At 34.7% G+C, this 63307-nt stretch overlaps 2 protein-coding genes across 2 annotated transcripts; one reads left to right on the top strand and one right to left on the bottom strand.

Moving 5' to 3' along the window:
* Positions 1 to 3338: 3338 nt before the first annotated feature.
* LOC132727922 (probable ATP-dependent RNA helicase DDX56) lies at positions 3339 to 26235 on the bottom strand (the record flags this gene model as incomplete). The annotated part of the gene is made up of 10 exons (XM_060713516.1): positions 26058 to 26235; positions 22448 to 22609; positions 21975 to 22055; positions 21001 to 21074; positions 20298 to 20468; positions 19278 to 19368; positions 11965 to 12029; positions 11213 to 11317; positions 3948 to 4019; positions 3339 to 3452 (listed from the first exon to the last, which is right to left on the bottom strand). Coding segments are annotated over exons 1-10 (1004 nt in total), but the record flags the coding sequence as incomplete, so codon positions are not given.
* Positions 26236 to 31418: 5183 nt separating this feature from the next.
* On the top strand, positions 31419 to 51488 carry LOC132727923 (putative pre-mRNA-splicing factor ATP-dependent RNA helicase PRP1). The gene is made up of 13 exons (XM_060713517.1): positions 31419 to 31563; positions 33286 to 33419; positions 33661 to 33809; positions 34222 to 34412; positions 34898 to 35099; positions 35615 to 35791; positions 36281 to 36535; positions 40107 to 40365; positions 40620 to 40811; positions 41203 to 41325; positions 43200 to 43390; positions 47949 to 48118; positions 50029 to 51488. The coding sequence occupies exons 1-13, from the start codon at positions 31514 to 31516 to the stop codon at positions 50138 to 50140; spliced, it is 2205 nt and encodes a 734-aa protein (XP_060569500.1). The 5' UTR covers positions 31419 to 31513; the 3' UTR covers positions 50141 to 51488.
* Positions 51489 to 63307: the final 11819 nt, after the last annotated feature.

The following is a 63307-nucleotide window of genomic DNA, read 5'->3' on the forward strand; positions in this document are numbered from 1 at the left end:
TAGGTTGAATGAGAAAAACTCAAGTTACATTTGTTTTTTGCTAAAAACATACCTGAAATGGTCAAAATTTAACTAAAAAACAATGGATCATTTACTGTTTTCAAGTTATCATATTCTAACAACATCATATTCTAACAAACATTCCATCCCTGTTATTCTATTGTTCTTAAAAAACTCAATTATATTTTGTAAAAACATGGATTCAATTCTCTAAAATTGTCACGCATTTAAACAAATTTGATCTCAGTATAATTTATACACCTTCACATGACTGCAATTTGTCTGGAAATCAATGTTCTCGTTTAATTGATAAATTCGATATTTTCTGGAAATTTTATGACTTTTTTCCATTACTGCGATAAAAACAATAGGGACAAACCTTGCTTAAATATCTTAATTTGTGCGTGTGTGTTATGGCTATTAAAACTACCACCCCCTTCCAATCAAAATGAATTACGACTTGTTTTTTATTTGGTCGGGCTTTACGTAGCACCAGCACAATATAGGTCATATGGCGCCTTCTAGTGATACTTGTGGAGAAAGACCTCAGGTGCTTATCTGTGTATTATGTCAGGCACAAACAGGCACCCAAGCGGAACCACCGACATTCCGTAAGCTAGTTGGATAATTTCCTCACAATCATGAAAGAATCCAAAATCCTCGTCGGGATTCTAACCCACAGCAGTGAAGAGATAGTGGTCTAAAGTGAACAACTTTATCCAATCGTCCACAACACCCCAAAAGGAATTATGTAATCCACATATTGGTTTCAAATGAATATTTTTTCAAAGACCTATCTTTTATTTTGCTTTCAATGTATATTTAGATGATTTTTTAGCTACATATCATGTAAAACTAATTGATTCTTTGCTATATACATCTGATTCTTTGGCTCATCTGAACTGATTTCTTGCTTTATTGATTTAATGGCTTATGCTACAACTACTTCAATATTATCAACATTTTGCTTATCCAAGATTTAAATGATTCTTTTAACTAGCTACTTTTAACACATCACTGCTACATACAGTTGATTCTTTACATAATCTCATTGAATAATTGGTTTTGTAATATCTTCTTGTAATTGAATATTAGCTTATTTTGCTTTATGCAATTGATTCTTTGCTGTTTCTAATTCATTTCTAAAACTTAAGCATTCTTTGCTCGTTTATTTGATTCCTTGTTATATTTAAGTGAATTTTGCTATATTTAGCTAATTCTTTTCTATATTTAATGAGTGTATTCCAGTTTATTTATACTCGCCACCGGTTGCCCATATGGGTGAGTATTTGTCATTTTAGATTTTGGAGGATAATGCAAGATACAGATACAAAGAGATGCCCTAATTCCAGAAGCTTCTCCTGGCTCTTTAGCATACCAAGTGTTTAAGATACACGGGACCTCGATTTAAGGTCTCATCCGAAACACTATTTTAGTAATTTTAATTGGCCAGCCAGGGAATCCTCAAATGAGCTATATGGGCTAGCATGCTATTATTTAATTGATTCCTTGCTAATGCCAACTGATTCATTTTGATATTTAATTTATTCTTTGCTACACATCATTCAGTGTTTTTTATCACCAAAATATTCGGCGAAATTCTCCCTATTCCCCCCTTAAAATAGTATGTTTTTTTCCCCCCTCAAAGCTGAAATTTCCCCCTATAATATGGCAGCCCAAATCTGCCTGCAATAAATATCATTTTTTTGCAACTAACTGCCGAAAAATGCTTTATTTTATGCCTGTAAGACTTACTGTTAAGCAAGGTTTTTCATATAGGTAAGGGGAGCTACTCCTGGTATCCCAACAAATTTATCATGTGACACATCAATATTTTAGACCCGTATAAAAATCCCCCTCCTATTGCATTTTTCCCCCTCCAATGGGCACCGACCCCCTTCCCCCAAAAGTGAAAAAAAACACTGTCATTGCCTTTTGCTTTTTCTTTGCTATATCTAATTCTTTGCAGAAATTTACGCATTCTTTGCTATAACTTATTCATTCTTTGTAATATCTTTATGATGTTACTTAGATGACATTTATTCTGTTATTTACTAAATTTGCAAAATAAATCAATTTTACCTTTTCAATTTCATTTTAATTTCTCCATTACTTTTAATAAGCTCATTTTTTGAAAATAATTAACACAAGTTTTGTTTTGCAATTATTCCGACTATTAAAAAAGGCGTGTACTAATACTTGTAAGCAAGCTAATTCTGAGCGCCATGCCGAGCTCAATTAGAAAACTAATATGTTCCTACCTCTCTACATGTATCTTACTCTATAGTAATGCTAGCCATGTTTTTTTAACACTTTGTTATTATGAAAATAAAACCTAAACACTTATGACCTTATTATTCTCCAGAAAATTCTTCAAGCATTTAAATATCTTCACAAATAGGGCCATAAAAAACTTGGCATGAAACAATTAAATATGCAGTAAAATATGATATAATATGGATATAATATGGTATCATATGATAAGCATGTATGTTGTCAACAGAACAAGGTCTTTTCAAGGACATAATGCAGACAAAAAACAATTTAAATCATAAGAATTATGTCACTGTATTTCATTCATAGTATGTATGCAAAATTACTATCCTTTTTTTTGGTGAAAGCGCATGTGATCGAATAACACCATTATATATTGCATACTGAGTCTGCAATTTTGATGTAGTTTTGCTGTTTTTTTTAAAGCTTCCAAGGAATCACTTTCTTCCCAGTTATTTAGAGATATATGGAAATCATATCTGATTAAATGTCATTTTGATACTGACCTAAATATCCCATAAAAGGTCAAAAGCTGTCTGTCTTAATGGGGACACACCAGTTCTTTGATAATTTTCTAAATGTTAGCGGTGATAATGGTGGGCATTAACCAGAGCAAGGTCAGTCAACATATCAGTGCAGTAAGAATTTACTTTGAACTGTTGACAGGTTGATTTGAAAGTCCCAAAACTAAGTGCAATATGTATATTGGAAACAAACTGATGCCGAAAAGTTTGTTTTGTTTCGGTTTTATGTCACACCGACTAAGTATAGGTCATATGGCGATGTTCCAGCTCTACTGGTGGAGGAAGACCTCAGGTGCCCTTCTGTGCATAAGTTCAGGCATGAAAGGGCACCTGAGTAGAACCACCGATGTTCTGTAAGCTAGCTGGATAGCTTCCTCACATGAAACAATCCAAAGTCCCTAAAATCTATAAATGAGCCGCGTCACGACAAAACCAACATAATGGGGTTGCGACCAGCATGGATCCAGACCAGCCTTCGCATTCGCATACCGAATAATGAGCAAATAATGACCAAAATGACAATAGATTTATAGACTATACTTTTTCTGTTTGCTTGGATCTACTGGTCTGTCCTGTGGATTGACCAACAAGTTCTCGTCACTTGCTATAATGTAATCGTACAGGCCATCGTTAAACTGTCCCACAATATGACATCTGTAATTTGTAATACACAAATTAGTAATAAATAAGTAATATATTAATAATAAATAAGTAAACAACTATTTAAACAGACACAAGGTTTTCATGCTACATTTATTTCATGTATTTATATCATGTACGTGTAACATTTTCATGAATTAAGGAAGAAATTAACATTCCATTTACGAAATTGATTTTTTTTGCTATGAAATTTTCTTGTTTAATTATTACTGGAAAAAATGGCTGTTTCCATGTATCCAGGAAGTAAATGGCCTTGTTTTTATCAATCAATATTAAACAGCTTGTACAGGTTTTTTTAAAAAACACATTCACAAATACCACCTACTCATCATCAAATGACAAAAAAATAATGTTCAAGATTTGCTATTGTAGGTGATAGATCTGACTAGTAAAAACACATATAACAATATATTGAACAAATATTTGTTTTTTCATGGATTTCTTATTATAAATAATAATTTTTTAAAGCATAACAAATTATAAACATACCTTGAATTTACAGGGAGTTCAGAGTTCAAAACACAAGCTGGAATTCCAAACTGTTCAAGGAAAAGACGTAACCTGTGTGGAAAAAATTTATTTTAAAATGGAACTACCAGTATTGGGGATTAGTATAATAAATGATAATAAAGAAATATTATTGTAAAAATGGGTCAAAGACAGAAAAGGCCGGGTTGCATTTGTACACCAAATATCATGAGGCTGTGATGTTACGAAAAAAAATTTTCATTGACCGTTAATGTCGAAAATTTAATTCAGTAGGGTATACAGGAAGTGGATGAGCTACAAACCTAAAATCGAATCCCACAGTATGGGACCATGTGTCAATGCTGTATGCCAAATATCAAGAGTCTGTGATTAGTAGTTTCTGAGAAAAATGTTACAAAAATTTCCTACCATTGACCATAAATGTGAACAGGAAGTGGATGAGCTGCAGACTTGAAATCGAATCCCACAGTATTGGACCATGTGTCAATGCTGTATGCTAAATATCAAGAGGCTGTGATAAGTAGTTGCTGTGAAAACTGTTACGAAAATTTCCTACCATTGACCATTAATGTCGAAAAATCTAACTAATTTAACTAAGTGGATAAACAGGAAGTGGATGAGCGACAGACCTGAAATCAAATCCCACAGTATGGGACCATGTGTCAATGCTGTATGCCAAATATCAAGAGGCTGTGATAAGTAGTTGCTGAGAAAACTGTTACGAAAATTTCCTACCATTGACCATTAATGTTGAAAAATCTAACTAATTTAACTAAGTGGATAAACAGGAAGTAGATGAGTGACAGACCTGAAATCAAATCCCACGGTATGGGACCATGTGTCAATGCTGTATGCTAAATATCAAGAGGCTGTGATAAGTAGTTGCTGAGAAAACTGTTACGAAAATTTCCTACCATTGACCATTAATGTCGAAAAATCTAACTAATTTAACTAAGTGGATAAACAGGAAAAGGATGAGCGACAGACCTGAAATCAAATCCCACAGTATGGGACCATGTGTCAATGCTGTATGCCAAATATCAAGAGGCTGTGATAAGTAGTTGCTGAGAAAACTGTTACGAAAATTTCCTACCATTGACCATTAATGTCGAAAAATCTAACTAATTTAACTAAGTGGATAAACAGGAAGTGGATGAGCGACAGACCTGAAATCAAATCCCACAGTATGGGACCATGTGTCAATGCTGTATGCTAAATATCAAGAGGCTGTGATAAGTAGTTGCTGAGAAAACTGTTACGAAAATTTCCTACCATTGACCATTAATGTTGAAAAATCTAACTAATTTAACTAAGTGGATAAACAGGAAGTGGATGAGCGACAGACCTGAAATCAAATCCCACTGTATGGGACCATGTGTCAATGCTGTATGCCAAATATCAAGAGGCTGTGATAAGTAGTTGCTGTGAAAACTGTTACGAAAATTTCCTACCATTGACCATTAATGTCGAAAAATCTAACTAATTTAACTAAGTGGATAAACAGGAAGTGGATGAGCGACAGACCTGAAATCAAATCCGTCGGTATGGGGCCATGTGTCAATGCTGTATGCTAAATATCAAGAGGCTGTGATAAGTAGTTGCTGAGAAAACTGTTACAAAAATTTCCTACCATTGACCATTAATGTCGAAAAATCTAACTAATTTAACTAGAACTGCCACTACCTACGCGTGAATACCCCCGCATACCACTTTGTCAGAATCAACAGTGGCCATTTAGAGCTCAAGGACAACCTCCCTGCCAAATCTGAGGTTACTAAGCCAGTGCATTGCTAAGTTATGTATTCTACAAGCTTCAAATGTGAAAATGTCAAAATCAATACATTGCGGACAGGACATTCTTTAGCAATTGAGAAGAAAAGCTTTTTTTTGTCAAGGTCCCTGTGACCTTGACCTTTGACCCAGTGACCTCAAAGTAAATATGGGTCACCTTATAGTCATGATCAACATCCATGCCAAATATGTAGACTGTGGGTCAAAGGAATCTTAAGTAAATGGGTGGACAAACTTTTTGAAGTCAAAGTCCCTATGACCTTGACCTTTGATCCAGTGACCTCAAAATCACAAGGGGTCATCTACTTATCATGATCAACATCCATGCCAAATATGAAGACTGTGGGTCAAAGGAATATTAAGTTATTGGGCAGACAAACTTTTTGAAGTCAAAGTCCCTATGACCTTGACCTTTGACCTGGTGACCTCAAAATCAATAGGGGTCATCTACTAATCATGACTAACCTCCATGCCAAACATGAAGACTGTGGGTCAAAGGAATCTTAAGTTATAGGGCGGACAAGCTTTTTGAAGTCAAGGCCCCTGTGACCTTGACCTTTGATCTGGTGACCTCAAATTCAATAGGGGCCATCTACTAATCATGACTAACCTCCATGCCAAATATGAAGACTGTGGGTCAAAGGAATCTTAAGTTATTTGGCGGACAAGCTTTTTGAAGTCAAGGCCCATGTGACCTTTGACCTGGTGACCTCAAAGTCAATAGGGGTCATCTACTAATCATGACTAACCTCAATGGCAAATATGAAGACTATGGGTCAAAGGAATCTTAAGTTATTGGGCGGACAAGCTTTTTGAAGTCAAGGCCCCTGTGACCTTGACCTTTGACCTGATGACCTCAAAATTAATAGGGGTCATCTACAAATCATGACTAACCTCCATGCCAAATATGAAGACTATGGGTCAAAGGAATCTTAAGTTATTGGGCGGACAAGCTTTTTGAAGTCAAGGCCCCTGTGACCTTGACCTTTGACCTGATGACCTCAAAATTACAAATCATGACTAACCTCCATGCCAAATATGAAGACTATGGGTCAAAGGAATCTTAAGTTATTGGGCGGACAAGCTTTTTGAAGTCAAGGCCCCTGTGACCTTGACCTTTGACCTGATGACCTCAAAATCAATAGGGGTCATCTACTAATCATGACTAACCTCCATGCCAAATATGAAGACTATGGGTCATAGGAATCTTAAGTTATTGGGCGGACAAGCTTTTTTGAAGTCAAGGCCCCTGTGACCTTGACCTTTGACCTGGTGACCTCAAAATCAATAGGGGTCATCTACTAATCATGACTAACCTCCATGCCAAATATGAAGACTGTAGGTCAAAGGAATCTTAAGTTATTGGGCGGACAAGCTTTTTGAAGTCAAGGCCCCTGTGACCTTGACCTTTGACCTAGTGACCTCAAAATCAATAGGGGTCATCTACTAATCATGACTAACCTCCATGCCAAATATGAAGACTAATGGTCAAAGATCTTAAGTTATTGGGCGGACAAGAAAAAACCGCCGGACGGCCGGACAGCCGGACGGACAAGCTGATTCCAGTATACCCCCCTTACAACTTTGTTGTGCGGGGGTATAACTAAGTGGATAAAACAGGAAGTGGATGAGCGACAGACCTGAAATCAAATCCCACGGTATGGGACCATGTGTCAATGCTGTATGCTAAATATCAAGAGGCTGTGATAAGTAGTTGCTGAGAAAACTGTTACGAAAATTTCCTACCATTGACCATTAATGTCGAAAAATCTAACTAATTTAACTAAGTGGATAAACAGGAAGTGGATGAGCGACAGACCTGAAATCAAATCCCACAGTATGGGACCATGTGTCAATGCTGTATGCTAAATATCAAGAGGCTGTGATAAGTAGTTGCTGAGAAAACTCTTACGAAAATTTCCTACCATTGACCATTAATGTTGAAAAATCTAACTAATTTAACTAAGTGGATAAACAGGAAGTGGATGAGCGACAGACCTGAAATCAAATCCCACGGTATGGGACCATGTGTCAATGCTGTATGCCAAATATCAAGAAGCTGTGATAAGTAGTTGCTGTGAAAACTGTTACGAAAATTTCCTACCATTGACCATTAATGTCGAAAAATCTAACTAATTTAACTAAGTGGATAAACAGGAAGTGGATGAGCGACAGACCTGAAATCAAATTCGTCGGTATGGGGCCATGTGTCAATGCTGTATGCTAAATATCAAAAGGCTGTGATAAGTAGTTGCTGAGAAAACTGTTACAAAAATTTCCTACCATTGACCATTAATGTCGAAAAATCTAACTAATTTAACTAGAACTGCCACTACCTTCGCGTGAATACCCCCGCATACCACTTTGTCAGAATCAACAGTGGCCATTTAGAGCTCAAGGACAACCTCCCTGCCAAATCTGAGGTTACTAAGTCAGTGCATTGCTAAGTTATGTATTCTACAAGCTTCAAATGTGAAAATGTCAAAATCAATACATTGCGGACAGGACATTCTTTAGCAATTGAGAAGAAAAGCTTTTTTTTGTCAAGGTCCCTGTGACCTTGACCTTTGACCCAGTGACCTCAAAGTAAATATGGGTCACCTTATAGTCATGATCAACATCCATGCCAAATATGAAGACTGTGGGTCAAAGGAATCTTAAGTAAATGGGTGGACAAACTTTTTTGAAGTCAAAGTCCCTATGACCTTGACCTTTGATCCAGTGACCTCAAAATCACAAGGGGTCATCTACTTATCATGATCAACATCCATGCCAAATATGAAGACTGTGGGTCAAAGGAATATTAAGTTATTGGGCAGACAAACTTTTTGAAGTCAAAGTCCCTATGACCTTGACCTTTGACCTGGTGACCTCAAAATCAATAGGGGTCATCTACTAATCATGACTAACCTCCATGCCAAACATGAAGACTGTGGGTCAAAGGAATCTTAAGTTATAGGGCGGACAAGCTTTTTGAAGTCAAGGCCCCTGTGACCTTGACCTTTGATCTGGTGACCTCAAATTCAATAGGGGCCATCTACTAATCATGACTAACCTCCATGCCAAATATGAAGACTGTGGGTCAAAGGAATCTTAAGTTATTTGGCGGACAAGCTTTTTGAAGTCAAGGCCCATGTGACCTTTGACCTGGTGACCTCAAAGTCAATAGGGGTCATCTACTAATCATGACTAACCTCAATGGCAAATATGAAGACTATGGGTCAAAGGAATCTTAAGTTATTGGGCGGACAAGCTTTTTGAAGTCAAGGCCCCTGTGACCTTGACCTTTGACCTGATGACCTCAAAATTAATAGGGGTCATCTACAAATCATGACTAACCTCCATGCCAAATATGAAGACTATGGGTCAAAGGAATCTTAAGTTATTGGGCGGACAAGCTTTTTGAAGTCAAGGCCCCTGTGACCTTGACCTTTGACCTGATGACCTCAAAATTACAAATCATGACTAACCTCCATGCCAAATATGAAGACTATGGGCCAAAGGAATCTTAAGTTATTGGGCGGACAAGCTTTTTGAAGTCAAGGCCCCTGTGACCTTGACCTTTGACCTGATGACCTCAAAATCAATAGGGGTCATCTACTAATCATGACTAAGCTCCATGCCAAATATGAAGACTATGGGTCATAGGAATCTTAAGTTATTGGGCGGACAAGCTTTTTGAAGTCAAGGCCCCTGTGACCTTGACCTTTGACCTGGTGACCTCAAAATCAATAGGGGTCATCTACTAATCATGACTAACCTCCATGCCAAATATGAAGACTGTAGGTCAAAGGAATCTTAAGTTATTGGGCGGACAAGCTTTTTGAAGTCAAGGCCCCTGTGACCTTGACCTTTGACCTAGTGACCTCAAAATCAATAGGGGTCATCTACTAATCATGACTAACCTCCATGCCAAATATGAAGACTAATGGTCAAAGATCTTAAGTTATTGGGCGGACAAGAAAAAACCGCCGGACGGCCGGACAGCCGGACGGACAAGCTGATTCCAGTATACCCCCCTTACAACTTTGTTGTGCGGGGGTATAACTAAGTGGATAAACAGGAAGTGGATGAGCGACAGACCTGAAATCAAATCCCACGGTATGGGACCATGTGTCAATGCTGTATGCTAAATATCAAGAGGCTGTGATAAGTAGTTGCTGAGAAAACTGTTACGAAAATTTCCTACCATTGACCATTAATGTCGAAAAATCTAACTAATTTAACTAAGTGGATAAACAGGAAGTGGATGAGCGACAGACCTGAAATCAAATCCCACGGTATGGGACCATGTGTCAATGCTGTATGCTAAATATCAAGAGGCTGTGATAAGTAGTTGCTGAGAAAACTGTTACGAAAATTTCCTACCATTGACCATTAATGTCGAAAAATCTAACTAATTTAACTAAGTGGATAAACAGGAAGTGGATGAGCGACAGACCTGAAATCAAATCCCACAGTATGGGACCATGTGTCAATGCTGTATGCCACATATCAAGAGGCTGTGATAAGTAGTTGCTGAGATAACTGTTACGAAAGTTTTTCCCCGCCCGCCCGCCCGGACGCCCGCCCGCCCGCCCGGACGCCCGCCTCCGCCCAACATTCACCATACTATAACCCGGGTTTGCACCAGTGCAACCCGGCCAAAAATGGTCAAACTTCAAAATAATTGTTTCTCACTTTAAAGCTGCATGCCTCCAAATTTATGCTAATTTTCATGAAATTTTTTAAAAATGTACTTACAGGTAAAATATTGTGAGGGAAACAAAGAAAGAAATTTATACATAGCAAACAGCACTTAAAGTCCATTGTATTTTTGCGGAAAAGGGGTCACAATGGAAAAAGTAGCCCATTCGCAGTAAAATTATGGTGATATGTCTGCAAAATCGGTAATTTATCACATATCACATGTAAATTATATTAACTGGAATCATTTTACTTTACTTAAAATCTTTTGGCTCATCTTGAGGCATGCAGCTTTAAACAATGAATAGAGATTGAGCAAGTGACTAATGGTACAGTTGTCAGTTTTAAAAACAGAAGTTTCTGGGTTAGAGCCCTAGTGGCATCAAGATTATTTCTTTAAACAATACTTAAACGTAATTGGTTTTATGGGTCAAACTTACCAGTACAAAACATAACCTAAAAAGCTTTCTTTGGATCAAGATTAAATCAAAAACTTAAAACCAATATATTCTTGAACATTCTCAAAGACTAAAATTTTAGAGGTAAAAGTTATTTCATAGAGTTTGTTTGCATTTCATTATCAAAGCTGAACTATCTAACAGAATGATTTAAAAAAAAGTTTTGAAGTTGTATAATTTATTGACTTTTTACAAAACGACTAAAGATCATTGAAAAAAAAATTACTCATATCATTTAACTTTAGAAATTATCTCCTTTTTAACTTAAGATATTATCTCCCTTTATAGAGATAGCAACTATAATGGTGAGCCACACAAACTTGTACTCACTTGTAACATCTATCTACATTATTCACAAATAAAATAGTTTTTCCCCTCACAAGTCGCAATTTGAGCAATGCGTAAATCAAAGCAAATTTGTCCTCTTCACTGCACCTAAAAACAGACATAGCAACAGCATCTGAGCCGTGTCATGACAAAACCAACATAATGGGTTTGCGACCAGCATGGATACAGACCAGCCTGCACATCCACACAGTCTGATCAGGATCCATGCTGTTCGCTTACAAACCCTATTACAAGTAGAGAAACTGATAGCGAACAGTATGGATCCTGATCAGACTGCGTGGAGGCGCAGGCTGGTCTGGATCCATGCTGGTCGCAAACCCATTATGTTAGTTTTGTCATGGCACGGCTCATATGTTTAAATATATACAAGTCCTATTCAGATATTTAACATGGTAAGGGATAAGTTGGGCAAACTAACAGACTGATATAGATCATGACTTTATTGTTATTAACAAGACACAGTGGCCGCTTGGCAGAGTGGTAAACTGGTAGGACTAGTTATCTAGGGATTGCTGGCCGTGTGAGTTCAGACCAAGTCAGGGGCAACCATCGTTACCTTGAGGAAGAAATTTTACATTCATTGCTTAGTACTGGTTGATTCCAGAAACTGATTCAAGAGTCTTTCAATAAGCTTATAGCTTCCAAAATAATCAAACTAAATACATTTGTATCAATAAAACTGACAAAGAATATAGATTCACTCGCTCGGTTTATATAAAAAGAAATTTTCTTACTTTATATGATACTGTGTAAGTTGAGATGTCTCAGGAAGTTGTGACTCATTCAATTTCAATATCACCTGTAATTACATAATGCAATCTGTTGTACTTGTATGTATTTATATAACTTGCTAAATTTTTCAAGCTTTTATTATTTTTGATCATAATAATACTTTGAATACTAGCAGTAAAAAAGATTTATCTATGCCACAAGAATACATCCATGTCAGACTGTAAATTCATGCAATTTTACAATTTCACCCTCAAAGCAGCATGCTTCCAGATTCATAATAATTTTCACAAAATTTTTGAAAATGTATTAAAAAATAAAACACTGTAAAGTGAACAAAGAAATTTATTTACATATTGCAAATGGCACTTAAAATCCACGTGAAGTACCAAAAAGAGGTCAACATATGCAAAAATACCCCTCACTGCATTAGTCTTGCAGTAGAAATCATGACAAAACACTTAATGTGCAATGAAGAAATTTTGCCATGTCCTTAGGGCCGAACCAACAACACTTGTATTACAATTCTGATGTTCTCCTTATTGAGCTAGGCATCTGCCTGTTAAAACAGAACTAATTACCTGGATAAAATAACAAAGTTCATCCAGGCTGCACAGTTGTGCAATTTTAACCCAACAATACATGTATACAATTGTATAATAAACTGAAGTATTTTTGTTATGAATAAAAACAAGAGCGATCAGTAATCACATGTGGCCTCATGATGGCCAATTTCATGTTGGGACAAAGTTTGTGACAGACGGACAGTGCACAACTAGACTTGGTACTGATCATTCCTGTAAAGTTTGGATAAAATTGCACCAGCAGTTTATGAGGAGTAGTCTGGACAAGCTTTCGTGTATCTGGCAACACACAGAAAAAACACCTTTTTATCAAAGGGCCATAACTCGGCCAAAAATCATTCAACCGGAAAACCCGTGCAATATGCGCAAGGACTTGAGCTACAGATCAATCCTGTAAAGTTTCATTGAAATTGCTTTAGTGGTATAAGAGAAGTAGTCCGGACAAACTTTAAAAATAAAAATTATTAAAGGGCCATAACTCTAACAAAAATCATTGAACCGGAAAATGCTGACAATATGCACAACTAGACTTGGTACTGATCATTCCTGTAAAGTTTAGATGAAATTGCACCAGTAGTTTATGAGGAGTAGTCCGGACAAGTTTTGTGACGGACAGACGGACAGACAGACGGACAGACAGACGACGGAGAAGTGATCCCTATATGTCGCCACTACTCCGTAGAGGCGACACAAAAATTGTCACACAAAAACAAACAAACACTTTAAAGCAACAGTAGACTTTGTCAAAGTCATTGCTGAACAAGACTGTTTATTAATACAGTGAAAGTTGAGAAAATCGGACGGCTTCCGGACCGAGGGTTATGTCCGGTTTTCTCAGCGGTCCGGTATTTTCAATGTCCCCTTTAGCTGTTCAGGATCCTATATACAGAGCAATGACAGGCTGTCCAGCACCTTCCGACATAAAATTAGGGCAAATTTTAGGGCAATATTTTAGAAATTTTAGGGCTAAAATTAGGAATTTTAGGGTACATAATAGAAATTTTAGGGCTAAATTTTGGAATTTCATAACTAAACTAAGGCCCAAAAAGACCATGATGTGGGTAAACATTTGCATATTTGAAACAAAAGTAACTTGCAAATAATGCTTTAGTTTAGTAAGAGCAAAGGTGTCTACCAATGTGGACTCACTGGTCAACTGCATCCCCTACGGAAATGGTCATAGTCAAACCATGTTCAAACCATATTTGAAATATATTTTTGCAATGGTTGAACATGTCAAAAGAACATTTTCTACCTATGTTTTGGGAATGTTATAACCATGAGTGTCTAAAAGTAATACTTCTACAGTGAAATTCATGCACAATGCAGCTTTTGAATATGGTAAAATGAATTTTTTTTTACAAGTAGGAAGTGAAAAGCCATTGGCCTTAGAAAAGTCATTTGAACAAATGGGAAGCATCTATTATCAACTAACAGAATTGCACATCAAAAAAGTTCATCACACAGACCATTCAATTGCAGTTTATCTAGATCATATAATTGCAAAATGTGTGTACATGGTAACTGGAAATGAACTTTATTTTAGTGATCTGGCAAAATTATTTTGAGTGTGATTAAATTATATGAGTATGCCTTTTCCTAAATTGCACCCTATGAATGAAAGAACAAGAATTGAATGTAATTGAAAACTTTGGGGCAAAATAAGCAATTTCTCCTACAGAGGCATCGGAAAGGATAAATAAGTATGAGGGACAGGGTTAATTTTGCAAAGTCTATGTTAAATCATTTAGTACTTTACAATGTTGTTTTAAAATTATGCAGATTTAAATACAAGAGTTGTGAGTAAACAAATTGTACATTAATTTTTGACAACTAATTATACTTGTATTTAATTAAGATTGTGTTACAACAGCTTCATAATGATTATTTTCAAATATGATATGATATATATGGACCACTTCAGCCATTTGGGAAAAAAAACCCATAAAATTCATGATATCTGGAGTTGGCAAAAACAGTTTCAAAATATTCCAGAATAAGTTGACCTCTTATGATTATGATATTTAAGTTTCAGGACCATGATATGGAAGTGTTTTTGCTTTTAACTGTAAACATGATTATCAACAACTGCTTTGATTATAAAATAGCAATGTTACGGACATAGTCAAAGTAACTTTTAGTTGAAAAGAAACCATTTCAATGTCACCAATTTTGAGTTGGCAAATCATGGCCAAATCATTTTTTGACCATGTTCAAAACATGGTCGACTTTGTTATGTCTGTGATCATTTTGGCAGGGTTACAAGTTATACATAAGTATGTTTATAACAAAAGATAAAAAAAATAGGAATTTCAGAGAAAAAATAGGGCATTTTTAGGAATTCCCTTTGAATTTTTCACTTTTTTAGGAATTTTAGCCAAACTGAAAAAAATTAGGATTTTTTAGGAATTTTAGGGACGCTGGACAGCCTGCAATGACTTACAAAGGATGCTGTATTTTTGCATTTTCATGATTGTGTGTACGTATATTGCTAAATAAAGAATTGATAAAAATACCATAAAATATGTTTTATTTGTTTTTGTCCCATTATTGCATATAAATACAACAAGAATTTGTAACAGAGTTACCAACGTCCCCCGCCCCGGGAGTTTTATATGAAGCATAAAATTGTGCTATTTCAAAAGATTGAGGTATGGATCTCAGGACATTCAGTCCAAAATTATGATCAATGCTAGATCTGCAAATGTAACAATAAATTTGTTAAAAAAATAAAATGAAACACGGAATTTAAAAATCTATCATGTTAAGCTTTGACCTCTAAGTGTGAACTTGACCTTGGAGGTAGGGGAGCAGGTGTTGTGCATGACATAACGTCTTATTATTGTGACTATTTGTGCCAAGTTATTTCAAAATCCCTTGAACTTATAATGAAGAAATTCTAGATTCCACACAAAATATACCCTATAACAGACTATGTTAATTTTTGACCTCTAAGTGTGACCTTGACCTTGGAGGTAGGGATGCAGGTGTTGCGCATGACACATCCTCTTATTATAGTGACTATTTGTGCGAAGTATTTTCACAATCCTTTGATCTATGAAAAAATTATAGACCTGACACAAAATATACCCTGTAAGACTATGTAAGTATTTGACCTCCAAGTGTGACCTTGACCTTGGAGGTAGGTGACCGGTTTTTGCGCATGACACATCATCTGATTATTGTTAACAATTATGGCAAGTATTTACAAAAGTCCTTCATAGATAAGAAAGTTATGGACTGGACACGACATATACCCTCAAATAGACAATGTTGACCTTGAATGAACAAGTACGACCTTGACCCTGAAGGTACGGGTCTGGTTGTTGCGCATGACACATCGTCTTATTATAACAAACATTTGTGCCAAGTTATCTCAAATTCCTTTGATAAATGACAAAGTTATGGACCGGACACGAAACATACCCTGTAACAGACTATGTTAATATTTGACCTCCAAGTGTGACCTTGACGTTGAAGGTAGGCAACTGGTTTTTGCGCATGACACATTGTCTGATTATTATGAACAATTATGGCAAGTATTTACAAAAACCCTTCATAGATAAGAAAGTTATGGACCAGGCACGAAATATACCCTGTAACAGACTATGTTAATATTTGACCTCCAAGTGTGACCTTGACCTTGAAGGTAGGTGACTGCTTTTTCCGCATGACACATCGTCTGATAATTGTGAACAATTATGGCAAGTATTTACAAAATCCCTTCATAGATAAGAAAGTTATGGACCGGACACGAAATATACCCTGTATTAGACTATGTTAATATTTGACCTCCAAGTGTGACCTTGACCTTGAAGGTAGGTGACTGGTTTTTGCGCATGACACATCGTCTGATTATTGTGAACAATTATGGCAAGTATTTACAAAATCCCTTCATAGATAAGAAAGTTATGGACCGGACACGACATATACCCTCAAATAGGCAATTTTGACCTTGAATGAGCAAGTGTGACCTTGACCCTGGAGGTAGGGGTCTGGTTGTTGCGCATGACACATCGTCTTATTATAATAAACATTTGTGCCAAGTTATTTCAAATTCCTTTCATAAATGACAAAGTTATGGACCGGACACGAAAGTGTGACGGACGGACGGACGGACGGACGGACAGACGGACGGACGGACAGAGCCTATTTCTATATCCCCCTTTTTTCTTCGAAAAGGCGGGGGACAATAAATGTTTGGATTTAAACAAACAGCAGTTACCTCATAACAATAAAGTCTGATTACATCTGCATATGTTTAATACATTTGGGTAATGAATAATGATTTAACAAACATAGTTCACTTGTTTGTTTATAACAATGCCCCAGTTGTAAATATTGCTGATACCATATTTGTCAGATAAAGTACATGTAGGTCTCGGCAAAGTTTCACTGTTTCTTATTAATTTAACTTTATCACTAATAGACAACTCTAGTCGAATTATTTTCAGCCATGGAATAGAGCTTAGCACCAATAAATGTTGTTTCCGTTGTCTTTTCATTTTGGAAAATGACTATACAAAAAGCAACGCAATATCAAATTTAATACTCTATTTTTTATCTATACTGGTTTTAACTTATCAATTTCTCGTGCATTTTGGCATTTATATAAAACGGTATACTTTACAATAAATCAAACTGAAAAGAGACATAATAAACAAATCAGACAATCATTGTTCCGTTACCGCTCAGTTAGCGTATTAGACACAACCCAATTGATAAGTACACAAGGTTATTCACACCTTCATCGTCCGGTATTGTCAGGGTAATTGTCTATATAATTGACTTTGTAGTCCGCAATCAACTGTCCGATATTTGGTTTTTACAGATTCCGGTATTGTCAATAGTTTGGAGAAGGGAAAATTTGAGACTGAATTATTTGTCCGGTATTTAAAGAGCTCTGATTTTCTCAGCTTCTGGTTTTCTCAATTTTCACTGAAAATATATTCAGCAGAGAAGCGCTTACATGTTGTAATTTTTTTTGTTTTTTGTCTTGTTTTTTGTCATATCAACACAGTATTGGTCATATGGTGACTTTCCTGCTTTAGTGGTGGACGCAGACTGTGCATTATTTCAAGCACGAACGGGCACCTCTGTAGAATCACCGATATTCTGTAAGCTAGCTAGATAGCTTCCTCACATGAAAGAATCCAAAGTCCCCGTCAAGATTGTTGTAAGTTGGACTGAAATTGCGTAAGTATCATGTTACTTGGAACCCACTGTCTTGGTTCGAATGATAAAACTCCACTTTTTAATTAAAAGACGAATGAACTTTTCAAGAATCTCGACATTCCCCTATAAAATGTGAGTCAAACTACACAATTATCACTCACTTATTGCGTTGTCTAAATAAAGCACCATTTAAAGGAAGTGGGCACAATGAATTAGCACTGTAAAAGTATGACATTATGCAATGATCTTCAACAGAACTAATAAATTATACTTTTAGCAGTTTATACTCCAAGTTGGTCTACAATGTACCATATAAAAGACTGATAATCAAGGACATTTCTATTCCTGGCACCAAAACAATCCTAGCATACCAGAACTCATTATCAAATAATACCCGATGAACTTTCAAAAGAAAACCATTCCTCTACTAAAACATTGCTGTCTGGGTTTTAAAGCTCTTAAAACTCTTTATCAAAAGAAATTTAAAACAAACAACCACAAAAAACCGCAAGCACAAGATAACATAACATAATGATATAAGATATTACCAACACTTAGAAATACATGTATTATGGCTAGGGAAATTCTTGTGATTTGTTGTACATTACTTTAGTGACACTTTCTGGCTGGCAATTATCTTCTAAGCTACATTGAATCCTGGATTTTACATAAGTACTTATCCTTAAAAACCTGCTTGACTTCTTTATATGAGCCACATCACGACAAAACCAACATAGTGGGTTTGCGACCAGCATGGATCCAGACCAGCCTGCGCATCCGCGCAGTCTGATCAGGATCCATGCTGTTTGCTTACCAACTCTATTACAAGTGGAGCAACTGACAGCAAACAGCCAGGATCCTGATCAGACTGCGCGGATGTTGAGACGCGGCTCATATTTGTCCGGCTCTGAGTTTAGAACAGTCTGTTTGAGAGTAAAGGGATTTCAAATATGACAATACAAAATTTGACCTACCAACAGTATAGACCCTGGTCTAACTGTACAGAAGAGCAGACTGACTTAGTTCTATACTGGTGACAAAGGCTAATAACTTTTGGTTCCAAAAGTTTATCCGCTAATAAATTATTTAATTATTCTGCAAGTAACTAAGAACTTCTACCCTAGGACTGTATACCTAAGACATTCCTTATCCAGCTTTAACCTTTCCTGTTGTTTTAATACATTAAGCCGTCTTTGTACTTTATTTAAAAAACAAACTATCAGACAAACACATGATATAATCTCATTGATCAAATCTCTATATAGACTGATTAACATGTGCAGATAGATGAAGATTTAGTGGTTTTGAATCATTTAGCTCTTATGATATTATAACTCTTAGCTTATGACTACAACAGATTCTACCCATGTGATCAATAGAAATCAATATCAGCTGGCCCATATTTATGGACTGATCATGGTCTGCACTGTTTGCTATATTGTCAGTATGTCTTATAAAATTTTCCCCTAAAAATGATAAATGGTTATGTCTAGTATGAGAAACGAACATCTGGACAAGTCCATTTTATATATTTGGGGTGATAAGGGATTAATACATACAGCATTGTGTAGAACCATCTTCTTTAGGGCTTTAACATCATCACCGAGTGTAGCTGACATTAGAAATGCCTGGTAAATCTTTGGCATATGTCTGAAATATAGAGAGAACATTATAAACAAGATAATGCATTGCTCAAATTCTGTGAATAAATTACCATAAATTGCAATAATACATGTACATGTATTTATAAAGTCCCTAGTACATCAAAGATGCATAAAAACTGTGCACCCATGTATTCAATAATAGGGAAGAAAATACAGATGAGTGGAAAAAGAAATTGCAATTTTGGGGCTTTGTTGCACTTTTTAAATATGCCTGACTCAGGGACCCCATTTAATAAAAGTTCACTGTAATGAAGGCCCTAGTAGCTTCATTATCAAAACATACTTGTCAAAAGACAAGGCACTTGCACGTGAAAAGAAAGAAGCTACCAGTTTCTTTGAAAGAAAAATAAATTATAAAACACTGAAGTACTGTATAAGATGCATACTTCAGGCAAGAAAAGCGCTTATGTATTTTTTTTTAGTGTATTAAATATTACCATCATTCTCCATAACAGTTAATAGAGGCATTAAGACTTTATTATCAAAGATCCCTTTGTGCAGCACTTTCTGATATGATACAAGTAATAAGTCAGTACCACTTACTTCTGTAAAAAGTTAAACCGTATGTTCTTTATGAAATACATAGTTCAACTATGAGTTTAACATATTCCTATCTCTTAGCTTTTTATGATGCAAGGGACACAACTTTAACATGCCAATATCTAATATGTTCATGAGTTGTAGTTCCTTGTGGGAGAAAAACTTCTAATCTTTCTAGAACCACAAAGTAATTAGCCTTTGCCACCAGTATAGTCAGGTAAGCCAGCAAATCTGTCTAGTCTGACAAGGTTCATTACTGTCGATGGCCAAAATTCTAATTTTCATCTTGATATCTCTAAAATGTATAATGGACAGTTCCAAAATTGGCTGCCGGACAAGTCCATTTAAGAAATTCAGGGTTGATAAACAATTTACCCGAGAATGGCTTTAACATTATCCTCATAGCCAAAGGAGAAGACGAGATCAGCTTCATCTATTACTATCATTTCTAATGACTGTTTAATGTTTAAATTTCCCGCCTCAATGTGTGCTAGCAGACGACTTGGAGTACAGACGACAATGTCCGGTTTTTCAGATAACATCGGTCTGAAACAAATTTAACAAGTGAAAAATCAAATTTCAAACATCCAGGTTTTAAAAATAATTATGATGCATGCTTAAAGTAGTATAGACACATTATTTAGATACATTAGAAAGACTTAATAAAAAACCTACTTATATTTATCATAATGCAAATGTTATATCTGCTTGTACACAATTTTTACAATATTTACCTCCCTTGCCAAAAGTGGCAGCTATTTTGGGAGTCAAACTTGTATATGCATATAATATAAGTGATAAGTATGAAAAAAAATCAATATAAACAGCTAATTTAGGTTATTTTTCAAATTACTTTATACATATGAAGGAAAATATTATTAAAGCACCAACATGTAAAAGATTTTTATCAGTTTTCATGGAGATGGGAGATTTCTATCTTATCTTAGGCTTATAATATATTGGAAATGACCCTGAAAAGGAGAGGCAATAATTGCTAAGTGAAGATACCAAAATACACCAAAAATATAATAAAATCTGAATATTTCGGAGGAAGGAAAGATCAGATTACATAACCCACCTTTGTGTAGGTAATGGTACTTGTGGGGAGATATCAACACATCTAATTTCACGTGAACACGAAGTTGTTAGTTCCTGAAATGAAATAAAGTAAATGTATGAACCCTGTGAACCCTAGCTGTCATGATCACTTGTTTCACTAGTATAAATCCCATGCAGCCTTCTGATCAGTAGAATGTGACCCAATTAAAGATCTTCTGTTCACATGTTGACTGTAAATAACTCTGTTTAGCATTCTTAAGTTATTTATAAAAAAATATTGGCGCTGCCAATTTCTTTGACACGTAATACCTTTAAACTTTTGAAATTCATGTACTCATTCCTGATCCACTTTTAAGAAGACAATAGCAACCACAGGTTTGGATTATTTAAAGGTCATGAGGTGACCTCAAATTGGTGATCATCAGGTCACCTAGTGTAGCATTACTTAGGAGCTGATTTTTATCAGATTGAGTATAAGCATACCTTATACAGATAACTGTTTTTAATTCTACCAATTACAAAACTAGTGAAGTTTCAAGTCAAAAACTTCAATGGTTATTTAATAATAATGAACAAAGCAGTTAGCTCAAATTAATCTCAGTCTTGTTACTGCAAAACAAACCTATAAATGCTTCCTGATCTGTGGGCAGAAAAATGTTTCTTCTTTCTTAAGGCTATTTACAGGGCTGCATGAATGCATTTATAGTTATTTAATAATGTAAGGGAAGTAACTCTTACTTATATCATAATTAAAGCCACAAGAGATACCACAATATTATTCTCAATACTGACTATACTAGAAATTTTATCACATTGCTTTACTTTCATTTAATGGTCAAATAAAATTTTTAATATTTAAAACTTAGCTTTTTACTTAAAAAAAATAATCTTAAAATACTATCAAGTTCTACATGTATGTCACTATGTCTATCAACTTTCTTCTATTGTATTAAATAAAAACAAAAAAACAACTCAACGACATTTTTTTAATACCTGTATGTTTTTATGGGCCTGGCTACACAGTTCCTTTGTAGGTGTTAGTATAATTGCTTTAACACTTTGTTCTGTGGCCATCTGGAATAAATAAACAGTGAACCTTTAAATTCATTATTTTAACTTTTAACCAGCTGATTTTCTTATATGTACTTGTCCAGCTATCATTTTTGGCACAGCCATCAAATTTGGGGATATCAGGTTGTATGGATTTGAAGGCTGGCCTTGCTCTGTACTGGAGGCATAGGCTATTTTTCATATTTCAACAAAGTAAAAGAACGTGCAAATAGTGCTTTACCAAAGTGCATAACACTAGAGACACTTTATTCCGGATATAATTTTCAAAATAATTAAATGCCAATACATGTATATTCCCACATTATGTAAAATTGAAAAAAAAAAAAATGTTAAAAAAACAAATGTTGCAGGAACAAGTATTTGCGAAAGTCATTACAATTTTAAAATACCAGTACCTGTTTTGAAGCTAAAATTTTCTGGATAACTGGAATCACAAATGCACCAGTTTTTCCTGATCCAGTACGGGCCTGGGCTAAAACATCTTTGCCTTCAAGAGCCAATGGAATTGCACGTTCCTGAATTGGAGTAGGACTTGACCAGCCTAGCTTGGAAATGGCCTGAAAATGAAAGATTGGTTAATTAAACAAAACAAATCTGGTGGTGTCCCCAAGTGATCCCTGGGGTTCAAACCCTATAAGAACTTTGACACTCATTGTTTAGTATTGGTTGTTTCCTGGAACGGATTTAAGAGTGTGTCTATAACTATAAGTTTTATATAGCAAATATGATATTCTGTATATGAAAGTTTTATATAGCAAATATAATATTCTGTATATAAAGTAAGTGTTGAACAAACATGGCAAATTTACAAAAAGGTATCATGGACAAAATGTGCTTTAAGAAAGATAACAAATTGTTGTAAATGGCTCAGATTATGATTTTACCATCAAATGTAAAAGAAAAATAGCGTCTAATTTTTTTTCGAGGTAGCACATTAACACATAAAAGTATTAGAAGATTTGACATGACTTAATTTCATTTTAATAAAAAATAAATTAATTATATCAAGGTTGCAACTAGCTGATTGTAGAGAAATTCAGTCTTAAGTCGTGTTTTGATATTACATACAATGTACTTTCATGCCAAATATTAACACATTTAACAGAAAAATTGCTGGAAAAAGAAAATTACTCTTTCAATAAACTAAAACTTAACATGTGTTTTGATACAATACACTTGTGTGACAAAAATAAACAGAATCATTGAAATCCTTAAAAAGTCATTCTGCTGAAACCAATAATTTTACTTTAAAAAATTGCTTAGAAATGGGCATAGCTCTATAAATAATGAGTTGATTGCAGCAAAAATGCAACTTTAATTGCCTCACCTGTCTTTTAATATTACAAACTTACATGCTAAATATAAACATAATCACTGAAATCCTTTAAAAGTTATTCCGCAGAAACCAATAATTTCTCTTAAAAATAAACAGTCAATTAAATCTTTGAAACAAATTGTCTATGGACAGAATTACAAACTGACATGCGACTAAACTGGGGTAAGGGGCAATTTCTTTTGTTCAATAGAGGCCTATTAGCCTCTTCTTCTATTGTTACTGAATGAACTCCATTGTTGATGGTTCTGTTTACAGTTTGATGACCCCCTATTTCTTTTCAGTCGTGCGGAAAGGACGGACAATGCCATACAAGGTCTTTGGGATTATAAACAAGAGCTGTCGGTAAGACACCAACGCTCGACTATTCTTAGTGCTTGATAGTAAAAAAAGCTTTGATTAAAAGTTAAATTTTCTTAGTAAAATAAAAGGCAATTTTTTTCTTTAAATCCATATTACAGTTATAGGCATTGGAGAGACTTCTAGAAGAGTATAATATTTCAACATGTTTCAAAGCCATATGTGAATGGACTTTGAAAATATTTGAGGTATTACAAAAACTGTAACGTAAATTCTAAGTCCAAAAAGGGGCATCATTCTGTCAAAATGCTTCATAGAGTTACCTCCTCCTGTCTACAGATTGGGGTCATGATGGTGAACAAGTGTGCAAAGTTTCAAAGCCATATGTCAATGGACTTTGAAAATATTTGAGGTATCACAAAAACTTTAACGTAAATTCTAAGTCGAAAAAGGGGCATAATTCTGTCAAAATGCTTCATAAAGTTACCTCTTCCTGTTTACAGGTTGGGGTCATGATGGTGAACAAGTGTGCAAAGTTTCAAAGCCATATGTCAATGGACTTTGAAAATATTTGAGGTATTACAAAAACTTTAACACAAGAGCTGTCGGTAGGACAGCAACGGTCCACTTTTCTTAGTGCTTGATAGTAAAAAAAATGCTTGATAGAGTTACCTCCTCCTGTCTACAGGTTGGGGTCATGATGGTGAACAAGTGTGCAAAGTTTCAAAGCCATATGTCAATGGATTTGAAAATATTTGAACTATTACAAAAACTTTAACGTAAATTCTAAGTCGAAAAAGGGGCATCATTCTGTCAAAATGCTTGATAGAGTTACCTCCTCCTGTTTACAGGTTGGGGTCATGATGGTGTACAAGTGTGCAAAGTTTCAAAGCCATATGTCAATGGACTTTGAAAATATTTGAGGTATTACAAAAACTTTAACATAAGTGGTTACGCCGACGAGGACGCAGACGCTCGGTTGACTACAATAGCTCTACTTATTCTTATCGAATAGTCGAGCTAAAAAGGGTTCAAAATTACTCATATTCAAATTTCCTCCAGACACCAATAACTAAAAATAACAATATCTATTGACAGTTCTGGATCAGTGATTTGGGCTTGAGAGCGGAAACATGCATTAGGTACTCTTGCACTTACAGAAGGGTCATCAAATTCATTCTTCAAATTTTTAATTAACAATAACAAAATGTCACTCGATCGTATTTTGTTCTTTTATGAACGCCACTTTTGTGATTGTTTACATTAGCAACATCGTAAATCGGTCGCACATTGTTGTAAAATATCACCAGTTCACTAAAGAATGAGAAGCAGGGCTTTTCTCTAGTCTGGTTCCATGCCTACTATTCTGCGATGACGTAGTAACAGGGACAAGCAATCCAGACTAGGTTTTTCCCATGCTGTTTTTGGAAAATTGCAATATCAGATTGAGGCTGTGAGTTAACATCAATTGTATTAAATAAAGGTATCCCTCTAGTGGGTAATTGAATTATTATATTTAATATTAGCATTCATTGGACGAAACAACAATCTATTTTTAAGTGAGAATGTTTGTCCTTCATTTATCTTTCTTTTGAAAGGGTAAATATTTGCAAAAGGGGAATTTTTGACTGTTTTTGGGGAAAAAGGGTAGTAATTCAGCTTGGGGAAGAAGCCGGATACCGGCTACAGCAAAGAAGGGTAAAAAGGCCTTGAAATGGTATATTTATCTGGAAAAAATATTTTTAGTACCATCATGTCAAAAAAACCTCAGTGGAGTCCCTTTAAATTTGTAAGTTGTAAAGTTGCAAATTGTAATATAGGTTATATGCCGCTATGTAAATTTAAAAAAAAAAAGTTTGCTGATCAATGCCCCACCTCCAAATGAAAAGTGTCCTGGAAATGAGTGTAAAAATTGTGGCATTGTAGTTATTTAGTCAAAATATATTGACGTGCCAAAGTTACATTCTACTTGATCTATATTTTCGGTTTGGGTCAAAATCTCGCATCTATGTCAAAACCATATAAAAAACCCGCAAATTTCACCACAGTAAAGGTACTTATTATGTTGTTCGCAGAGGCGAGACATTGCCCTGACACAAAATAGCAAAATAGCACAAAATTTCGTCACACAGGACAATTAGTTGGACTAAGTACATGTAGTTATCCACAAAAAGATGTGTTTTCCTAGTATAATGAGATAATTTTGATATAACAAGAACAGACTCCTGAGTAACTCAATACTTAAAAGTCAGTAATTATGTGAAATGTACTAAAATTATTAGCAAATTTAGTAAATGTAAATTAGTTAACAAAACAAATTGATATTGCGTCGCGAAAATTGGTTACAAAACAGTTTCATCAAATCATAAAACCTTCAACAGTCTGTCATCGATTCCCATCTCGTGGAACTCTAAGAATGTCTCATCCTCTTCTTCAGCCATGATGATTAAACTTTTCTATTTTGTAAACTTTATGAATTTCAATATGTTTAATTTCTGACAAAATTACACTGGTTCCCCTTTTTTTCTTTACACGAGTAGAGTGCAAGAACGGGAACCAATTGTTCCGGAAGTAAACATCACATGTTTCCCTATTCTTAGCATCCGGAAAAATCTTATATCAGATTGAACACCACTAAATATTTCAGGAATAATAAAAAAAAACAAAAAAACTCACAGTGTTTAAGCAATTCATCACCCAATACGCATTTTCATACTGTCGTACTGTAAAATGTTACAGATTTTAACTGCGGCATAAGTGATTGCCACAATTTGATTGGTTTAAATTTAAAATTGATATGTACAAACATATCAAGCTACATGAATTAGCTATAGAAGCTTCACATTTTAATGAAGATATATATGATCTACATCTACATTGTACGCCGGCGCAATCACACTTGATTATAACGCGACGGGTGGTGCTAGGTCAAGAAAAGGAATTATACAAGAAATGATAGAAAGTTAGAAGAGGTTGGATATGTCAAAAGGAAAAGATATAGACAAAAAGTCTGGCCAGCTACATTTCGCCTCTTCAACCCAAACCTCTCCGGTTACGGTGGCCGCGGCCGGCACAGCCTTGGATATCACTAGTGGGTACTTGTAACTGGGCCCCTAAGGCGGATTAGAATGTGAGGGCTGATAGCCCCTGCTTGAAGGATACCAAGTCAGGGGCCTCTGCAACGTAGGCAGGTAGGCTGTTCCACGTAACGTTGTGGCTGTACGAGGGAAGAAGGAGTTCTTGTAGTACGATGTAGATGTGGATGGTAGATGGAACTTCTTGGAGTGGTCACTTCTTGTGCGGCTCGGGGCAGGGGTGAGATAATCGCTGACTGGTATGTCCACAAGGTCATTGGTGATCTTGAACATCATGGTCAGCTGGGCTTTGGTCCGTCGTGACTCTAATGTCTCCCACTCCAAGTGTTGGATCATGGAGGATACGCTGCTGGTGTTGTGGTAACGGTTCGTCACATATCTTGCAGCTCTCCTCTGGACCATCTCGAGCTTGCGTGTAAGGTCCTTGGTATAAGGGTTCCAGACGGTGGAGCAATATTCAAGGCCTGGTCGCACGAGTGACATGTAGGCTGTGCTCTTGACCTGTTCGTTGCTGATGCGCAGGTTGCGTCGAAGGAAGCCGAGTGTACTGTTGCCCTTCTTCACAATCTTGTCAACATGTTGGTTCCAGGAGAGGTTTCCAGACATATGGACTCCGAGGTACTTGGTTGTCGAGTCTATCTCGAGTGTGTGGCCCTTCAAGGAGTACGGGTATATGATGGGGTTCCTCTTCCTGTGGACCCTGATTATGCTGCACTTCTCTGGGTGGAAACTCATGCCCCAGCGTTTCTCCCACAATGCCAGCTTCTTCAGGTCATCCTGTAAAATGTGGCAGTCCTCTTCAGTGGCGATTTCCCGGTATACCACACAGTCGTCAGCAAAGAGTCTGGCCTTAGACGTGACATGAAGTGGCAGGTCATTGATGAAGACCAGGAAGAGTATGGGTCCGAGCACGCTTTCCTGGGGGACTCCGCTGATAACGGGTGCTGGGTCGGACGTTGCTCCATCAACAACTACGCGCTGAGTGCGACCTGTGAGAAATGCCTCAATCCACTTCAGAGTATGGTTTCTGATGCCATAATGATTGAGCTTGACTAGCAAGCGACTGTGTGGGACGCGGTCGAAGGCTTTGCTGAAGTCCAGTACTGCAAGGTCATGTTGTTTACGCCGGTCCATTGACTTGGTGAGCTCATCTGTCAGCGTTAGTAGCTGGGTTTCGCAGCTCCGCCTTCTTCTAAATCCATGCTGGCTATATTTCAATATGATATTTCAAATGATTTCAGAAGTTCAGATTTATCTTTTGTCAATACAGAGGAAAATTTAGACCTAGCTTCCGAAAAAAAATCTCATCTATACTGACAAAATATTTAACAAACAAGCCCAAATTAAACTAAGAAAAGCATCTGCAGCCTTATATGAACTCTACATTGAGTAAATTCATCTAGTTAAAGAAAATATTGTTAAAGAAACAGTAATACTAAAATTTTCTTTCACTGTAAGCATACCGAGAACGTTGCTTTTATTTATGATTTGTAATTGTTTCATAGTGTATTTTACTACATCGAATTTAACTTATTTCACAATTAAACTTGAATTATTTTCGTATTGTTAGAAATATTTTTATTTAGTAATAATTTTCTAAATGGAAATAAATAAAATGCATGAAATATAACTTTATCACGTTGGTATAATTTATCAATTGTGAAAATAGTTTTCACAGAATATTTGCTTATATGTAACTAATTGCATAATTAAATTTAAATTCGTTTAGTTTACCCAGAAATACATATATTTTTAACTGAGCAATGATTTTCTAAATGACAATAAAATAAAATGCATGGACTGTGAATTTATGAATGTTTCGCGAGAATGTAGATCGTATAGTCATGATTTGTATTCGTTTTCATGGAATATTTTAATAATTATGTAAGGTTTACAATCAAACTTGGTTTAATTTTGTTTTGTTAGAAATATTTTAATTGACAAATAACTTTTTAAATGGCAATAAAACGAAATGCATGAAATATGAATCTATCAATGTTTCGCAAGAACGTCGGCACTATTAATTTAGAATTTGTACTTGTTTTCGGACGTGTAACTTAACCAATTTCACATTGACAATAAAACTTGAATTCATTTCGTTTTGTTAGAAATGATTTAATGCTAAATGACAATAAAATAAAAATCGTAAAATATGAATTTAGCTGATCTGGGAGGAGTTGCTTTCGGTGTTATCTCTCCTGTTCCAGATGTTTATTTTCTTACAAACATGTACATCGAGAGCTCACTTCACATCAGCAGGTGTCAAGTGCTGCACTGTAAATAGTTTCTCCGTAATTTACTTCAGTGTTGTTATATATTTTTCTGGTGCTCTGGGCTCATTGATTCGTAAGTTTATGATAAATTAATATAAGTTTAATTATAAAATTTCTTTTAGTATAATTGTTCTGATTTTCTCATTTGATCTAATGTATACTTTTTAAGGTGTTTAGTCATTGAAAATAATTAATAAATATTTACTTGATTAGGATAATCATTAGATATTGATTATTTTTTGTTGTTGTTTTTGTTTTGTTTTGGTTTTAGAATTAATGATTAATTAACGAAGAAGTCAGCTGTCAGAGATAATTGAGGTGTTTATTAATTCATTACTCAAGAATCAAGGTATTGATTAGATTAAAATATCTGTGAAAAGGTGTTCATGAATAAGTATTTTTATTAGTTATTTGGTATTATATATAAATTCAGACCTTGATGGGATTTTTACTTTAAACGAGCTTAAACTGTTTTTACTTCTGTATGCCGACGACCAGGCACTATTTTCTTTTTCGCCAGTTTCCTTACAGTTAATGTTAATGTTAAACGATGTCGTTAATTATTGTTATATTTGGGGATTAAAGATTAATACTTCTAAAACAAAAGCTATGATTTTTGAACGTGGCAGACATACGAAATTTGATTTTTACATTGAAAACACTCTAATTGAAATAGTTCCCTCTTTTTAATATCTAGGAATAACTTTGTTTAAAAATGGTAACTGGTTTCGCACCCAAAAAAGTATTTCGCAACATGCTTCATTTTCTTTATTTAATTTATTTAAAACACTTAATTACGCCGAATTTCCAATGTCCCAAAAGCTTTCGTTATTTGATACTCTTGTCGGTTCCGTTCTTAACTTTGGTTCACAAATATGGGGCAGTCATAAAGCACCAGATATCGAAGCTGTACATACAAAATTTTTAAGACGGATTCTTTGTGTCAAAAAGTCAACCAATTTATGTGCACTATATGGTGAAACTGGACGATTACCGATGGAATGTAATAGAAAAATAAATATGCTTAAGTATTGGGTACACATACTAAAACAAGATCAAAATTCGCTTATTAAACAAACATTTCTCATGCTGAAAATCATACAGATAATAGAAATAATTTCTTTCAAAATTGGGCAACTCAAATCAAAATGATATTAGATAGTCACGGTTTCAGTTATATTTGGCATTGTCAGTTTGATATAGACAGTCCGTTTGAAGAGATTAAGTTAAGAGTTATTGATACTTACAAACAAAAATTGGTACTGTGAAATAAATAATTCTAGTCGCTTACATTTTTATTCAATATACAAACACGATTTTATGTTGGAGAAATATTTTTTCAGATGTTTGTGAACAAAAATTTAGAATAACTTTAACTAAATACAGAATATCAGCACATAATTTACTTATTGAAACTGGAAGATATGACGACACACCCAGGCAAAGTCGACTATGTACCTTTTGCAATTCTAATCAAATTGAGGACGAATATCATTTCTTGTTGGTCTGCCCTTACTATAGAGATATAAGAATAAAATATTTGCCAAGTTATTATTGCCATTGGCCAACAACCACAACGTTTGAAAGTATCTTATCATCTAATTCTAGAAAAATGACTCAAAATTTATCAAGATATTCATACTTTGCCTTTAAAAGAAGAGGTAATTAACATTTTTCTCTTAATTTATGTAGTAATCTTTATGTTTTTCATCACAAAAAAATAATCAAATCAAGATTAAATTTTATATTTTTGTCATATAACAAATATCCCTCCGCTAACACAGATTTCATAACATTTTGTTCCGCATATTGTTGCTAATAACTATGTTACGTACTGTCTATTATTATGCTAGAAACGTTGTTATAATGTTTAAAGCAAATAAACTGTATTGTATTGTATTGTATTGTATTGTATTGTATATTGTTTCATGTTAATGACTACATGTTCTTTATTTAATGTTCTATAAAAGTAATTGTGAAATGTGATTGCATACCAGTTGTCGCTTATTTATTTTCTAGAATATAGTTTATTATACCACCTTATTCCCTATTTAACAAATGAATGAATACCACTAGACCTTTACATAACTACAAATATTCTTAATTTCTCACAATGGAGGTGTTGATGGGATTAAAATACCTGAAAAAAGGTATTAAATTTAAAAACACTTTTCATAATAAACATAAAATGCACTTCAAACTCATTATTTTAATAATCTTCATTAAGAAATGATTAGACTAAAATGATAACTTAAAAAAAGTCGGGAGAGAACTGTCTGCATATTTCAAATTTGGCAGAGAACCGTCAGGGGAGAAAACGGTTTTGGAGAGAACCGTCAGGGTAAGGAAGTGTTAAGGAAGAGAATAATCTGTCAGCTGAAAACTTTTAGTTCTCTCAGACCCTTAATCGAGCTCATCAGTCCGGAGTATTAGAATAAGGTAACGCCATCTTTGGGGAAAATGTCGAAGCGGCATCGCATAGACGTCGGTGACTCGTACAGCAGGAGAAGGTAGTGGGTTAAATGCTGAACATATATGAAATATTCCATTCCACTCTGTATGACATTATTGCGGCCACGAAACATGGCGACTATTTGAAATGAAATCTCGGCCACTCGAATTCGAAATAATTTTTCACCATGATCATGAATGCCATGCTGTCTGAGAGAAAAAAAATCTTGCATTTAATTGAAATACATTTAGATTTCCTGTCTCCACATAAATTTATAGGACAATCCCTCGTGTCTATGATTTACGGATAGCTAGACCTGTTGTCAGCTTGTCATTGTTTTTTTACATAAATTATTTCTGAAAAAAAAACCATAAAAACAACAACAACATAAACACACACACACACAGGAAGTTGCCCCCAGGTTGACCCAAAGCCTGTATGGACAAGTGGAAATTTTCAAGAATATACTATAATATAAAAAAGGCAAAGCCCCAAAGTGAACTCTATTTTCTTTTACCGTAAAATAGTTGTTCATTTTTGTGTCGCCTCTACGGAGTAGTGGCGACATATAGGGATCCCTTCTCTGTCGTCTGTCTGTCCGTCCGTCACAAAACTTGTCCGGACTACTCCTCGTAAACTACTGGTGCAATTTCATCCAAACTTTACAGGAATGATCAGTACCAAGTCTAATTGTGCATATTGTCAGCATTTTCCGGTTCGATGATTTTTGTCAGAGTTATGGCCCTTTAATAATTTTTAATTTTAAAGTTTGTCCGGACTACTTCTCTTATACCACTTATGCAATTTCAATGAAACTTTACAGGATTGATCTGTAGCTCAAGTCCTTGCGCATATTGCACGGGTTTTCTGGTTGAATGATTTTTGGCCGAGTTATGGCCCTTTGATTAAAAGGTGTTTTTTTCTGTGTGTTGCCAGATACACAAAAGCTTGTCCGGACTACTCCTCATAAACTACTGGTGCAATTTCATCCAAACTTTACAGGAATGATCTGTACCAAGTATTTGTGTATATTGTCAGCATTTTCCGGTCCAATGATTTTTGTCAGAGTTATGGCCCTTTAATAATTTTTATTTTTAAAGTTTGTCTGGACTACTTCTCTTATACCACTAATGCAATTTCAATGCAACTTTACAGGATTGATCTGTAGCTCAAGTCCTTGCGCATATTGCATCCATGGGTTTTCTGGTTGAATGATTTTTGGCCGAGTTATGGCCCTTTGATAAAAAGGTGTTTTTTTTCTGTGTGTTGCCAGATACGCAAAAGCTTGTCCGAACTACTCCTCATAAACTACTGGTGCAATTTTATCCAAACTTTACAGGAATGATCAGTACCAAGTCTAGTTGTGCACCGTCTATCTGTCCGTCTGTCACAAAATTTGTCCCAACATGAAATTGGCCATCATGAGGCGACACATGTGATTACTGATCGCTCTTGTTATTTTACATTTCCCGTTTTAAAATTGTCATTCGGTATTTTATACACTGCTTCCGTTTATTCTGGTTTCTCCTTTCTATTATGATTCCCATATAAGTGTGCAGGACACCAGTCTACGCTTCAGTTTTCAATCAGAGTACTGGCAGGTACAGGCGTTACCGAAAACCTCGCTTTGCGAGCAGGCCGTTAGGGCCAGCTAGTCGAGCTCGCTATAAATATCATGCAGTCAAGATAAAAAATGCGAATGTGTTTTGGCTTCACTTAAAAACTGACAAGTTAGTCAAATTCAGATTTATTAACCCTGTAAATTATGTTATTATTATAGAGATGATGACCGAGACAAGAAGAGGGAAAGATCACGGTCACCACACCGCACTGATTCCAAAGATGAAAAACATAAATCAATATTTGAACAGTTCAACATTCCCAAACCACAACTACAGATCAATCCATTCACAGGTATGTTATATGAATTAAAGTCCAGAATGATTATAACTGACCTTGTGTTACAAACAAGCAATGGGATTGATCAAGCATGCATACAAGTTGCTCTAGTTTATTTGTTAATAGATCTCTGTAAATTTCAATTAAGTCTGCATATAAATTAAGTTTTATTTAAGATTTATAACTTATGGTAAAACAGTATTTCTCAAAGTGCTCATCCTGTAGTATTTTATTTGAGAGTGATTGTATATTTCAGGGTTACCACACACACCACGTTACTTACAGCTTCTTGCTAAAAGGAAGACATTGCCGGTGTGGGAGTACAAAGAAAAGTTTGTAGAGGTGCTAAATAAACATCAGACACTAGTACTTGTCGGAGAGACAGGGTCTGGTAAAACTACACAGGTAAATCTTACTCCTGATTTGACTTTTCAAGTTTTGCGGTTGCCAAGTTAACACAGGCATTTCTTATTCCTGATTTGGATTCTCGCAGACTTAGAAATAGCCAATTTTACACATGTTTTTAGATGGCATACAAGCACAGTCCTATATATTCCGACGCCTTGTACATTTTGCATGGTTACAGCGAACTCGGTCTTGATATAGCATGAGAAGTTTCACTGCATTGACTGCAAATGGCAAAACCAAATGGGCAAAAGATTCTCCTCATGCTCATGATTCTTTGTGTACAAAGTCCAAACAGTTATTTAATTAAGCGATAAAATCTATGCTTGGGATATATTATTTCTTAGTTTCTTTGCAAGATAAATTCAGAACTCAATAGATTTTTTACAGTGGATTGAAATTTTGTTTTCAGATTCCCCAATGGTGTCTAGATTGGGTGCGGTTACGATATAACAAGAAGGGGGTGGCATGCACACAACCCCGTAGGGTAGCTGCAATGTCTGTTGCACAGCGTGTATCCGAGGAAATGGACGTCGGTCTCGGACAGGAAGTTGGTTACAGCATCAGATTTGAAGACTGCACATCATCAAAAACCATTCTCAAGTAAAACTATATTTTGTTTGGGAAAAAAATGTTTGAAATTCAGCAATTTTCACTAGCATTTTTAAAGATATACTCTGCTCATCTTTGAGTAAAATATTTTTTGAAGTCTAGCAAATTCTTACTGAATATGTCTTTTCTGAATAAGAGAACGTACACACTATGTATGGGAAGCTGCGTTTCTTATTACGGGTCAAGAAAAGTTGGTCCTCTCTTAAAGCAGACCATATTTACTTTGTGTGAAGTGAAATTATGTTTATTTTATATTTACAAAAAGACAGTGTAGCAGTTTGTAATATTTTCAAATATCAGATTTTAGCATAGTGTTTCTTCAAGGGAAGTCTTCAAAACAAATAAGATATTCATAAAAAAATCTCTCGACTGCATTGCAACAATTTACTGCACCTGTTTCATCGAAATATTTTACATATAAATTTGTTGATAAAAGATGTTAGTTATAAAGAATGTAAAACTTTTGTGTTGTACAGATACATGACTGACGGTATGTTGCTAAGAGAAGCTATGTCCGATCCACTTCTCGAGAACTACGGTGTTGTCATAATTGATGAGGCTCACGAGCGTTCACTGGCTACAGATATTCTGATGGGTCTATTGAAGGAAGTTGCGAAACAGAGACACGATCTCAAAATTATCATTATGAGTGCTACATTGGACGCCGGTAAATTTCAGGTAATGCTTTTCAGTGTAGGCATGATTCTTTCTCCTTCAAAAATTAAATTGAATGTCTAAATGATACTTTCTTTATTGAGAAGTGTTTCTTTTGAACATTTACCAGCTTTTATATGCTTGTTTAAAAAATGCACAGTAAGAGCATTACACCATATTATTAAACAATTGTCAGAACATCCCATTATATAGATACAGTTAAGTCTGTATTAAAGAACACTTTCAAAAGAAAGGTCATGCTGTAAATAAAGGCCACTCATTAACAGCACTTCCCTTATTTAAGAGAACATTACAACCTCCAAATAAAGACCACTTGTTTATAAAGGTCATAGTTGGTCTCTCCTCTTAGTGGCCTTTGTTCACAGGAATGGTACACTTTAAACCCTTGAAACTTACAACAAAATTTTGTACAAACACAAATTTGAAATTTTGACCCTTCAAATTAATTCAAGATTCATATAATATGACAGAGACTCATTAAGTCATTTGTATTGATTGATTCAATGTTTTACTTACAGAATTATTTTGACAATGCACCATTGATGAGTGTTCCTGGAAGAACGCATCCTGTGGAGATTTTCTACACGCCGGAGCCCGAGAGAGATTATTTAGAGGCGGCCATCAGAACAGTGCTACAGATACACATGTGTGAAGAAATTGAGGGAGATATTCTTCTCTTTCTTACAGGACAAGAGGTAAGCTTCTTTTAAATTCTGGCAGGCTGCTGCTGGGTGTAAACAATTTCTTCCCTGTGATTTCATCCCTGTATGACTTGTTTCTCAAAGAATTTCAACCAAAATTTCAGCCTGAAAATGATGGTCATGTCATCAAGTGTGCTTGTCATCAAACGACCTATATATATACATATGTTGTTGAAAGTGAACTGATGATTTTAGCAGAATTATGGTCTTCTTTTCTTTTTGCATAAATAATGTAAAATTGGAGGAAAACATAGTTTTGTTGATAAATTTCTTGATAGATTAATTTTTAAAAATTTGTAACAACCTATAGAGAAATTCATCAAAAAGTGATAGGATATTTTAAAAAATAGTACTGAGGAGTAAGCACATCATTTTAAAAGGCTTATTTTTCTTGAGCAATCTCGAAGATTATACATGAAGTTATATAGTTTATGAAAGTTGTGTTGTAGAATAAAGACAAATACTTGATTTGATTTTGTGCAGGAGATTGATGAAGCTTGTAAGAGAATACAACGTGAAGTAGACAATCTGGGACCAGATGTAGGAGACATGAAATGTATCCCCTTATACTCCACCTTACCACCAAATCTACAGCAAAGAATCTTCGAACCTCCACCCCCAAACAAACCAAATGGAGCCATTGGTAGGAAAGTTGTTGTCTCCACCAACATTGCCGAGACCTCGCTGACCATTGATGGAGTCGTGTTTGTGATTGATCCGGGATTTGCAAAACAAAAGGTAAGGCATTATTGCAAAAGGGTTGTAACTCATATTAAAAAAAAAGATGGAGTTACAACCCTTTCTTACTAAGCTGTCAATATACATGTATACAATATTGATAGTTTTGTCCTTGAAATATTGAGTTTTCCTAGTGAAGATTTTCATTGTTGTTTTTTTGTCACATCTGCCCAAGTGATTTGATCCAGTTATGATAGATGTTTTAAGGCTGTCTTTGGTTGCCAGTGTGACATTTTTATCACATTAGGAATTTCTGATTGCCAATATTGAAAATAGACTTCAGTAGAAGTGATGTGATTTTAATGTTGCATTGCTATGGACATATTTCTGACATTGATTGTTGTTAAAGTAAGTAGAGCATTATTTGAGTCTTCTAGCATATCAGACAGGATTCTGTAGAGTCTACACCTGTGCTGAGGCAATATTTTTATTTGATAGTAAGCTTTTACCTAAGAAAAATTTAAAAAATATCTAAGGACCATAGGAACACGAAAAAATTGATCATTTACCATAATGAAATAAATTTTAGCATTTATGGTGTTATACCACAATATTTAATAGGTAGATGTTAAGAACTAGATAAAAACATTATTATTCAGTCACAGATCTTCTTGTAAGGCAATCTTTGGTTACCAGTATGATTTTATTCATTGACTGGAATTTCAGATTGCCAATATTGAAAATAGACTTCAGTAGAAGTGATGTGATTTCAGTGTTGCATTGCTATGGACATATTTCTGACATTTGTTCATTAACTCAAGTTGCATGTATTTGACAATATATTTTTAACCAGGTTTTCCGAAGGAAAAAACTGGTTATTAGATTGAGGTATGTCGGCGGGCGGGCGTAAACAATTTCTTCTGTGCGCAACTCCTTCTACATTTCTCAACGGATTTTGACCAAACTTTCACAGAAGCTTTGTCATCAAGTGCCCTGGCGCATATTGTCGGGGTTTTGCAATTGGATAATATTTGACCTAATTATGGCCCTTTGTTTTTTTTCCTTATATAGAATATATAGTGAACAATTTCCTCTGTGAGCAACTCCTCCTACATTTCTCAACGGATTTTAACCAAACTTTCACAGAAGCTTTGTCATCAAGTGCCCTGGGGCATATTGTCAGGGTTTTGTGTTTGGATAATATTTGACCTAATAATGGCCCTTTGTTTTTTTTCCTTATACAGAATATATAGTGAACAAATTCTTCTGTGCTGAACTCGTCCTACATTTCTCAACGGATTTTGACCAAACTTTCACAGAAGCTTTGTTATCAAGTGCCCTGGCGCATATTGTCGGGGTTTTGTGATTGGATAATATTTGACCTAATTATGACCCTTTGTTTTTTTTCCTTATACAGAATTATCAATGTATAGTGAACAAATTCTTCTGTGCTGAACTCGTCCTACATTTCTCAACGGATTTTGTTCAAACTTTCACAGAAGCTTTGTCATCAAGTGCCCTGGCACATATTGTCGGGGTTTTGTGATTGGATAATTTATGACCTAATTATGGCCCTTTGTTTTTTTCCTTATACAGAATATATAGTGAACACTTCTTCAGTGGCAATTCCTCCTACATTATTCATGTTTTACATTGCACATAGTTACATTGTTTGTTGCTTGTATTTGTATTTCAAATACAACATATTTATCTACAATGGTGATAATTGAACACCTGGTTTCATGGCATTGCCATGTTTCTTGTTATTTTATTGTAAGCTGTTTTAAAAATAATTTAAAATGCTTTGAATATTGCTTTCATCAAATAATTGATAAATATATTGAATTTTAAGCTTTTGCTGTTTGAGGCCATAGTTAATAATTACTATGAATATAAATGTTAAAGACTAGATCATAATATCCCCCGTAATTTTAAATTTTTGAAGGCAATCTTTTGGTTACCAGTATGATTTATTTCATTTCCTGGAATTTCAGATTGCCAATATTGAAAATAGACTTCAGTAGAAGTGATGTAATTTTAATGTTGCATTGCTATGGACATATTTCTGACATTTGTTCATTAACTAAATGAAAAATAAGGTTATTGATTAGTTTGCAAACTGTTTGAACAACTTTTCAAGGACCATTATTTACATAGTTGAAAATATTTGGTCATTTAATCAATTTTGAGTTAAGTGATGTGATTTTAGGGTCGCATTGCTATGGACATATTTCTGACATTTGTTCATTCTCAAATGACAAAATGAAAATAAGGTTATTAATAAGGTTGCAAATTAATTAGGTTTGAACAACTTTTCAAGGACCATTATTTACATAATAGAAAATATTTGGTCATTTAATCAATTTTGAGTTCTTGCTTTTCCATGCCACTTGCAGTCATGGAATTTAGCACTGGCTGGGTGGACCATGGCCAGTGAAAATTTTAAGAAAATTTAGTTAAATGTATAGTAGAATAAATTCAAAACTGGAATTACGGCTAGTAATTTCAAAATCTTAAATTCATTGACTGCACTTGTATTTTATAGTTTATAGGATGAAAAATAGATTGAAATATCTTTAGTCATTTTAAAGGCAATCTTTGGTTACCAGTATGATTTATTTCATTGGCTGGAATTTCTGATTGCCAATATTGAAATTAGACTTCAGTAGAAGTGATGTGATTTTAATGTTGCATTGCTATGGACATATTTCTGACATTTAATCTTACACAATGACATACAAAGATTTTGTGATATGAGTGAAGTGGTAGTGTAATATTCCCTAAATTCAGCATTTTTTCCCTTCTTTAATTGGGTCAATGGACCCTTTCCCAATTGAAATACATACTTTTTTTCCAAATGTTTACTGAAAAAAATCTCAATTTTATAAGCTTTAGATATCATATTTGCCAAGTAATCAATCCCCACAAAAAAAAATTAATTTAGATTTATACTGGGCCAATGGAACATGTTCACATAGTAATGATAAGATAATCAAGCACTTAGAACTTAATCAATTTTTTTAAGAAAATCCAAATGATACATTTCTATTGTTTTTATCAATATTTAAAATACTATTGCAAAAATATGTCCATTGGACATCCACTTTTAGACTAGATGAAAATGTCTTCAGTCATATTAGGTTTTTGAAGGCAACCTTTGGTTACCAGTATGATTTATATCATTGGCTGGAATTTCAGGTTGCCTATATTAAAAAATAGACTTTAGTAGAAGTGATGTGAACCTTAATTGTTGCATTGCTATGGATATATTTCTGACATTTGTTTACTTTTCAGAAGATAAACTAGTAAAGTTTGATGTGAAATCGTACTCAAAAGGTCTGAAAAAATGACAAACAGCTTGATTATAATATTTTGTTGTATGGTGCCAATTCCGGGTTGTTTTTTTTTAGCTCACCTGAGCACAAAGTGCTCAAGGTTATCTTTTGTGATAAAAAAAAAATTGCCTGTTGTCAGTCAGGATATTAAGGGTATTGCATTATATCAGTCTTTCATTCATTGCTAAGAATATTAATTTAGAGCCTCAATTATCAGATGAGAGATATAAGGGCCATCATGGCCATCTTGCTTTCATGATTCAGGAAAATTCATTTAGATTTATATTTATTTTTAGGTGTACAACCCTAGAATTCGAGTTGAGTCGTTATTGGTGACTGCCATTAGTAAGGCAAGTGCACAGCAGAGGGCAGGTCGTGCCGGGAGAACAAAACCAGGAAAATGTTTTAGACTTTATACAGAAAAAGCGTTTAAGCAAGAGATGCAAGAAAACACATATCCTGAAATATTGAGATCAAATCTTGGTTCTGTTGTATTACAGTTGAAGAAATTAGGAATTGATGATCTTGTGCATTTTGATTTCATGGATCCCCCAGGTTAGCTATACTTCTTATATGATATAGAGATTTATGCAGCTTTATTCTAAAATTTAAGTATTATGCTTGTATATAAAAAAGGAATTGAGAAGAAGAAAACAAATGTTTTCCACGATACTGTTCTGATGGAAATCTGGGCCTAAAATAATTAATGGACAAGAATCTGAGGTTTTACTTCACCTATAAAACTGTAACATAATAGAATGACCTTAGCTGTGCATGTTTTTATTGAAAATCATGTTTATTTTTCACAGCTCCGGAAACCCTGATGAGAGCTCTTGAGTTGCTGAACTATTTGGCGGCACTCGATGACAATGGTGACTTGACGGAATTGGGGTCTATGATGGCCGAGTTCCCACTTGATCCACAGCAGGCTAAGATGGTCATAGCTAGTACAGACTTTAACTGCTCGAACGAGATCCTTTCTATAACTGCCATGTTATCAGGTATAATCTCATTTTATGCGTGTGCGGCTCGTATTTTTATCCCTGCGATATTCTGAAATATACTCGTAATGGTTACACTGATACAATTGGTGATAAAATAATCATTTATTATTGCTTCATTGTGAAATTTTAAGTTGATTATGATCTTGAATTATTTTGGTTAAAAAACTTGCAAAAGATAGTTCAGACAGTGACTGGTGGGCTTTAAGTTATTTTCGTGAAATATTTTAGATGTAATGTTAGTTGATGATTTTTACAAGTGATTTAGGATAGGTTAGGGCACCACCAAGTTCACTGTCTGATAGATTAGCTCTTTTTAGTTTTCATATACATTTGAGATCTAATGGAGAGGGGAATGGGTCCATTTGGGCCCCGACCCAACACTTCTTAGTCCCGCAGTGTTTTGTGCGTCCTACGGAGCTACGGAAGGCAGCTGATGAATGCAAGATGAGGTTTGCCCACATAGACGGTGATCATCTGACACTGCTTAACGTTTACCACGCCTTCAAACAGAGTAAGTACCTATTAATGTAATTTCCAATTTTAGCATGTTGTACTTACCGGTAATTGTGATGCAATAAACATAGGGCCATGAAAATACTAGTTGATAGCTTCAAGGTGTAGAACTCAAAAATGATGTGAATTACAGTAATTTATCATTAATTAAAATAACTGTATATGACAAAAAACTTATTTTTATGCCCCCGCCATGTAATGGCCGGGGCATATAGTGTTACCCTGTTCTGTCATTCCGTCCTTCCGTCATTCCGTCATCATCAGTTTCCGTTCATTATCTTAAGAACGGTTGCACACATTCAACTCAAATTTGACATATGGATATGTCATGAGAAAATACAGGTCAAGTTCGAATTTGGTCATGGTTCGATGATTTTTGGCAGAGTTATGCCCCTTTTACTTTCAAAATAATATGAAATTTTCAGTTTCCGTTCATTATCTCCCCAACGGTACAACACATTCAACTCAAACTTGACATATGGATATGTCATGAGAAAATACAGGTCAAGTTCGAATTTGGTCATGGTTCGATGATTTTTGGCAGAGTTATGCCCCTTTTACTTTGAAAATAATATGAAATTTTCAGTTTCCGTTCATTATCTCCCCAAAGGTACAACACATTCAACTCAAACTTGACATATGGATGTGTCAAAGGAATGTGCAAGTCAAGTTCAAATTTGGTCATGGTTCAATGATTTTTGGCAGAGTTATGCCCCTTTCACTTTGAAAGTAATATGAAATTTTCAGTTTCCTTTTATTAACCCCAATGGTACAACACATTCAACTCAAATTTGACATATAGATATGTTTTTGGAATGCCCAGGCCAAGTTCGAGTTTGGTCATGGTTCAATGATTTTTGGCAGAGTAATGCCCCTTTCACTTTGAAAATAATATGAAATTTACAGTTTCTGTTCATTATCTACCCAACAGTGTTACATATTCAACTTAAATTTGACATATGGATATGTCAAAGGAATGGGCAGGTCAAGTTGGAATTTGGTCATGGTTTGATGATTTTTTGGCAGAGTTATGTCCCTTTCACTTTGAAAATAATATAGATACATCTTAGGAATAAGCAGTTTAAGTTTGAATTTGGTTGTAGTTCAATGATTTAAGACAAACTTATCTTTCCTGAATGTTGGAAAAATTTTGAACTTTCACTTTCAGCACTCTTACTTTTAGCCATTATTTTGGCTACAAATATGCAATGTGCTATTTTTAAAAGGTTTAGACTGAATAATTTCAGTGCCTTGAACATTGTATGAAAATGGTTTGTGTTAACATTGGAAAGTTTTAAGGGCTTTGAACTTAAAATGAAAAAAAATAATTAATGCACCATCTGAAATTTTGGCTGCATGCGGGGGCATCCGTGGCATGATGACACATTTCTAGTTTTTTATTCGTTCTGAGGCATGTTTATATAGGGTAAACCTTTTAGAAATGTGTTTAACATGTAAAAGTGATTAGTACAAGATTTTTGCACATGATATAGACAGAACCTTGTGCTGTATGTCATATTTACTTGCTATAATTCTTTAATTTGAAAAGACTATCAGGGTAACTGGCATTAGGTTGGTGTTTCTATTCCTTTGCTTGCTGTGCCTGAAATTTAGTCTGAAAGACTGTATACAACTGTGTAGTGTATTTTCCAGGGATTCACGGTTTCTGAATAACCCAAGTGGAAATTTGCGGTCTGTATAAAGAGGTGCCCAATGTTTATGCTTAAGTAAATCAGGAAAGAACCAAATTTATGACATTTATGATATTGTGATGTAATACCATAACCTTCTATTCCCGCAACCTATGCCTTATTTAATATTAGATTTGGTTGTATACATGATATCACCACAATTTTGTATATCTGTTTACAGACCAAGAAGATCCGCAGTGGTGTTACGACAACTTTATAAACTTCCGATCATTGAAGAGTGCGGACAATGTACGTCAACAGTTGGCGAGGATCATGGACCGGTTCAACTTGAAGAGAAGCAGTACAGAGTTCACCAGTCGCGATTACTACCTGAATATACGTAAAGCTTTGGTGTCCGGTTTCTTCATGCAGGTGAATATTTATAAAAAAATTATAATTTTGAAGTCTAGTTTATCAAAAGTGCAAAAACTGTTAGCATAAGTGATGTTGTATGTTTTCTGGATATGTATAAAAAGTTATATGTTTGTTCAATCTTTCACTTGCTTAAGTACAGATATATTCAAATTTTAGGTAGAAAAAAATAAATTCTGAAGGGTAGATACTAGATGTATGTAGTATGTACAAGGCTTGAATTAGAGGCTCAATTTAATAATTGCTTCTCTACGCCTCCATTAAGTCTTGATTTTCTGGAGTTACTGAAGAAGCAAAAATCAAATTTGAATAACACTATAATCTGTCAAAATGTTTGTTTTGATTTATTGTTGTTAATATATTTATGTAATGAGTTTCTGACAACTTTGTAATGAGTTTCAGGATTTTTTTCCAGGATTTTCAGAACATGACCTATACCCATGGAATTGGGAATTTCAGTGATTTTTGTTAAAAATAGGGAAAAACTGCATGATTGAAATTTTGCAGTTATTAAATGAATGCAAACATTCAACTATCTAGGATGGCATCTTCAAACATTTAAGCACTATAACAGTGAAGAAGCCCTATCTTTCAAGATTTTAGAATTTTTTACTATTCAATATTTGTATTTTGTAACTTTTAATTGGGAATTTTTTCCTGTGGATTGGGAAAATAATATACTATTTTCATTTGGGAATATAACCAAATATCAGCTATTATGTAAGCGAAAAAAATTTCATTTAACTGTTATGGATTACATACAACTTTGTAATGAGTTTCATATAGCTGTAATCAATTCCATATGATTCACTGCCTGAAAATATCAAAGTAGAATTTTGTGTATTCTATTTCCAGTATCACCTTCATTAAGTACTTAAAAATCTAAAAAAAAATCCTAGAATAATGCTTAAAAGTATATCTTAATTTACTTGAAATCAACAATTACGAAATCTATCGATACATGTATGTTTATGTATGTTTTCATTATAGCATTACCTACAGCTTCTCTACGCCTTCATTAAGTCAATATTTTCTGGAGTTACCGAAGAAGCTGAAAGCAATATTAAAGAACTACTTTGTAAATCAAAATGTGATTATTTTGATTCATAGTTGTTTGTACAGTTATCATGAGTGACATAAAGCCTTTTTTTAAGGGGTTTACCATCACTTTTGAAATGGAATAAATCACAAATCCTTAACTTTAGCTCTCATTGTATAATTCTGTCCTCGTGTTACTATACTTACTTTAAGATATTATTTTTGAATATATAACAGCTTACATTTATGCTTTCCTTCTTCATCTTTTGTCAAAAAGAATTTATATAATATAATATTCATAATGATGTCAGGGGTGCGACAAAAAAGTATTGTCGTTGCCTAATTACTGGTATGTCTTAAGAAAAGTTTAGATATGATGTCTATCTTGTATCAACTTGGATAGCTTCTCTACGTCTTCATTTAATCAATATTTTCTGAAGTTACCAAAGAAGCTTAAAGCAATCTTGAAATAAATGAATCATTTTTCAAAATGTTTATTTTGATTTATCATTTGCTCATACAGCTGTATTAACTTGTCATTTATATATGAAGAGTAATTGTTATGGTGCAAATGCGGATGTTTATTTTTCCCCCCTCCATATTAATAATATCTGTCATATGTTGCGGTTCATCTTGGATATTCCGATCCGAACCACAAGCATGTATATTCTACCATATTCCATTATTATTATATTTAAAACCCTTTACCTTAATAAAACAATTTTCCATTGAACTTAATGTCATTAGACCCGTAATACAGTGTATACATGAAATAACAACTTCATTCATAACGTTAAAATTACAGCATCCTTAGTGTGCCATTGTACAGCATGCAACTCATCTGACTCCCCCCATAGTCAATAAAATTTCTGGCATGGATTAAACTAATGGAAACGACAGTTGATATGAAAGAATAATTGATTTTCTTTGTGTCATTTAACCTGTTTTGTGAATCAGAGCTCTTGTCAGTTAATAACAATTTGCTTTTCTTCTGTACAATATAAAATTATTGAAAGTTATAGAAGAGTCGAGAAAAATGAATACGAAGGGCTTCTCTACGACTGGATTAGACTTGTGTTTACTAAAGTTACCAAAGAAGCCCATATTAACTTGGAATTGTTGCATATAAATTTGGAATAAATCATATATTTTGAAATGCAACATTTTCACACACAATGGAAAACTGGTTCATAGGTTACATGTTTTAGTAATCTTTAGTAATTTTAGGATTCTAATACATGATAATGAAAACATGATACATTATTGCTTACTTTATTAATGATTTTGGGATTTACATGGAAATTGATGAATTAGATAACTTCGAATGTTGATAAAATCTTGAAAAACAGTTATTTTGAATGTTGTGCAAAATGAGTTCTCAATTCCATAAAGGGAGGTAATTTAAACAAGATGTTTTAAGGTAACAATGCAGTACACATATATTCTTAGTTGTGAGGTGATTTTCAAGGTGAAATTTTGAATGTATAATGCAAAGTATGAGGAATTGTATAATTTTATTATACCCCCACCACAAAATGTGGGGGGGGGCTATAATGGATTCGCTTTGTCGCGTCGGTCGGTCCGTCCGTCTGTCGGTCCGTCCGTCTCCATTTTCGTGTCCGCTCTATAACTCCCATACCAATTGAAGGATTTTCTTCAAACTTGGCTCAAATGTTCACCTCAACAAGGGGATGTGCAGAACCCATGTTGCCCATGTGTCAGCTCAAGGTCAAGGTCACAATTGAAGGTCAAATATCAAACAATCAAATATTAGACAGTATGTCGTGTCCGCTCTGTAAGTCCTACACTAATTGAAAGATTTTCTTCAAACTTGGCTCAAATGTTCACCTCAACAAGAGGATGTGCAGAACCCATGTTGCCCATGTGTCAGCTGAAGGTCAAGGTCACAATTGAAGGTCAAATATCAAACAATCAAATATTACACAGTATGTCGTGTCCGCTCTGTAAGTCCTACACTAATTGAAGGATTTTCTTCAAACTTGGCTCAAATGTTCACCTCAACAAGGGGATGTGCAGAACCCATGTTGCCCATGTGTCAGCTCAAGGTCAAGGTCACAATTGAAGGTCAAATATCAAACAATCAAATATTACACTGTATGTCGTGTCCGCTCTGTAAGTCCTACACTAATTATAGGATTTTCTTCAAACTTGGCTCAAATGTTCACCTCAACAAGGGGATGTGCAGAACGGATGTTACCCATGTGTCAGCTCAAGGTCAAGGTCACAATTGAAGGTCAAATATCAAACAATCAAATATTACACTGTATGTCGTGTCCGCTCTGTAAGTCCTACACTAATTGAAAGATTTTCTTCAATCTTGGCTCAAATGTTCACCTCAACAAGAGGATGTCAAGGTCACACTTGAAGGTCAAAAATTGACTTAGAAAATATTCTTAAATTTTAATATTTATTTGAATATTTCTGAATCTAGAAAAGGTATTTGCTTGAAACTTAAAATGTATATGAAGTGTCACAATTAAGATATGCTGGTCAAGTTTCATAATTCTGTATTGCATTTTAACAAAGTTATGCCCCCTTTTAAGTCTTCAAATTTACATACAATCAAATATAAGACAATATGTCGTGTCAGCTCTATAAATCCGATACTAATGGAAGAATTTTCTTCAAACTTTACTCAAATGTTCACCTCAACAAGGTTATGTGCAGAATCCATGTCACCTTTGTGCCTTCTAAAGGTCAAGGTCACACTTGAAGGTCAATAATTGACTTAGAAAATGTTCTTAAATTTTAACATGTACTTGAATAATTCTGAAACTAGCACAGGTATTTGCTTGAAACTTTAAGATATATGAGATGTCGCAAATAAGATATGCAGGTCAAGTTTCATTACTCTGTATTGCATTTTGACAAAGTTATGCCCCTTTTTAAGTCTTCAAATTTACATACAATCAATACTAGACAGTATTTTGTGTCCGCTCTATAAATTCTATACTACTGGAAGGATTTTCTTCAAACTTTACTCAAATGTTCACCCCAACTGGGCGATATGCAAAACCCATGTTACTCGTGTGCCAGATTAAGGTCAAGGCCACACTTGAAGGTCAAAAATTGACTTAAAAATAAAATGTTTAGTACATAGGGAAAATGAAAGGTTTTTTGTAACTGTTTCGAACATGATTTGATAATATATTTATACTATTACCTGTACTATTAGTCTTTTTTTCACCAGAGATAATTTCTTTTTATGTATTTGTGCCACACAAGTTATTGCCTTAACCACCTTTCCAAGTCCTCCTCTGTCAAGGACATTGGTGGGGGTATGAATCGCATTCAGCGATAGTTCTAGTTACCAATGTCGACTCGGTAACTAGTGGAGTAAAAGATAATTCTGTATATTTTGACAAAGAAAATTTTTGTTGATAGTGAGTGCCTTAGGCTGAATCTGGAGGTATTTATACTTTTTTAAGCATACTTCTTTAAGCTACTATTTTAAGCATGATATTCTGTGAAAATTAAATTTCTCAACTATATTTTCCAGGTTGCCCATTTGGAGAGGACAGGACACTATTTGACAGTAAAGGACAACCAGATTGTGCAGCTCCATCCATCTACATGTCTCGACCACAAACCAGAGTGGGTTCTTTACAATGAGTTTGTGTTGACCACGAAGAATTATATCAGAACAGTGACAGATGTTAAACCAGAATGGTATGTTCAACTTTATCTATTTAAGTTGTAAATCCTTTGTTATCAGTAATAAAGATAGGTCTATACCACTTAGGCTAGATAACACATTGTCAGTGAAGAGAGTATCGGAAAGGTTTAGTTGGTAACCTTTTAAAGAAGATGTAAAATCAGCGTGCTTTGGTATAAGTTGAATGATTTAGAATCTATATGTATTTCACATGTAAATTGTTATCATTTTTGTGTCGCCTTGAAAAGGTGACATATAGGGGTTACTTTTGTCGGCGGCGGCGGCGTCTGTGTCAACGTCGTTGTCGGCGTCCCCTAAAGCTTGTCCGGAGCATAACTCAGTCACTATAAGTCTGATTGACTTCAAACTGGGTATGCATGCTTCTTTCAATAACCCGAAGTGCAGTGCACAAGGACCGGTACTCTGCAGTTCTTATTTTTGGAGTTATTGCCCTTTGTTAATTTTTATACTTTAATTTTGTCCGGGCCATTTCTCTTCAACTAAAAAAGCTATGGACTTGAAACTTCATAGGATGATAGATCTCATTAAGAAGAAATGCAGTGCACAAGAACCAGTACTCTGCACTTCCTAATTTTTGAGTTATTGCCCTTTGTTAATTTTCATACTTTTTTGTCCGGGCCATTTCTCCTAATGTATAAAAGCCATGGACTTGAAACTTCATAGGATGATAGGTCTCATTAAGAAGAAGTGCAGTGCACAAGAACTGGTACTCTGCATTTCTTATTTTTTGAGTTATTGCCCTTTGTTTATTTTCATATTTTAAATTTGTCCGGGCCATTTCTCCTTAGGTATAAAAGCTATGGACTTGAAACTTCATAGGATGATAGATCTCATTATTAAGAAGTGCAGTGCACAAGAATCTGTACTCTGCATTTCTTAATTTTTGAGTTATGGCCCTTTGTTAATTTTCATACTTAATTTTTGTCCAGGCCATTTCTCCGAAAGTATAAAAGTTATGGACTTGAAACTTCATAGGATGATAGATCTCATTAAAAAAAGAGCAGTGCATAAGAACTGATACTCTGCATTTCTTATTTTTGAGTTATTGCCCTCTGTTGATTTTCTTACTTTATTTTTGTCCTGGTCATTTCTCCTCAAGTATGAAAGCTATGGACAGGAAACATCATACAATTTGATAAGAAGTGCAGTGTACAGAAACTGCTGCTCTGCACATATTATTTTTTAGTTATTGCCCTTTGTTATTTTTCATATTTCATTTTTGTCCTGGCCATTTCCCCTAAACTACTTTGTTCACAAGGCGACACATCCTACTCGCGGAGTTCTAGTTTAACATTGCCTTTATTATAAGCATTGCCTAAACTACCTCCTTATATGAAAAAAAGCTTATAATAGTGAAAGATATGTCCAGACAGATACTGGCTTGCACCAGTAATATTGTATGACGGAGCTTTAGCAGAGAAGCACGTTTTCATTTTCTGTACTACTTAAAAACCATTTAAAGTGACAGTATGCCTACCCAAGGGTATATTATAAGTGAGTGAACAGGGAAAAGCCAAAATAAGTTTACATTTTACCATAATTCCTATTAATTCTATAATTTACTTGGCTTGAATGCTATATAACTCGTATGACCGAGAACATTTTTAATAAATGTCCATAGGAAATTACATGTAATGCCCAATTTATAAAAAGAGTAGGGCAATCTTATTATATTTTAGGCCGATTTATATTTTATTCTGAACATTTTCCAATATATCAACTTTTGGTAAATCACCATTATAACAGTCAATCTTTTCAACTCACCTTGACAATGAATAAATGAGCATAATACCACCTTAAAGGAAAACCAAATTGGAGATTGAAATTACCTATGCTACAGGTAATAATGAAGTTGAACTTTTTAAAACTTTTACTGTATTGTGTATGTACATTTATATTACAGGATGGTACAGATTGCCCCCCAGTACTATGATATGTCTAACTTCCCACATTGCGAGGCAAAGAGACAATTGGAAAGAATCATCGCAAAAGTTCAAGCAAAGGGATATGAATAAGGCTATGTGTCATGTGTCAAAGTCACTCATTATTTCATTAAAATTTCATGCATTATTTCATTAGTGACATTAATGACATTGTCAAGGGCTTGGTCTGAGACAGCTGTAACTGATATAGGTAAATGATTTGTGGTACATCATGCCCTTGATGTAGAAGTCATTTTTTTGGGACCCTCAATTTAGATGGCTTTTAAGCAGTTTAGTATTGTCATGGTATTTATAAATAATGACTTTTAGAACAACATTAGGCGGTTTTGAATCATATTGTGGCTTATAATTTAATTTTATTCATTACTGATTGGTTTGAAATTAATGCTAAGAAGGAGGCGCCATTAAAACTCAAAAATTTCTTTTATTTCAAAATTATGTTTCAGAAAATGCGCAAAGACAAGATTCTGAAGGCTAAGATTTTCTATAATTAGAATCGGCTTATAATTGTAGCTGATTTTTTTTTTGCAATATTTCTAACAACAGTTGATGCAAATTTACTCTTGAAAACACAAACTATTTCTCGTTTTCTTGGAAGATTAGCATTTTATCTACCTGGCTTGTTTTTCTTCCTAGGTGGATATGAGTGTATTTGTAAAAACAATCGTCGGCTGTTTGTTGTTTTAACTACACCTAAAATGTTGGGGGATATGGGTTTAAAAATTTTTCTCTAGCAAAGCTTAACTGAATTGTTAGGTTTTTTACGACAGTTAATTGAAGTATGATTTTTAACTAGAAATTGGCTTCTGACAAGGTTCTTTCACAGTTGACCTTGAAAAAGTACCATACAAACAAGGATTATTCCAAACGTGTGTGATGGGTCGCCAATATTTTTAAAGACAAGTGGTTCAACGTATTCATTGATGTTCAACACTTCACTTTATTGGTTTATTGATATAAAGTTACATGTTTATTCTAGAAAATGTTAAAATTCTCAGAGAAATTTAGGAGAGGTAAGTATGTAGCGAGAAAGTGACCATACAAATATGTCAAAATATATTGAGAATATTTCTCTTCATTTTGAAAATCAGGAGTAGTGCACGCAATGATAAATATAAAAGGACTATGTAAAAGTGTAAGAAATTACTTTACAGTGCATTGATTGTAAAGTTACGGCACAGTAACCAGGCATCATGGTATGATTGACAAATTATTTTCTGTATTTTTTTTTATAGATAAATCATTTACAACCATCATTCATTTATTGTTCAATGTGCTATTATTATTGTTATGTTGTTGGAATATGTTGTGGCTCCAGTGGGAGGCTCTCTGTTTCTGTATTTATATACATGTTCATTGCTGACTCACTGAGGCAAAACTATTGTAAACTATGGTTTTCTAATTAAAATGATGAAAGAAGTACACTTGTTAATTTGTGTTTTAGAGTATACATTTTTTGTGCTCCCACTATTGGGGGGGGGGGGATTTAGATTTACCCTTGTCCGTCTGTCCGTTCCCTTTTTGTGTCGCATGTAGTTCAAAAAGTAATTGACCTAGAGTCATGAAACCTTACAGGAAGGTTGATCAGCATGTGAAGTTGTGCACCTGGGTATTTTTGTGTGGAAATATGTAGTATTTTTAGAGTTATTGCCCTTGACTTAGAAAAAATTTGCATTTTTCAACTTGTGTCGCACGTAACTCAAAAAATATTTGACCTAGAGTCATGAAACCTTACAGGAATGTTGCTCAGCATGTGTAGTTGTGCACCTGGGTATTTTTGTGTGGATATGTTTAGTATTGTTAGAGTTATTGCCCTTGACTTAATAAAAATTTTCAACTTGTGTCGCATGTAACTAAAAAAGTATATGACCTAGAGTCTTGAAACCTTGCAAGAATGTTGCTCATCATTTGTAATTGTGCACCTGGGTATTTTCATGTGGATATTTTAAGAGTTATTGCCCTTAACTTAGTAAAAATTTTCAACTTGTGTCACATGGAACTCAAAAAATATTTTACCTAGAGTCATGAAACCTTACTGGAATGTTGCTCAGCATGTGTAGTTGTGCACCTGAATATTTTCATGCGGATATTTTTAGAGTTATTGCCCTTGACGTAGTAAAAATTTACAATATTTAACTTGTGTTGCATGTAACTCAAAAACAGGGTTCCCACGGTCAGTGAAAAGTCAGGGAAAAATGAGTTTTTCAAGGTCAGGGAATTTTGAAATTGGTCAGGGAAATTTGAAAAATAAGCAAAAGTCAGGGAATTTTGTAGAAAATAATGTTTGTCAAACAGCAAGAAGCAAAATCAGTAAAAGCTAAGGCAGTTTCTTCCATTATTTTGGGTATCTTTATTGTTATTTTTGATTATGAGCATCTGTTTTATTTTTATATTCTGATTATGCTTCTGCCTGAAGATTTTGTCATTAACAGTAACTATCTTTTTAAGAAAGAAGCTTAAAGGAGTTTAAGCATCCCTTGCCTCCTGGGCTGTTTGTGGTTTGTTCTGTGAAAGAGGCTGATAATCTGCTCAAGAGGCTGGAAAAAGATGAAAATGGACTTGCTTGTGAAGTCAAATGCCAAGTGCAATGCCTTCAGGGTCAAGGTCAAAGAAAAGTAATAAAAGAATCCAGTAAAAAGATATTGAGAAACTTGAGAAAACACTAAGTGGACTTCAATTAAGTACCAATCATTTTAGTGCCATGTTGTGTTTTTGCACACATGCATTAAACCATAACTTTGAGATACTAACTGCCATAGCTAGTTTATTAGTAGTATTATTAGCTTTTACTGCATTTTGCTTTTTCTGTAGCCACTTCATTACCTGTCTTATTGTTTCTTGTTTAACACCAGTTTCTATTGATTACTATCATATATTTTTAACCAGGTTTTCCGAAGGAAAAATCTGGTTATTAGATTGAGGTATGTCGGCGGGCGGGCGGACGGGCGGGCGTAAACAATTTCTTCTGTGCGCAACTCCTCCTACATTTCTCAACGTATTTTGACCAAACTTTCACAGAAGCTTTGTCATCAAGTGCCCTGGTGCATATTGTCAGGGTTTTGTGATTGGATAACAATTGACCTAATTATGGCCCTTTGTTTTTTTCCCTTATATAGAATACATAGTGAACAATTTCTTCTGTGCGCAACTTCTCCTAAATTTCTCAAAGGATTTTGTTCAAACTTTCACAGAAGCTTTGTCATGAAGTGTCCTGAGGCATACTGTTGGGGTTTTGTGATTGGATAATTTTTGACCTAATTATTGCCCTTTGTTTTTTTACCTTATACAGAATATATAGTGAACAATTTCTTCAGTGTGCAACTCCTCCTACATTTCTCAAAGGATTTTGTTCAAACTTTCACAGAAACTTTGTCATCAAGTGTCCTGAGGCATACTGTTGGGGTTTTGTGATTGGATTATTTTTTACCTAATTATGGCCCTTTGTTTTTTTTCCTTATATAGAGTATATAGTGAACAATTTCTTCTGTTGCCCAACTGCTTCTATATTTCTCAAAGGATTTTATTCAAATTTTCACATATTAGCTTTATCTTCAAGTTCCCTGCTGTGTATTGTCAGGGTTTTATGATTGGATAAGTTTTTACCTTTTACCTTATTATGGCCCTTTGTTTTTCCATAAAATTTAATTATTAGTGTAATATAATCACAACAATTTTTATTTAGTTATAGAACAGAAACTATCTAGGTTGTTGCATGCCTGCCAGCTCATCTGCCTGCTTTTGGGTCCTGTAGAGTCAAGGTCAAGGTCATTGTTGCTAAAAATAGAAAATCTGTTTCTAGTCAGGTCACTGTTACTAAAAATAGAAAATAGGTTTCCGGTCAATAACTTGTTTGGAATAAGATATTTTTATGAAATTTGTGGTAAAGCAAGTTATTTTGAAGACCTCACTTGGGATGGCTTGGCCTCCTAGGGTCAAGTTTACAGTTACTAAAAATAGAAAATTCATTAATCATGATTTACATTGCATATAGTTACATTGTTTGTTGCTTGTATTTGTATTTCAACAACAACATATTTATCTACAATGGTGATAATTGAAAACCTGGTTTCGTGGCATTGCCATGTTCTTGTATTAAAATGCAGGCCTGTTTTAGTCAATCCTCCATTGATAACACTGCTTTGTATTTTTAAGAGAATGAAACATCTTTTAGCATGACATGTACTATCAAATACTTTACATTTAGGATAAATGTACTCATACTTGTTGAAAGTAAACAAGTAGCTTATGACAATTGCTCACTAATATTCATGTATTTTTAGCTCACCTGTCACAAAGTGACAGGGTGAGCTTTTGTGATCGCTTTTCGTCCGGCGTCCGTCCGTCCGTCCGTCCGTCCGTCGTCCGTCCGTAAACTTTTGCTTTAAATGACATCTCCTCATAAACCACTGAGCCAATTTCATCCAAACTTCACAGGAATGTTCCTTTGGTGGTCACCTTTAAAAATTGTTCAAAGAATTTAATTCCATGCAGAACTCTGGTTGCCATGGCAACCGAAAGAAAAATCTTTAAATATCTTCTTTTAAACAACCCTAAGAGCTAGAGCTTAGATATTTGGCATGAAACATCTTCTAATGAGTGTCTACCAAGTTTGTTCAAATAAAAGCCCTGGGGTCAAAATTGGCCCCGCCCCGGGGGGTCATTGATTTTCCCTATATGCATATAGTAAAAACTTAAAAAATCTTCTTTTAAAGAACTGTAAGAGCTAGAGCTAAGATATTTGGCATGGAACATCTTCTAGTGAGTGTCTACCAAGTTTGTTCAAATAAAAGCCCTGGGGTCAAAATTGGCCCCGCCCCGGGGGGTCATTGATTTTCCCTATATGCATATAGTAAAAACTTAAAAAATCTTCTTTTAAAGAACTGTAAGAGCTAGAGCATAGATATTTGGCATGAAACATCTTCTAGTGAATGTCTACCAAGTTTGTTCAAATAAAAGCCCTGGGGTCAAAATTGGCCCCGCCCCTGGGGGTCATTGATTTTCCCTATATGCATATAGTAAAAACTTAAAAATCTTCTTTTAAAGAACCCAAAAAGCTAGAGCTAAGATATTTGGCATGAAACATCTTCTAGTGAATGTCTACCAAGTTTGTTCAAATAAAAGCCCTGGGGTCAAAACTGGCCCCGCCCTGGGGGGTAATTGATTTTCCCTATATGCATATAGTAAAAACTTAAAAAATCTTCTTTTAAAGAACCGTAAGAGCTAGAGCTTAGATATTTGGCATAAAACATCTTCTAGTGAATGTCTACCAAGTTTGTTCAAATAAAAGCCCTGGGGTCAAAATTGGCCCCGCCCCAGGGGGTCATTGATTTTCCCTATATGCATATAGTAAAAACTTAAAAAATCTTCTTTTAAAGAACAGTAAGAGCTAGAGCTTAGATATTTGGCATGAAACATCTTCTAGTGAATGTCTACCAAGTTCGTTCAAATAAAAGCCTTGGGGTCCAAATTGGCCCGCCCCAGGGGGTCATTGATTTTCCCTATATGCATAAAGTAAAAACTTAAAAAATCTTCTTTTAAAGAACCCAAAGAGCTAGAGCTAAGATATTTGGCATGAAACATCTTCTAGTGAATGTCTACCAAGTTTGTTCAAATAAAAGCCCTGGGGTCAAAATTGGCCCCGCCCGGGGGGTCATTGATTTTCCCTATATGCATATAGTAAAAACTTAAAAAATCTTTTTTTAAAGAACCGTAAGAGCTAGAGCTTAGATATTTGGCATGAAACATCTTCTAGTGAATGTCTACCAAGTTTTTTCAAATAAAAGCCCTGGGGTCAAAATTGGCCCCGCCCCAGGGGGTCATTGATTTTCCTTATATGCATATAGTAAAAACTTAAAAAATCTTCTTTTAAAGAACCCAAAGAGCAAGAGCTAAGATATTTAGCATGAGACAAGTTCTAATGGGTGTCTACCAAGTATGTTCAAATAAAAGCCCTGGGGTCAAAACTGGCCCCGCCCCGGGGGTCATTGATTTTCCTTATATACATAGCAAAAACTTAACAATCTTCTTTGAAAAAACCCAAATAACTAGAGTTTAGATATTAAGCATGAAACATCTTTAAGTAAATATCTACAAAGTTTGTTCAAATAAAAGCCCAGGGGTCAAAACTGGCCCTGCCCGAGGGGTGTCATTGTTTTTAACTATATGTGTATAGTAAAAACTTAAAAAATCTTCTTTTAAAAAACCCAATGAGCTAGAACTTAGATGTTTTGCATGAAACATCTTCTTATGGGTGTCTACCAAGTCTGTTCAAATAAACAAATAAAAGCCCTTGGGTAAAAATTGGGGGGGGGGGGGGGGCTATATACAGGTGAGCGACCTCAGGGCCATCATGGCCCTCTTGTTTATCTTGAATAATTTAAAATAAAGAATTGGAGAAAATAGGTTGGCTGTTTGGGGAGGAGGAGGTCGAAATACATGTATAAAAAAATACATTAAATGCTCTAAGAGTGTGCAAACTTTACCCTGTTATTGGTCAGGGAAAAATGGTTTTGGTCAGGGAAAAGTCATGGAAAAGTCAGGGAATTTTGATTTGTCTTCTTTGTGGGAACCCTGAAAAAGCTTATGACTTGTAGGCCTGAAAGTTTACAAGAATGTTGGTCAGCATGTGTACTTATGCACCTTGGGGTTTTCTTGTGGATTTATTCAGTATTTGAAGTATTTGCCATTTACTTTATAAAAGATTTTTAGTTTTCAACTTTGGCACATCAAGCCAAAAAAATAATTTGACCTAGAGACATAAGATTGACAAATAGGTTGAGTGTGGGGGCACCTGTGTCCTATGGACACATTTCTTGTTGTATATTAAAATCACACCGTCTGTCTTTGCTTACCCACTTCAGTACCCGAACTGTAATTTAGTCATACATTGAGGGATTTTGAAACAGCTTGCACATCAGACGATGTGTCGTTTTCAAGAACCACATTCTTACCACAAAGGTCAAGGTGACACATTTTGAAGTTTCACATAATCACAAATAGAGCTAGCTATTAGGTACACACAACCGTGTCCGGGCTGTATCTTTGTCATGCTTCTGAGGATTTTACTATCACTTGGCATAAATGTTTACCACATTTAGACGGTGTCGCGTCCAAGAATCACCTCCCTACCTCAAAGGTCAAGGTTACTAACATTTTGAAGTTTCACTTTTATCACAGTAAGAGTTTATAGGTACAAACATTTTTGTCCGGACTGTAACTGTCATGCATCGGAAGGATTTTAGAATAATTTGACATACATGTCTACCACATCAAGACATGTGTTGCATTAAAGAATCGCGTCCCTACCTCAAAGGTCAAGGTCACACTACCATTTTGAAGTTCACTTTACCATTAGAGTTTATAGATAAACACATTGTTGTCCGGACTGTAACTAACGTGCAATAAAAATTAACTGCGTAAATGTCAACCACATTAAGACGACATGTTGCATTCAAGATCCCTGTCCTACCTTCAAGGTCAAGGTCACACTTACAGTTTGAAGGTACTCATTCTCTTGAGAATAGTTCATGTCCGGACAGTAACATTGTAATGCAGGGTAGGATTTTAAAATAACTTGGCACAAATGTCTACCACATCAAGACGATGGGTCATGGCTAAGGCTCATGTCCGCCCCCACTTACACAACAATCGTGTCCAGACTGTATTGAGGGATTTTGAAATAACTATGCACAAATGTCTATCACACGACTATATTGTGTCGCGTATGTCACACTTATATGCTGAAGGCTCACGCTAGCACAATTGGAGATTATAGATACACACAAGTCATTTGTGTCCGAACTATAACTTTGTCATGCATCGAAGGATTTTAAAATAACTTGGCACAAATGTCTACCACATCAACATGACGTGTTGTGTGTAAGACCCATGTTCCAAGGTCAAGGTCGCACTAATAGTTTGAAGGTATTTTTGCTCCTAAGACGAGTTTGATTTCCAAATGCATCGAAGGATTTTAAAATAACTTGGCATAAATGTCTACCACATCAAAATGCGCATCCAAAACACTTGTCCAAAGGTGTTGAGTTTTGCTATAAATATCACTACATTTCACAAGAACAATATTAAGCAATTAATTACTTTCAATCTCTTTTCTTTTCATAATACCTGATGAGATGACGACTTAATTAGCTAAGAAACAGTAATTTGATAAGTAGTGATACCAAATTATTGAATCATGTGTTGTTTTTTACAAAAATTTAAGTGTTTATAATGTGGTGGTGGAGCGTTTACAAAACATTTACTGGAAATATTGACGATTACGTAACCTAAATTGGCATTATGTAGCCAAATTTTTAATAACGTGCGTAACCGCCACGTGTCCGGATAACAGCCTCAATCCATCTCATAATACCAGTAAGGCGTCTAATGCGATTTTGAGGTAAATTTTGACGTTCTTGTTGCAGGTTGACTTACAAGTGGTTAAATAATAATTAAATTTCAAAAAAAATTGTGGTCGGGCCAAACTTGAGACGAAATGCTGGGTTTGCGTAACATTATTTCCACGTGTATTATTCTGGTTGTGATAAGGGTCGACGATTTCTCACTAGGTTTGATTCCTGATAAAACTTGCTATGGGAGAAAGCAAGCTTATAATCTAACAAGCTTAGTTTGTGGTTCTACTAGAAATGGAGCATTGACATTTGAACAAATTCTTGCCTTTTTTATTTAGCCATTTCGACATATTTACATCTGCCGATACCTGGTGCCTGCTCAACAACGTGCACGATGGGAAGAGAGAAGTGAAATAACACATATTTTATTGTTATACCCTGAACTAAAATTAAGTAGGAAAAATATAAAGGGCTATAACTCAAAATTATGCAAAATCGGTCAAATACACTGCACTCTGAAAGTGATCTATCCATCAATAGTTTCAAATAAGAATCTTATAAACATTTTTCGTTACGCCCGATGCAGAGTATGAAAAATTTGTAATTTAGTTTTGACTCTTGGGGCATACCACTTGTAATATATTGCCGCAGGAAGTCTCGGGACTGCAAACTGAAATAGTTCGTTTTATGCCCAATTCGATTCTGCTACGGACAGGCGGACGGACACCAAATTTATACCCCTCTGTCTTTGACGGGGTGAATAACATTGATAACTGACTAGTGTGTTAATTAATTTGAAAACCATTCACACCTCTATCTAAAATATGAAATAGATACTACATGAAGACTAATCAGACTTGTTTTGTTTGTTTATTAGAATTGCATTTTTACAAAAAAAATGAGAAAAAATTACACCTAAGTGTGACACTCTAAGCTATAAGCTTATTAGCTTATTGAAACACTATTACGTTCAGGGAACCAACCAGTACTAAGCAACGAATATAGTTTCTTGATCACGGACAACTTTTTCCCCTGACGAGATTTGAACACACGGCCGGTAAAACTTAGATTACTAGTGCGCCATACAAAGGTTTAAAAATATTCCAACCTTGATCATGAACATACTGATGAAGCATAGATACTGGAATTTATATAAAGGGCTCACATTATGATTTATACTAATTGGAGCATGATTTGAATCAGGTTATTTCCCTATTTAACTGTCTGGCTAAGACAAGATTGCCATGACTGCGAACTGTAGCTATTAATGCTGAAGTAAGCAATATAGCGATATATTCAAAATAGTATTGTGAAGCTACAGAAAGCCATCGTAATTCCGAGTAATCTCCGGTAAGAATTACTATTTACAGTATTATATGTTCGCCCACGCCAAGATGCCTTCATAATGAAGTAAATAAGAATAATCGAATTATTCTGACAGAAATGTATGCTACAATTACTAAAGATTATTAACTGGCGACTAGATAGGCCTAATGAGTAAGTGTCCTGTGTTTCTGTTTTTACATAGATGTTTTTTTTCTGAGGCTTTAAGTATCCCAGAAAAATGATAGGAATAGAATCCCTAAACGTCCAAAAAGGTAAAATTGAAAATGTTGCAGACTCGATTTGATAGAGCCTGTTCATGGACGGTACTGGAAAGTACAGCTGCCATCCACATCCACGTCCACTAGCACCGATGACCATCGGATTCAAATATCATGGCCAAATTCGCCCGAGGATCAAACCAACAACCCATGGATTACACAAATCTGATCTTCATATTGAGCTAAAGGCGTGTGAAATGATCGTAGTTGTATTTACAATTTGGAAAATCCATGAAGTAAGATGACGCCGGAATCCTAGCGTATCTGAAATACTTTGATGTTTGTAATAGTGCACTTGAGAAGGAAGCTTTTATTAAAGCGTCGGATGGTCGTTTAACCGGTTGCAATTGTTTTGTTTGGATTTCTTAACGATATCTAATGCTGCCGTTTCAGAAGTTCAATTTTGATTTTTTGTTTCTTAAAGTAAAAAAAAACAAAAAAACAAGAACAACAGAAACTGACGACTATAGACAGTGCATATAAATGGAACATAGAATAAAATTTAAAATAAGTTGGTTATTTTAAAGTTCTGTGAAACGAATGTTAAATACTTAGGATTATAAACATTTTTAGTATATTGTATTCAGTATTATTATAAATAAATGGTTTTTTGCTATTTACACGCATTTTCGGAAGAACACTTTTTATATTCAAATAAAAATGAAATTTAAAACTATGGCATTTAAAGGGCAAATCAAAGTTTGGAAAACCTTTGTATCACTGTTGGAAAATAAGACGAAAAAAATCACGGAGTCAATAAAGATGGTTTTTCTTAAATATTGAAAATGAAAAAGAGCTAAATTTGAAAAATTCTACTAGCTGCTTAGATTCAATACGGAAAATCATAACCAATTTCTATCATAAGTAATGGATTGTGATAATTTTCAAACCTCTTTCTTTTTTTTAAAACATGTCTGTCATTTTTAGCTCGACTATTCGATAAGAATAAGTAGAGCTATTGTAGTCACCCGGGCGTCGGCGTCTGCGTCGGCGTAACCACTTATGTTAAAGTTTTTGTAATACCTCAAATATTTTCAAAGTCCATTGACATATGGCTTTGGAACTTTGCACACTTGTTCACCATCATGACCCCCATGACCCCAACCTGTAGACAGGAGAAGGTAACTGTATCAAGCATTTTGACAGAATTATGCCACTTTTTCGACTTAGAATTTACGTTAAAGTTTTTGTAATACCTCAAATATTTACAAAGTCCATTGACATATGGCTTTGAAACTTTGCACACATGTTCACCATCATGACCCCCATGACCCCAACCTGTAGACAGGAGGAGGTAACTGTATCAAGCATTTTGACAGAAAAATATGCCCCTTTTTCGACTTAAAATTTACGTTAAAGTTTTTTGTAATACCTCAAATATTTTTAAAGTCCATTGACATACGGCTTTTGAAACTTTGCACACTTGTTCACCATCATGACCCCCCATGACCCCAACCTGTAGACAGGAGGAGGTCACTGTATCAAGCATTTTGACAGAATTATGCCACATTTTCGACTTACAATTTACGTTAAAGTTTTGTAATACCTCAAAATATTTACAAAGTCCATTGACATATGGCTTTGAAACTTTGCACACATGTTCACCATTATAACTCCAACCTGTAGACAGGAGAGGTAACATGTATCAAGCATTTTGACAGAATATGCCCCTTTTTCGACTTAAAATTTATGTTTAAAGTTTTTGTAATACCTCAAATATTTTCAAAGTCCATTGACATATGGCTTTGAAACTTTGCACCTTGTTCACCATTATAACCCCAACGTGTAGACAGGAGAAGGTAACTGTATCAAACATTTTGACAGAATTATGCCCCTTTTTCGACTTAGAATTTACATTTAGGTCTGCATACCACCTCAGATATTTTCATATTCTATTGAAAACAATTTGAAATTTTATACTCTTCTTTGAAAGCATAACAGGACTCTCTGTAAAATGGATTTAAAGAAACAATTTGTCCTTTTGTTATTAACTCAGAAAATTTTACATTATCAATGCTCTTTACTATCGAGGACTAAGAATAGCCGAACGTTGCTGTCCTAGTTACAAAATAAACTGGTCTATAATGGAAGATGTGTAATACAATACAGTAAATAATAAGGTTGATAGTATTTATTATCAGACATAATAACAAACCATGAAAGAATTATATATGTGTATGTATGTTGTTGACAAGTGTGAAATACATGATCCGATTTTACATACATGTATACTAGTATTTATATAGCAGATAATAAATTGTTCTAGAACAAAATACATTTTACTAACTTATTTTCAAGCTGCATTTTATAAGGCTATCCAAATGATACGTACATTTCTAACTTTTTTTTATCAATATTTGAAATGTAAAATGTTCCCATTGTGGACCAATCCATTTTTCTTCTGACAAAACTTAACTATGGGGCTTTGAAAAGTATGTATTTAAATGCTGCGAGATCTTACATATCAATAGATGCTAAGAAAGGAAAAGCAAGCTCACCTCACTTTCATAGATAAAAATCTGTTGTGTGGTTATCATTAAACCGATTTGATATTTATTATATCAAACCATACATTTTTATTACGGATCTATATATATGTATATAACTATTGAATCATCTTAGTGCAGTTACGGACTTAATTTTATTAACTTTCAATGGACGTTAACCCGTTACTACACTAGGGTAACGATTGGTACTCAAATTACAGACATTATGTTTTTCTTCCTTTAAGATAATTGAATGGCTTCAGAGGAATGCTCATTACCGAACGGTTAAAAAGTTCGCGGAAACGTTCATATGTCTAAATACAGAGATTCTACGTAGCAAAACTAATTATTTGTTTGCTTAATTTATAAGGCATCCGACAAGTCTAAACTGTACAAAAGTCAAACACCTTAGAGGCACTATAAATACATGAAAGTATAATTAGGTATACTGTTCTCCCTCATTGCTCGCGTTTCCAGACAGTGATTTTAAAAGAAAGAAACAAACTGTTTAATGAATATTCTTGTTCAACTAACAGGTCTATTTATTTTTCTTTAAGGTGACACTTTCCGTGGTACTCACATAAATGTCATTTAAACCAACTTATTTTAGTAATAATTGTTATTTATTTAATTTGTGCATTAAATAACGTTGATCATCATAAAAAATAACATATTTGAAAAAAATGCCTTTGTAAATGATTGATTTTTTAATAAAAATCCTAAAATTTTAAATCGTCATATCAAAAGTCATTTTTTAATTTTTTGTCATCAAACTATTGGAAAATAACATACTTATAA

This window comes from Ruditapes philippinarum, unplaced genomic scaffold (assembly GCF_026571515.1).
Source record: "Ruditapes philippinarum isolate M1 unplaced genomic scaffold, ASM2657151v2 ctg4739_1_1_1_1, whole genome shotgun sequence".
Classification (NCBI taxonomy): Eukaryota; Metazoa; Mollusca; class Bivalvia; order Venerida; family Veneridae; genus Ruditapes; species Ruditapes philippinarum.

Coding starts and splice junctions, on each gene's coding strand:
- LOC132727923 (XM_060713517.1), top strand. CDS start 31,514: ATGTCGAAGCGGCATCGCATAGACGTCGGTGACTCGTACAGCAGGAGA. Junction 33,420..33,660: donor ACAGATCAATCCATTCACAG/GTATGTTATATG, acceptor TGTATATTTCAG/GGTTACCACACACACCACGT. Junction 40,366..40,619: donor TGATTTCATGGATCCCCCAG/GTTAGCTATACT, acceptor TATTTTTCACAG/CTCCGGAAACCCTGATGAGA.